Source organism: Talpa europaea (assembly GCF_964194135.1).
Source record: "Talpa europaea genome assembly, chromosome: 6".
Lineage (NCBI taxonomy): Eukaryota > Metazoa > Chordata > Mammalia > Eulipotyphla > Talpidae > Talpa > Talpa europaea.
In genome coordinates this window covers 99,882,477-99,954,565 of record NC_140072.1, presented here as the reverse complement: position 1 = coordinate 99,954,565, position 72,089 = coordinate 99,882,477, and the positions used below count along the sequence as shown (strand labels likewise).

At 39.3% G+C, this 72,089-nt stretch overlaps 3 protein-coding genes across 3 annotated transcripts; 1 reads left to right on the top strand and 2 right to left on the bottom strand.

Annotated features, from left to right (window-relative positions):
• Positions 1-12,815: 12,815 nt before the first annotated feature.
• WBP4 (WW domain binding protein 4) lies at positions 12,816-31,221 on the top strand (the record flags this gene model as incomplete). The annotated part of the gene is made up of 10 exons (XM_084234895.1): positions 12,816-13,036; positions 14,252-14,324; positions 16,833-16,895; positions 16,984-17,107; positions 20,011-20,178; positions 21,564-21,610; positions 22,075-22,150; positions 23,737-23,921; positions 27,218-27,399; positions 30,964-31,221. The coding sequence occupies 10 exons, from the start codon at positions 12,816-12,818 to the stop codon at positions 31,172-31,174; spliced, it is 1,350 nt and encodes a 449-aa protein (XP_084091021.1). The 3' UTR covers positions 31,175-31,221.
• A 9,991-nt stretch (positions 31,222-41,212) lies between these two features.
• Positions 41,213-43,222, bottom strand: LOC311171641 (kelch repeat and BTB domain-containing protein 6; the record flags this gene model as incomplete). Its single annotated transcript, XM_084234635.1, has 1 exon — positions 41,213-43,222. The coding sequence occupies one exon, from the start codon at positions 43,220-43,222 to the stop codon at positions 41,213-41,215; it is 2,010 nt and encodes a 669-aa protein (XP_084090761.1).
• A 24,921-nt stretch (positions 43,223-68,143) lies between these two features.
• On the bottom strand, positions 68,144-70,259 carry KBTBD7 (kelch repeat and BTB domain containing 7; the record flags this gene model as incomplete). Its single annotated transcript, XM_084234576.1, has 1 exon — positions 68,144-70,259. The coding sequence occupies exon 1, from the start codon at positions 70,184-70,186 to the stop codon at positions 68,144-68,146; it is 2,043 nt and encodes a 680-aa protein (XP_084090702.1). The 5' UTR covers positions 70,187-70,259.
• Between the last annotated feature and the right edge of the window lie 1,830 nt (positions 70,260-72,089).

Here is a 72,089-nt window from a genome sequence, read left to right as displayed (position 1 = left end):
ACTTCAGAGCCCTTTATCTAAGGATTCAAATTTAGTACGTCTTAATGGAGCCAGTAGTCTCCAATTTTTCATTGCTTGGATGACCAGCACAGCACAGCACAGCACAGCAGACAGACCTTCGAATGTCAATAGCACTGACTGCACCTGTGTGCACACAGCACCAGAATACGTTATCTAGATTAAGTCAGCAGGAAGGTCATATTTGTATTAAGTAGATCCTACTTAGGAGAAAACAAATTGTGTAGTATATTTTTCAAATATGTCATAGACTAGTGAAGTTTTTTCTTAGAAAAAAAATCTAAATTCTAAATTCATGCTTTCCCTTAAAAAAAGATTCATGATTTCACACCCCAACTGTCAAATACATCCCAATTCCATTTACCATTCTTTTCACTCCATTCACAGTCAAATTCACTCAAAGACATGTCTATACTCCATTTCTTCATTCCCAATTCATTCTTTGATTCCCTCTAATCTAATATAGCTACTATTATACCACTAAATCTATTCTAACTGAAGTCAATGACCTCACAGGGCTAATTCCAATTAATACTTTCAGAATTAGTTTTGTTAGACCAAATAAATGCTCTCTTACTGGTTTCCTCCCAGTTCTGGACTACTTTCCCTCAATCTCCTGTCCTCCACTTTCTCTACCTCACCACTGAATATCCTAATGTTTCATCTTTTTACTACAGACTCTCACAGAGCAAACTCATTTATTTTGAAGGTTTCAACTACCAAGCCAGTATAAAGATAAAAAGCACCTATGATCAATTACCATTAACAATTCCCTTAAATTCACACTTGCTGTACAATTTGCAATAACAAGCCACACTGGCAATCAATACAGCATCTGAATAAACATAATTGAACCATTTGTCCTTCTCACATTCCAGCACTAGAATAAGTAGGTAATTACTATTTAAAGGCCATATTGTACGAAAAGGTACATAATTTTTCTCATTTCCCCTCCATTCCATTTTCATTCTCCTTGGCATGAAACCCATCACTGTTTACCTACTTTGCTTAAGATAAAATTCAGTAACATTAACAAGGTCTATAGTGCCTTATATGATCTTTTATATATCTTTGATCCCATCACATTTTATTCCATTACAGCCCTCAGGGCCTTCATTCATTTCTCAAAGTATACCTTTTCTTTCCTGCTTCTGAAAATTTTCAAAATGATACTCCCTCAATCTCCCCTCACTTCCCATTTCCCTCTTTCTCTTCATCAATACTTACTTAGTCCTTCAGGCCTCTATTCAACCGTCATTTCCTTAGGGAAACCTTTAAATATGGCCCCTTTCCATTACTCCCTTAGGTGTCTCCTGGACTTTGTTATTTATTCAGTGTCTGTCTCCCTGCACTAATAAGCTTCCTCATGAGCTTGTCTTTTTGTTTTGTTTTGTTTTTGTTTTTTTATTCCCCAGCATCTAACACTTAAATATAAACCAAATTGGTAACTTTAATCTCATTACAGGTATGTTTTATATCTGTACACTTTTTATTTTATTTTTTAAGATTTTATTTATTTTTGTGTAGAATAACGGGAGTATAGGCCAGAGGTACATGGAAGGGGTGAGAGGATTTACAAAAGACAGAATGGGGAGCAGAACAGGCAGATTTACTGAAATATACTGCTAAGGTGAACTACACAGCAGGTGAGACAGGTCTGCTGTGCCATATGTCGGTTAGCACCCTAGTGGGACTGAACGCAGGCCACTGCAATGGCCTTGGGCATGCAGTGGGCCTTCAAGGTGACAGCACTGAAACTTAATTCCTAGGTCACCACGGCAGCCCATTTGTACAATTTTTAAAGAAAAATTCAAATTTGCCTTTTTTTTAAAAGTGTAGTAAAATATGCATAACAAACTATCATCTTAATCATCTTTAAATATACAGTTTGGTGGTACTGGCAGTAATAAGTATATTCACAATGTTAGACAACCAATTTCTAGAACTCTTTTCATCTTGCAAAACTGAAACTATATCCCCCTAAACAACAATTCCCATCTTCCATCCCCCCATCCCTCGCAACCACATTTTATTTGTCTCTATGATTTTGACTATTCTATGTACCACATGTAAGTAGAATCACATGCATTGTCTTTTTGTGACTGGATTGTTTCATTTAGCATAATATCCCAAAGGCCCATCCATGTTGTAGCATGTGTCCTTTCTTTTTTTTTTTTATTTTTATTTTATTTTTATTTTTTTAAAGAGGCACGTATTTTATTTATTTATTTATTTGTTTGTTTGTTTATTTGTTTATACATGCACTGGGTACACTCAGAAGCGCAGGAGGGTGAGAGAATTCACCAGAGCCAGAGCGGAGAGCAGAGCAGGCAGAAGGACCGAAGTACACTGCTGAGGGGAGCAGCGGGCGGCAGGAGAGGTCTGCGCGCCATGTGGGACCCTCTTCCGGTGGCCGGGGAGCAGCCAGGGATCGAACTGGCGCCGCAGAGGCTGCAGGCAGCTTCGCAACCCAGCGCTCAACTGCTGCGCCACTGGGGAGGCCCTGTCCTTTCTTTTTAAAGCTGAAAATATTCCACTAAAAGTATATACCACATTTCATTTATCCATTTAACTGCTGACTGACATTTGGGTTATTTCCACCTTGTGGCTATTGTGAATAATGCCCCTGTGAACCTGGGGGTACAGTATCTCTTTGAGAATCTGCTTTTAATTCTTTTGAACATATAGGCCAGAAGAGGAATTGCTAGATTATATGCTAACTCTACTTGTAATTTTTTGAGGAACTGTCATCCTGTTTTCTTCAATGCGGCACCATTTTACATTGCCTTGGATAGTACACAAGGGCTCAGATTTCCTCACATTCTCGCCAACTCTTGATATTTTCTGTTTTATTAGCAGTAATCTAATGATTGTGTGTGGTGGATTCGTCTTTATGTAAACTTTGTGTTTTCTTTTCCCTACAAATGTGTTTTAAAAGTCCACTTAAGGGTCTCCCTGGTGGCGCAAGGGGTTAAGCACAGCACTATGAAGCAATCCGCAGCCTCTGCAGCATGAGTTCAATCTCCGGCCAGCCAGGGAGCAACCCACATGGTGAGGCAGACCCTTCCTGTCTCGCCTGCTGCTCCCCTCAGCAGTGTGTTTCACTCAGTCTACCTGTTCTGTTCCCCACTCTGTCTCTGATGAATCCTCTCACCTAGCCCCCCACACCCTGCATCTCTGGCCTGTATGCCAGCTCTTGTATGCATAAATAAATAATCTTTAAAAATTAAAACAAAAAGCCCACTTAAAATAAAACATGTTCCATAAACTTACAAGACAATGCAAAAGAAAAAACAATCTTGCAAGGCAGGATTTCTAGAGACACTAAAATTATGGTTCATGTGAAAACCATGGGAAAAAAACCAAGGTAGAACAAAGAAAAGGTACTCCCACTCATATTTAAATTCCCTGATGCCAACTGCCTGCTTGGAGTTTTCTATTCCATTTAAGCCTACAGTTCTACCTTCCAACAACATACTTCCCCCTACTCTCCACCCTCACCTGTGTGCTGAGACTGCCAGTGCTCAATCCCTTCCATTACACTGTCTTTCTACTTCAGTTCTTGTAACTGGGTCAAATGCCTGCCTTACTCAGTGGGAATGGCAGGGACCCATCCTTCCGAGTTAATAGTTTATGTTTCTTGGCATAAAAGGTTATCAGTTATAAACATGGATATTTAGAAAAGCTAGGGTAAAACAAATCCCATCACAACCTTGAAAGCTGGAATTGAATTTTAACAAATCTGGAAACATAGTAAGTTTCACACAATACAGTATCTCAACACATCCTAAATCAGAAATGTGTCCTGGTCTTGGGATTTGAATCCAAAAGGAAGTTTTAATTAAAAAATTAAACTACAGGGCCTCCCCGGTGGTGCAGCAGTTGAGCACTGGGCTGCGAAGCTGCCCGCAGCCTCTCCAGCACGGGTTCGATCCCCGGCCGCGGTGAGGGTCCCACATGGCACACAGACCTCTCCTGCTGGGCCCACTGTTCCCCTCAGCAGTGTATTTTGTCAGTCTGTCTCTTCTGCTTCCCGCTCTGGCTCTGGTGAATTCTCTCACCCTTCCGTGCTTTTGACTGTACCCAGTGCTTGTATAAATAAATAAATAAATCTTAAAAAAAAAAGTTAAAAAAAACTAAACTACAGTAAAAATTTAAAACTATCTACAAGATTCTATGGATCTAGATGTCACTTGCTGAATACCTTTCCAGAGATTTAACATAAAACACAAAAAAGTTTCGGGCCTCCCCGGTGGCACAGCGGTTGAGCGCTGGGTTGCGAGGCTGCCCACAGCCTGTGCAGCGCCGGTTTGATCCCCGGCTGCTCCCCGGCCACCGGAGGAGGGTCCCACATGGCGCGCAGACCTCTCCTGCAGCCCGCTGCTCCCCTCAGCAGTGTACTTCGGTCCTTCTGCCTGCTCTGCTCCCTGCTCCGGCTCTGGTGAATTCTCTCACCCTCCCGTGCTTCTGACTGTACCCAGTGCTTATATAAATAAATAAATGGATAAATCTTTAAAAAAAAAAAAAAAACACAAAAAAGTTTCAAATCAAAGGTATTTCGTTAAGTCAAAATTATGTATTGGGAGATCTACTTTTAAAAAAGCAAAGGACCTATTAAAATTTGCACAACAACAAAAAAGTTATGGGACAGTTGTTATTGCTTTATCAAAATTCCAAGTTACCTATGCTGGAATAACTTTTCAATGAACAAAAAGCTTTATGTTAACATTTGTGAAAATGAACCAGTGTTGAAAATTAAAAGGGAACACTACCCCTGGTCCTGAAACAGTCACCATTCCAGCATTAAAAAAAAAAGGCAGATGTTGTGTGATAAAGTTTCTTAAGTGCAGGCTAAATATGAAATTAAACATTTCTTTATATAAGCTCAACATCATTTACAATTTTAAAAACAATATGATAATGAAACTATTCAAAAAGGTTAGGGAAACAGGAATATATCTCTAACTTTATTGACTCTTTGTGCCAATACTCAGGAAAGGAGTGAATAGATTGAACACTATTTTTTTTAGTTATTTATTTAATATTTATTTATTTATTTGTTTATACAAGCACTGGGTATAGTCAAAAGCGCGGGAGGGTGAGAGAATTCACCAGAGCCAGAGCAGGGAGCAGAGCAGGCAGAAGGACCTAAGTACACTGCTGAGGGGAGCAGTGGGCGGCAGGAGAGGTCTGTGCGCCATGTGGGACCCTCACCGTGGCCGGGGATCGAACCAGCGCTGCAGAGGCTGCGGGCAGCTTCGCAACCCAGCGCTCAACCACTGCGCCACCGGGGAGGCCCTGAACACTATTTTAAAAGTTCTTTTTCTCAAACCACATTTAAATACTACCAATTTTATGCTAATTAAACACTAACTAAAGGCAATGTACTTTGTGAATCTAGATAAACATTTACATTTTCCCTCTTCATAGTCTACTTCACTTAAAATGACACAGCATATGTCAACTGTAGAATATAATGAAATAGATGAAGCAGAAAATAATTCAGAAAAGTCATGACAGCCCCATAAATTTACTTTGGAAAAGTTAGATAAAACTAAATATTTAAACAAGTGTATTATCATGTTTACCGTAACACTTTTCAGAAAAACTAACTCAGATAAAGATTTAAATGTTTAGAAACATTAACATTATGTGTGAAAACCACTCCACTGCCAAAAGGTAAGCTCCCTAAGGTATCAGGTAACTTAAAAGGCTAGGGGCTCAATTAATACTTCATCCATTCTCTTCCTCAGTCTAGATATCACACTCGAAAGAACCTACAATTACTGACCTCAGAAGGCTGCTTCACTGCTATGTTATTGGCAACACAAAATTCAAGCACTAAATGAATACCCCACCCCTGCTGACACTCCAGAGAATACAAGTGTGTAAGCTACTTACAGCATTACACTGCAAACAGTTTATGTTCTGGGAAAGTTTTATTTTGTAGAGTTCAAGACTGAGCCATTTCCTGATTTGCAGAGAGAAAGTAAGTCTTTCACAATCACTACTTCAGTTATATTTGCAGACTGCGCTCCTAAATTAACACATAATATAATCGAACTCATTTACAGACACAAGACAATACACTAAAGCATGGGGAAAGTCTAACAAAAAAAACCAACTGTATGAAAAATGGGAAGGGAAAGCAATTTTCACTTAGCCACCCCACCCAATAAAAAGAGGGGAGAATACTTTTCATATATTTCTCAAGACCTGTAGTCCTCAAGGACAATACCAAATGTATTAAAAAAATTCTTACAATAGAAGGAGGTAAAGGCCATTTCACAACAGGCCCACATGCCACAATGCTTTAAAAAACACAATCTTGGACCTCCCCGGTGGCGAAGCGGTTGAACACTGGGTTGCGAAGCTGCCCGCAGCCTCTGCAGCACTGGTTCGACCCCCGGCTGCTCCCCGGCCACCACCGGAGGAGGGTCCCACATGGCGCGCAGACCTCTCCTGCCACCCGCTGCTCCCCTCAGCAGTGTCCTCTGTCTGTCTGCCTGCTCTGCTTCCTGCCTGGCTCTGGTGAATTCTCTCACCCTCCCACGCTTCTGACTGTACCCAGTGCTTGTATAATAAATAAATAATAAACCAATTAATTAATTAAATGACACAATCTTTATTATGAATTTTTAGAGCAAAGGTATGCCACCTAAAAAGCATTCTTGAATTTCATTCTTTGTTGAAATTCAAAAATCATCTTTGAATTTCTTTTACAACTTTTGAGTTTCTTTTTTCATAAAGTTATTGTTATTTAGATTCCATTTATTTAAACACCTCAAAGAAAGTTTTGAAAATGATCTCAAGTTTATATTTAATGAGTACAGTAACAGCATATGCCAAGGTAGATGAGCCATAATCAGTTTTAAATGAGTACATCTGAAATGAATGAAATTTTACTATAATATTTGAATTCTAAGTTTTATTGACCACAGGGTGGCAGTCTCACAGTCTTTGTATTTAGCTTCAATACACAATTTCAATTTTCAAAATGCCATACACATACACACATGCAGGTAGGCAATAATAATTTACTGACCAACCCTAAGAACAAAAATTTGCCTGTCCTCTCCAAAACAAAGTCTTCATTCACAACTTCCCTATTTTTTTTTTTTTTTAGGAATAACTGATTTTTTTTTTAAGATTTATTTATTTATTTATACAGGCACTGGGTACAGCCAGAAGCACGGGAGGGTGAGAGAATTCACCAGAGCCAAAGGGGAGAGCAGAGCAGGCAGACTGAGGAAGTACACTGCTGAGGGGAGCAGCGGGTGGCAGGAGAGGTCTGCGTGCCCTGTGGGACCCTCACCGGTGGCCGGGGATCGAACCAATGCTGCAAGAGGCTGCGAGCAGCTTCCCAGCCAGCGCTCAACCACTGCGTCACGGGGGAGGCCCAATAACTCTGACATCTTAAAATTTTCATTCAATGTCTCTCTTTTATAGTATCTTTTTTATTCTGTAGCCACCACCCTATTTAGGCAAAGTACTAGAGACAGAGAGCTGTTAGGGATTGGGAAGGGGCATGAGCACCACAGACAGAAACCTTCCATCCTCCAGTTTATCCTGCACACTACTACCAAATTAATTTCATTGTAACATTTATCATATTACCAGAAATTCCTTCCTCTAGCTAAGCTAAACACTCGTTACCCTTAAATCCAAAGACCTTGACAATTAGAACCTTCCAAATTCTCCTATCTAAAGACTCTGCAAGAGTCAAGGAGATTTCCAAAGTGAATTTTACTTTGAACAGACCTTGAAGCTGCACATCCTTCATTCGAATATTTTCTGAATGCTCACCAAATTCCAAACACTGCTCCAAGTGCTGGTGATACAGAGGGGAACAAGACAAAGTCCCTGTTCCAAGTTACACACCAGACTGGAGGGCCGGTCTTGGGTTGAAAACTGTTAGGGGAAGGGGATTAGGCCCTCAGGCACTGCAGGTCAGGGCTAAGACTCTTCCTAGGGATGAACCACTGGAAGCCCACTAGGGGTTGAGGGCCTGGGAGTTAGGGGATGATATAAAGATAAAAAGATCTCCAGTGCTGACATTATCTGCTACAGACATTAATCTATTTTTGTACCCTTATGTCCCATTCCTATCCTACTTGTACCCTCAGTTCAGCCAAAATGTGCTAGCAATCTGTTCGTGTGCCTCTGTTCACGCTTGCTTCCTCTTAAAGCCTTGCCTCCCACCACCACTATCTCTAACAGAAAGAGCCCAACCAGCCTTCATAGCCCATCTCAAATGCTGCCTCCCAGATGAGCTTTTTCTAATGCCCTTTGGACAAATCCAGATGTGATATTTTGGAAACCTTTAGACTCTTAAGACTCTGGTCTTAGTCCTCTCTGAACACTTATCACACCATATGTTATATCATAATTATCTGTGCACTTTAACCTCCATCATCAGTTATTTACTGAGCACTTGCTACATTCCATTATCTAGGAACCAGAGTTGCAGTGTAAACCAGGAATCTAGTCTCTTTCTTTATATATTTGCTTATTTTGGACATTTCATACAAATGGAATTATGCAAAATATCATCTCTTGTGCCAGGCATTTTTCACATAGCATCACATCTTTGAGACTGATTCAAATTGTAAAATCATTATTGCTAAATGATATTTGATTGCATGGACACATCACATTTTATTTATTCATTCATCAGTAAATGGACATTTGGGTTGATTGTACTTTTTTGTTTATGAATAATACTGTCACAAACATCTGTGGCACATAAGCTTTGTGTGTACTGGTTTCATTTCTCTTGGGTATACACCTAGAAGTGCAATTGCTAGTCATATAGTAACTATGTTTAACACTTTTTAAGAACTCCCAAACTGTTTTCCAAAGCAACTGCAATGTTTTACATTTCTACCAATAATATGTGAGGGTTACAACTTCATCACTATTGTCCCCCTCACTTTAGAATATTCTTATCCATAAGGAACTTATATTCTAATAGAATGAGACAGAAATAAAAAGGTTAATTTCAAATAATAGGGGGGAAGAGGCCATAAAACAAGATAAAGTAAGCAGGGAGTGTCTCGCTAAGGTAGTCAAAAAGGACCTCTCTGAGAACATAATGCGACTTGAGATGTGAAGAGCTGAAAGGGAAACATCAAGTAATAAAACTGAGAAAAGAACAAGTTTGGTGTGTTCAAGGAATAAACAAGAAGCCAGTGTAGCTGAAATATAATGAAGAGGCCAAGAGTAGAGATGAAATTGGGAGGTAAGCAAAAGTCAGACAATGTTGGGCCTCAATAGTATGGTCTTTGGATTTTACTAAACTGCAATCATTTTAAAATCCTTTACACTTCTTTAAATACAGGTGTTCATCTATGCAAACATTTATTAAACTTTAGCTTTTCTTCCAGTTGCACCTATGGCAGCAAGTATTAAAAAGACTAATGAGTACAGTAAATTCACACTTTTCAATCTATTCAATCAGTATCACTTTATTTTGTGACTCAAGAAAGAACATCTAAAACATGACTACCAATGGTGCTTTGGTAACAAGAAATAAGCACACAAATGAATCCTTACAAAATTATCTCCAATTTAAGGTGCGTGCCTAACAGTTACTAGAAGCTCTATCCAGAATAGCAAGGTTATTTCAATACAGCAAGTCAATAATAGAGTTGCATATCATTCTCATAATTTAAACCAAGATGATAGCTTTTCTCTCATTCTACTAATTAAAAATTTATATTCAGTTACTAGACCATAGGCACAATATAGTCTACATTTTCCATATTGTTTGAATTTTTTTCTTTCTCAAAGCCTTTACTCTGAAACATAATGAGAAAAAAAAAAACAGGTACATGGAAAAAGACATTGTTTGAATCTCCTAAAACAAGAAATTGTCACATATCACTGATAATGTTTTGCTTTTTCAAAAACACTAGAGTTTTAAAAACTCTAGACTAGAGTTTTAAAAACTCTAGTCACATAAAATGGTACTGCCTTGATAAAAGAACCTGTTTGTTAGCTAGCCAAAACTTGCTGAGTTGAAATTCTCTTCTGTTGTCCTAGCTCTATCTACCATGGCTCTCCCTCCAGGCACCTGCTAAACTCAGACTACTTGCCAGACTAACACTTGCGAGCACCTCAGTTTTAAGATGTCACATTCCCTACCAGGAGAAATCCAACCAGTTCTTCAAGGTTCGGAGCAAACACTCTCCCCTCCAGTTCTCTACTCCAGTACTCTTCATAAGAATTAAATTCTCACTTCTGTGTTCCTGCAACACATCTGCAACTCAGATGTCGCCTTACTCAGTTGCACTTGGCACACAACAATACAAAAGATGAGGCTGCATCTTGGACAGAGTGTCACCAAACTATTCCCCTTGGCATAACCTCAGGCATATAGAGAGAGCTATTTCCAATTACTGGGTGCTCAGTTAAAAATCACACACATTTGAAAACCGTGTGATATGATATGATAAGATGCAAAGTCAAAACAAAATGCAAGGTCAAGCAAGCGTTAAGCCTTCTCGGGAGAAAAGGTAGAAGGATCTTTGCTTCCTCCCAAATTCAAAACTATCAATAATTCCTTATGTAAGCACTTTCTTAATAAAGACACTTATTTAATTCAAATGAAACTTTTCCATTTTCATTACCTGTTCACGAAATGCCTAACAATTCTTGCAACTCTATCTTAAGTTTGTGAGTGATATCTATTATCGAGAATTTAGGGCTCTGAATTCAGCATAGACAAGTTGAGAGATCTACTCCTGGTCATAGAGCAGATCACCAGGGCCAAAACAAGATTCCATTCGGAATTCTATCCACCTCCACCTAACATGAAGAACCTGTGCACCAGTCACTTTAAAAAAGCATCTGGTAGAGTTTGCTTGAATTAGTGAAGAGACTTAAAACATTTTTAGTTGTGGAGGTTTACTTACGACTTTAAAGTAATTAGACTTTAACCATGCAGATCACAGTAACAGATTATTTCAAAACTCACTGTGCAGTTCCAACTATGGAACAGGGAATGCACATACTAACAACCAAAACTTCTCATAGTAATGACCCGACACCCATCCACAAGAACCACTTTTTTCCTTCTTCATTTCTTTCCAGAGGCCCAATAGACTAAACATCATAGCTCACCCCGTTTTCCCATTTCAGCTTGCATTTAAGATAACGCTTTTGTTTCATTTACAGCTCACATGCTGCTGACACAGCTGCCCCTTCTTTGTAATAAACACAGAGCTTCTATATTTAAAAATACAGTGAAACTCTGTTATAACATCCCCTCCCCAGTCTGCGGCCAATTTTTCCCCTTCCAAGCCCCACCTCCACCCCATGATTTTCTATCAGCGGCACCAAAGAAGTTAGACTCTTTGGAAAGGCGATTTTCTTCTTTAAAGACGTCTGTCTCATCATAGTGGTATTTTTCTTTCCGCGGGGTGTGTGTGGGTGGGGGGGACATGGGAAGAGGGGGGACATTCCTTATTCCAGAGGGCTTCCCAAGCAAAAGCACTTGAGTCTGTGTCTCTGGAGTCTGGGGTGCTTTTTGTGAGCTGTGACCAGCGCCCCAAATGTCCAGCTGGGACGGCCTCGCTGATAGGCCTCGGAGCTGGGCTGGGCCGCCAGGGCGGACTTGGGGGCACACGCAGCAGCCCGGGCAGCAGGAGGAAGGGCCAGAGCGCCCGCGGGCGCCGGGCTCGCCCGCCCGCCCAGAGCCCCCGGGGAGGATGTTTTGAGGTGGGGGTTGGGGGTGTCTCGTAAACACCCGGCGGGGAGATAACGAGCTCTGCCCGCGGGATGCAGGCTCCGGGGCGCCAAGGACGGGGTGGGGGTGGGGGGTGCCTCGCCGCGCGTCACTAGGGACCAATCAGCAGGGGGCGACAGAGCAGGGTGTGGGCCTGAGGGGGTCGCCGGGAGGAGATAAAGCGAAGCTGGAGTTAATCATCATCCCCCAAAAGCGTCTGGGAAAGGGACGGCCCGGGGCCGGAGCGGCAGGAAAGCAGCCCAGGGAAAAGTGAAACTCCTTCCCGGCGCCGCCGCCGGGCACCCCGAGCGCCCGACGCAGCACTCGTGGCTCCCCACCCCGCAGCCCGGGTCACCGTGCCACTAACAGCTGCAGTCACCTCGTTTTTCTATAAATTCACGCGAAAGGGGGTAGAAAGAGTCAGCACCACAGGAAATAAAATAAATCACATTTTCGTATCGACGATAAAAATTAATTTCAAAAAAAAGATAAAAAGCTACGTCGTTCCCATACCGGGAGTCGAACCCGGGCCGCCTGGGTGAAAACCAGGAATCCTAACCGCTAGACCATATGGGAAGAGCTGCTAGAGGCAGCGCGGAGACTCACCTGACAAGCGCCAGCACAGCCGCTGCCTCCGTTCCCCGTCGCGTCACCGCCACTCCCGCCCGTGCGCCGCTCCGGCCGCGGCCGCCGCTGCCCACGCGCTCCGGGGCGAGGGGACGAGCCCGGCCCGAGCGCGCGGGCGTCGCGGAGGCGGGGCGGGGCTGCTCGGCGGCCTCAGCAAAGTTCTGAAGCGAAACCCAGCCACTCCAGGCCCGAAAGCAACTATTTCACCTTTCTTTTTTTTTTTTTAAACTCCGCCAACGGCCCCCAGCCTACAAGTCCGGGTGGTTGCGCCGGTCAAAGTGCGTGCGGACTAGTTGGCAAAGTTGAGGGCGGCGACGTCTCTGGGAACAGCTGTTTGCGTTCGGGACGGAGGCGGCGCGAGAGCTCCTTGGCCCCGAGCCAGCGAGCCCCGGAGGATGGTGGCGGGTCTGGAGCCCAGGGCGAGAGGGCGAGAGAACGCAGGATGACGCGGGGACCTAAGGCTGGCGGCTCCTGTCGTCCCGCTCGGGTCCCGTCGCGCTTTCGCCCCTTCTCGGTGACCTCAACCCCTTTATACCGACCCCACCTCTCCGGCGCCCGGAGTACCGCCCCTCCGGGGGGGAGGGGGAGCGGAGGCGCGCGCGAGCGCCGCTTGGGCCGTCCGGGCACCCGTAGCGGGGAGCGGCGCGACGCAGGGCCGGACGCGTAGGGCGGCGTCGGGCGGGGAGGCTTGGGTGGGCCTGGGAGCGGGCCGGGGCCCAGTCGTCCCGCGTGGAGATCGCGAGCCTGTGCCGGGCCCGGAGGCGACTCGCGGAGTCATGTGAGTCGGGTCTCAGGCTGGGAACAACGGGGTTTTGTTCCTCTGCGCGGCCTTGCCCGCGGGGGCTCTCCCGCCGGCACCCCCGCCTGGCGGCCGGGGGCGTGACGGAGGCGCTCTTAACTCGCTCGGAACCGGCCTCAGACCGGCCGGGCCGGTTCTCGGGGCGGGGGGGAGTGTTGCCCCCGGAGCGCCCCGGGGCCTGGGGCGCGAGCCCTCGCGGGGGAGCCGGGCGGCCTGCGGAGGTGGGGCTGTGGCCGGCCCAGCCGCGGGGCACGCCCGCCTCCTCGTCGTTCGGGGTCGCCGGCACCCTGTTGGTTTCAGCTCTGGAACCCTGGAGGATTGTGAAAGTTTGGGGTTGGACAGCCGCCACCCCTGTCTCCTCCGCCTGCTAGAAGGGGCCAGGCCTGCATAACGTAATGACTTTTTTTTTTTTTGTCTTGCGGGCTGAGAAGTCTCTTGACTTTTCCACCAACTCTCTTTTGCCCTGAGGCTCCAGAACAAATTGTATTAACTGAAAGTCTCGAAGGAACCACAGTCTCCCACCAGAGGAGTCTTGTGCTTTGTTCTTCTGGTGGGAAAAACTTGATTTAAAGCGAACTTTTTTTATTTCTTCAGGCCTCCATTACAGCAGCCTCCCACCACGTCAGAAAGGAATAGAAAGGATAATCTTCTCTAACGTGTTACTAATTTCTTCACACTGATGGCAGTAAGGAGAATTGGTTGAAGCTGTTTTTAATTTTTGGTTTTTTAAAACCATTGGTTTACATCCTTGTTAGCGTTTTGGAAGTGTAGGATTCCTGCCATTCCCCAGGTGTAGTCATCGTCATACCCACCCAGGCACCCATTGTCTTCCACTGTGATCCATTGCCAACGGTTTTTTATTTCAGGGTGTTTTCAATCCGATGCAGAATTTTTCTACTCTACAAGCAGCAAGTTCTGTTGCCTGCTTCATTCAGACAAATAATAAATCAAGGGTGTTGTGTGTGTTTAACAAGACAAGATTCAGCAGGGCTTATATTTCACAGTCCAAGAAGATGGAAAGCAAGCAGAATTTTATTCTTTCAAATGATAAAGCTTAGTCTTGTTTTTCCCTTTTTCAGGGCAGACTACTGGAAGTCACAGCCAAAGAAATTCTGTGATTACTGCAAGTGCTGGATAGCGGACAATAGGCCTGTATGATAATTCCACTACTAGAGATGCTAATAATAATGAATTCTGTGAAATGTTTGTTTTTGATCTAAACTCAGTTTACAAGGCACTTTCATAAATATTATGCTTCATTTTCCCCCACACAACATCTGGATATTTCTCTTGTCCTTCACTCCTTGTAGGAAATCTGTAGTCTTTGTCTTTTTCACTTAGTCTAAATTTAATTATATATTAAGCCAAATTATTTCTCTATGACCCCTTAGTAACAGTCAGGAAGTGGACATTGAGTTGGTATTATGAGTTATATTTGTATACCACTTACATTATGATATTGTTTGTAATACTCTCGTATACCCAAAAAATAAAAGCAGAGGACCTGTAACACATAAAAAGAACATTATTGTGGTTTTCTTGTTTAGTTTCTGCTCTAGAGAGAAATATATTTGAGACAAAGCTTTATGTCTGTGAACACTTCAGTTTGAAATAACATCATTGCCTCTGTTGTGAAAATGGCACTTCTTTTAAGAACATTTTAACTGTATTTTATGGTCTAGATTCAGTTCGTAAGACATAAAACAAAAGACAGTGCTGTTGATTTTCCACAACTCATGTATGTCATAGTACATAAGCATCTTTTAAGTATATCATGCATTCATATTCTTTTTACTTGGTAATGTTGGATACACAAAAGAATAGCTTTAGTAATGTATTTCGTTGATAGACATGTAGTTATTCTTGTCTGTAAGGAGTTTGGGTTATTTTTCTTCTGGATATTGTTTTGTTTTTTCCTTAGTCAAGGTAGGTCTTGACTATCTTCTTTCACTTAGGCCATCCTTAGAAATAAATGGACACAAATTTTAAAACCTACACAAATTACTGTTGGTCTCTCCTCCTTGAAGGTACCCATGCAATTAAAGGAAATTTATTAGTTACCTAGACTAAATAACCCCTTCTAAGATAGTCATCTTCTTGAATTACGAATATACATTGCTTCAATCATTAATTAGAAACAATTTATTTTTTATATTTATTTCATATTCTTTATGTGGTATAATCAACTTTTGGAAATCCAGTATGTAGGAGAAGAGGATGATACTTTATATAGAGTAACACACTTTTTTTTTTTTTAAAGATTTATTTATTTATACATACATACATACAAGCACTGGGTACAGTCAGAAGCGCAGGAGGGTGAGAGAATTCACCAGAGCCAGAGCAGGGAGCAGAGCAGGCAGAAGGACCGAAGTACACTGCTGAGGGGAGCAGGGGGCATGGCAGGAGAGGTCTGCGCGCCATGTGGGACCCTCCTCTGGTGGCCGGGGAGCAGCCGGGGATCGAACCGGCGCTGCAGAGACTGCGGGCAGCTTCGCAACCCAGCCCTCAACCGCTGCGCCACCGGGGAGGCCCTAGAGTAACACACTTTAAAGAGGAATTCACAGTAGTACTTTAGACTAGCTCAGCTAGTGCATCATAGAAGATTTGGTTGACAAAATTTATTTTGCAAAGTTTACGTACAACCAGGCATTCAAATTTTAGGAAGCATTTCTGGCTGTTTTAAATAGGTAGTTACATTCACTCACCCACCTTTTCCATCTAGTTAAGATCATTCTCTTTGGTTACCACTGTTTTCATTTTCTTGTCTATCTTTATACTGTTTCTATGTGCCTCTATAGATTTTTATTCTAATATATGTAAAAGGTAACAGACAATGTACATTGTCCTGCACCATAGTTTTAAAAAAAAGTCAACACTATCCTGGAGCTCTCCATATCAGCATATAGGAAAATTCTTTGTGTTCTATTACAGCAGCCTGCAGGGCTTTTTTAACCTGTCCCTTATTTGTGGATACTTGGAATGTTTTTATGACATGGCTTCAGTGAATACTTGTACATAATACTGTTTTGTGCGGGTATATCTGGAAAATAAACTCCCAGAAAATGGGATCACTGAGTCAAAGGGTAAATAAATGTAGTTGTAATTTTGCTAATAGTGTCAAATTGTCCTCCATAGGAGTTTTACATTTTGTATCATAACCACAGTATATAAGAATATTTGTTTATAATTTAGGAGGAGTTTGGAGAATTAAGGTTCTAAGGATCATTGTTTTTATCTCTTACTAATGTGGCAGGTAGAGCAGAACTAATATTAGAGGCTTACTGATTTTGACATTTCATGTTGAGAGTTGTTTCTTAAAGATTTTTTTCCTACTCTTTTGGCTTCATGTCTTCATTATAATCCTCATTATAATCATATTCACTAGATTAGTCATCAAAATACCTTGTATTTTTCTCCATTAATATGGTCATAATAGTCTATTTTAAGCACCAAAGGGGAAACCTAGTCAGAGGGCATAATAATAAATAATGCAGTTCAGTTTCTTAGCTTCATTTGATAAAAAGAGCCAATTTGCTTAGAATTATCTTTCTTTTCCACCAATCATTCTAATTTCAATTTTGTTATATATTTTTGTTATATATTTACCCTGCTACTTTACTATACATATTACGTTGCTTTGTGTTTTGTTTTTTCGAGAGTGTTGAATTTCATGAAAGAGGAAAGAATCATAAGGAAAATGTTGCAAAGAGGATCAGTGAGGTAATTTAAGTTTCTTTGTCTTTGCCAGTTTTTCTGTGTAAATCTTAGTCCTTTATCTAGCTTTCACTCTCTTATATGTCTTACATAGATTAAACAGAAAAGCTTGGATAAGGCAAAGGAAGAAGAAAAAGCATCAAAGGAGTTTGCAGCAATGGAGGCAGCTGCCCTCAAAGCATACCAAGAGGATTTGAAAAGGCTTGGCTTAGAGTCAGGTAAAAAAAAAAAAAAAAAAAGACAGCATGTTTTCAAAGTAACATCAGAGGTCATGCTAAGTGAGCTTTTATTGTTTCCATAAAGAGATTATACACTCAGGGCATATATTTTTAGTGCTTTTCATATGCGTTGTAGCTCTATTTGTTCTGTGGGACTTTGCTCATACACTTTTGTTTTGTTTTTAGAGCCTCATCTTTTATCAGCCACACTATTTTGATGGTTACCTGGTCCTAGTTCTTTCTTAGGTCAGTGATTCAAAAACACTTGGATATCTTAGATACTCTCATTATTCAACTAAAAGGGACTGTTCATTAAGAAATAGTCTTGCATTATAATTTATTTTATCCTTTATTAAAACCATGAGTCATATTTATTTGTCTGGTTGAATTGCAGTGAATTTACTTTTTGTGGACACAATAAGGACATAGTAATTATTGATACGACTTTACTCCTAGAAGGTAGATAATTTTAAGGGCTTAAGGATAACTTAGTTCCAGATAAAAGATATTTAAGTAGAATTATTCCTCTTGTCATTGCATTTGAACTTTAAGTTGGAAGCTTTCTGTGAGCATTTCTTCTATGACATATTGTCCTTAAACCAGGCTTGTAGCAGATTTCAGTGGTTGATCTTTCATAATGTTAGGATAGAATAGTCAACATGGAATGATAATTTTTTTTTAATAATTTTTATTTTTTTTTTATAGAGGCATGTTTTTTATTTATTTGTTTGTTTGTTTTGTTCACACATGCACTGGGTACAGTCAGAAGCGCGGGAGGGTGACAGAATTCACCAGAGCCAGAGTGGGGAGCAGAGCAGGCAGAAGGACCGAAGCACACTGCTGAGGGGAGCAGCGGGCGGCAGGAGAGGTCTGCGCGCCATGTGGGACCCTCCTCCGGTGGCCGGGGAGCAGCCAGGGATCGAACCGGCACTGCAGAGGCCGCGGACAGCTTCGCAACCCAGCGCTCAACCGCTGCGCCACCGGGGAAGCCCATGGAATGATAATTTTTAATAAAAACTGCTTTCAGTTAAATTTTTAAGCAGAGTAACAGTTGATTGACATTGTCCTCATCAAATTAAAATAGTTGTAGTCAGACTTTAAAAATATTATCTTGAGGGGGCCTCCCCGGTGGCGCAGCGGTTGAGCGCTGGGTTGCGAAGCTGCCCGCGGCCTCTGCGGCGCCGGTTCGATCCCCGGCTGCTCCCCGGCCACTGGCGGAGGATCCCACATGGCGCGCAGACCTCTCCTGCCGCCCGCTGCTGCCCTCAGCAGTGTACTTCGGTCCTTCTGCCTGCTCTGCTCCCCGCTCTGGCTCTGGTGAATTCTCTCACCCTCCCGCGCTTCTGACTGTACCCAGTGCATGTATAAACAAAACAAACAAACAAACAAAATAAATAAATAAAACATGCCTCTATAAAAAAAAAAAAAATATTATCTTGAACATGTTACTTAAGAGAAGCAGGAAGATACAGTGTTTCTATGATGATAAAGCTGTGTTTGTTTTAAGGGGAAAAAGAATATAGCATTCCTGCAGATTTAAAAGGAGTTGTTGAAAATTCGTGTTATCAATTACATGGACTGGGAGATTTCTGTTAAGCCACCCTGTGAGCAGATCTTTTTTTTTTTTTTTTAAGATTTATTTATTTGTTTATTTATTTATTTATGCAAGCACTGGGTACAGTCAAAAGCGAGGGAGGATGAGAGAATTCACCAGAGCCAGAGCAGTGAGCAGAGCAGGCAGAAGGACCGAAGTACACTGCTGAGGGGAGCAGCGGGCAGCAGGAGAGGTCTTCGAGCCATGCAGGACCCTCCTCCAGTGGCCGGGGCGCAGCCGGGGATTGAACCGGCGCTGCAGAGGCTGCAGGCTGCTTTGCAACCCAGCGCTCAACCGCTGGGCCACCAGGGAGGCCCTGTGAGCAAATTTTAATATTCTATATTAATATGTATTTTGGGGAGCCCTCCCTGGTGTTGCAAGGAGTTAAGTCTCAGCACTCTGAAGGTATCAGCAGCCACTGCAGCATGAGTTTGAACCAAGACCAGGGAGCTCACCCACATGGCGCAGCAGACCTCTTCTGTCTTGCCTGCTGCTCCCCTCAGCAATGTATTTCAGTCAGTCCCCTTCCTTGCTCCCCACTTTGTCTCTGGTAAACCTTTTTACCCTCATAATCCCCAGTTCTTGTATGCATAAATAAATAAATAAATCTTTTAAAATAAATAAAATGTGTTTTTCTTATTAAATATTTTTCACAGCTTTGTTTTCCAAAATAACATATATTCCTTAAAATGTACAGTGCAGGGCCTCCCCGGTGGCGCAGCGGGTTGAGTACGTCACCGTGAAGCTGTCCACAGCCTCTGCAGTGCCTGTTCGATTCCCGGCCGGCCAGGGAGATTCCCATATGGCGCAGCAGACCTCTCCTGACTCTCCCATTGCTCCCCTCAGCAGTGTACTTTGGTCAATATGCCTGTTCTGTTCCACATTCTGTCTCTGGTGAATCCTCTCACCCCCTGCGCCTCTGGCCTGTTCCCCAGCTCTTGTATGCATAAATAAATAAATCAAAAAAAAAAAAAAAAAAGGAAGTAGTACCAGGACTCTGCACTTTGGATTTGTTTCTGTGCTATTCTGTTTCAGTAACCTATTGACTTACTCCTGAATCAGCTACTGCTGGGTTTCTCTAACCATAGTTTGAGAATGAATTTTAATAGCTGGTAGCTATATTATCCTTATTCTTTTTCATAAGTCTTCTGGATATTCATGCATGTTTAGTATTTCAAATGAACTGTATAATAATTAAGTTCACAAAAATATCTTGCAGACTTGATTAAAATAACATTAGTAATGTTCTGTGCCAGCAAAAAAAAAAAAGGTACTTTGGCTATTCACACGCCTCTCATCTTTTCTCTAGAAATTCCAGAGCCAAGCATATCACCAGTAACCAGCACTATCCCACCACCCTCAGCATCAAAGCAGCCAAAAGAAAAGAAAAAAAAGAAAAAAGAGCCTTCAAAGGGCAGATGGGTGGAAGGCATATCCTCTGAGGGTTACCGTTACTATTATGATCTTATCACAGGAGGTAAGTCTTCTATGCATGGAACTAGTACAGAATAGTAACTGACAGAAATTACTTTTGAGCTAAATCTATAAATTAAAATGAGGGCATCAGGAATGATGTCATCTTGCTCACCATTTGTATACTTAAAACTGTCCCTACCATGATAGAGACACTCCAAAGTTATTACAATAAAGACAAATTTTGGTACGGTGTTAAGAGGATATAATAAGCATTCCTGACAGAACAATGGGAATCTAAAAAGGATTTGAAAGTTTTGAAAATCATCCAGTGGAGGTAACACGTGAGGTTCTTTAGACAGTGTCACGTCAGAAAAAGTAAGACAGAAAATTAGACTAAAGTCATATCATAGAGAACTAGGATATGAAATATTGTAGGACTGGGATATGAAATACAGAAAAAACAGTAAATTTAAGTGGCATGCTAATGAATTTAATTTTGAATATGTTGAGTTTGAGGTACCTGTAGAATATTCATGAGTCAATTTTCAATAGCTGCTTGAAGATTAGCATCTGGACTTAGGGAGGTAAATTGAATCTAGGAATGTAGACAGTATTTTAACTTTTAGGAATATATAAGAATGCAAGAAGAAAAAAGAAAACAAATTTAAAAGGGTGGGTGAAAAAAAAGATGGTAGGCAGTACATATCTAAAAGGAATGGATAGAAGAAAAACCAGGAAAAAAGTTATGAATGGTCACCAGGGTAGAAAATGAGATGAGTTAATCATGTATTACAAGTTATTATAATAATTATGGTTTTCAGAATCACAATCAATTTTAGACTACATAGAAATAGTCATCTTTTAGCCTTGCACTGAGCCTGAAGTAAGATGCATGTTTTAGTAGTTCCACAGTGAACCATAAGTGCTTATTTGTTTGGTAATCTAACTCAAATTTATAAAGAAACTTTGTTAATTATGTCTTTTCTCCCTTCTAGTGCTCATTGCTTGCTTGCTTTTATTCACCATCCTACTTTATATATTCTCGCTCTCAGCAATTCTTGTTTTTAATTCCTGCATACTTTCTTATTCCTCTTCTAAGTTACTCATTCCACCCCTCTCTCTGCCCCAAGATGTCACAAGGCCAACTCATTCCTTCAAAACTTTAGCAGCCTACATTTCATGAAGTCTTTTAAGAGAAGCCCTACCTGTTTCTAATAATTCCTTTGAAATTCAGTAACTTCTAATCCTTCATTCTCTCTTTCCTTTTTTTTTTGGTTACATTGTATTTGCTTGTGTTCTTATTCAGTTTTGTTTTTAACAAACTTTGTTATAAACCTATAGTTTTTTGTACACGTGGACTATCTTATAATTTTTGCCTAACTAAAAATTTTGGAAAGTTTTATTTTTAAGCAAAAAGATTTTATAAATACAATGTTTTCTTTTAAGCATCTCAATGGGAGAAGCCTGAAGGATTTCAAGGAAACTTAAAAAAGGTAACTGAAGCAAATTAATAGTGTTTTTGCTTTTTCTTTGTTGGCTTCTAGTGTTTTTGTAGAGTCTTATGAAGCAAATTTACTTCCAAATAAGTCCCCACACACACATGCTTTATTCTTTTTACCTGTAATTCTTTTGTTAGAAGGCTGGGTGAAGTTGAAAATTGATGTCTGCCCAAAAACTCCTTGCAGGGAAAATATTATTAGTTGTTTTGTAGTCAGTTGCCATTCATATATCCCCTCCACCTATAGGTTACTGACTTTCAAAGATGAAAATTGGTATCCCTAAAAGCTGGCCCATGATTAACTCAAACCAAGCTTTCTGGCCATGATCAGTAGGTAATACCATCTTAATTCCCAGGTGTCAAGAAGAAAGGAGAAAGGGTGACTGACTTTGCCTTAGTGGATCTAATGTACAACCATACTATAAGCCTCAGTTTATGCTGCTTTTTTCCTCCCATTAGACAACAGCGAAGTCCGTTTGGATAGAAGGTTTAAGCGAAGATGGTTATACCTATTACTATAATACAGAAACAGGGGGCAAGTATTACCTTTGATTACTTTATCTAAAATTGTACCTTTGGCCTGCTGAGAAGACATATGAACTTGGAGATTTTATATAGTGATAAACATATTTCTTTGGTAAAGTTATATTTTTCATAATTTAAAAATAGTAGTGCAATGCAAAAGCAAAAAAGATTTCCATGTATAATACATACTTTGTTACTCTCAATTAACCACTCCATTCACAATTTTTTAAAAAATTGTTTTTACTTTTTTGGCCATTTTTTAAAGTCATGGTTATTGGAAACATAATTACCTTGGAAGACACCTTATAGATATTTAATTCAACTTGCCTTTTCCTTTTTTAAAAAAACCAAGCTATATTAGCAGTGACTGAGATTGTCAAATTTTCAGTTTTGCTTGTTTGATGCTGTGTCATTGTTTAAATATTTCTAAAACATGCACAATTATTACCTCATAATTTTACTTGATTTTTACTACTGTTAAACTTACCAAAATAGCTTTAGTATTGATGTAACTTTGGAGGGCTTTTTTTTGTTTTGTTTTGTTTTTTGACTCCTGTTATCCATATATGCTCTACATAGCATTACATCTTTTAGGAGGAAGGGGCCCTTTTATTCGCCAAGTAAATATCTCACCTGCCCAATGATTGCAGTGGGTTCTATCTCAGTAAAATTGAGGTACTGAACCTTGATAGAGATAAAATGTAGTGATACAGCATCATTCCAGAGTTTGATCTGAGCTCAGTGCAGTTTCTTCCCTTGCCCAGCTATATCATGGACAAGACACTGTGCCTGTAGTTGATCAGATATACTCTGGAGTCAGGACAGTCAGATCTACAATGTTCCCAAAATAGTGCCTGGTACATTGTGGGTGCTTAGTAAATGATTTCCAGAAAGTTCTTTTGTTACTTGTGAAATATAGATCAGGAAAAGCTTTACATTAGTCCAGTAAAGGATCCTGTATTTATAAGGAAGTATACATATTGAATTGCTCTCAACAGTTTCAGTTTATATCTGAACCAGTGTAATTTTTGATAGGTTACCTTTCATTCTTAAAACTGTTCCAGTTGGACAATAAATTTTAGAATCCCTCTGCCTTTTATTAAACTAAAAATAGAGATTAACTGTAAGATAATTAGAAGTGCTATCATGTTATTAAAAGCACCCACTAAACCACAGGATGGCAGTAGAGTTCAATCAAGATTTTTTTCCTTCTATGTAAAAAATGACAAATTAAATTCATTCAGATCTTCAGAGTACCATTTCAGTTTGTGAAGATCCCAGGAAATCTAACGTGTGTTCATTATCACATGTTGCCTGAAATTGGTATTAGGTAAATGGTGAGAATCCTTCGAAATGTCTAGTTCTTAGGTCTCTTTCTATTGGGGATTATAGTTTTTATATGTAGTATAAATCCAAATTGTTTGAAGTTCATTTCTGAAAGGTACAAAAGAAAGGGTTTTGGAAATTCTTATTTATTACCTTTGTGATCAAGTGATGACGTGAAACAGATGTAATTAGCAGGAAGCATTATATTGGGAATTTCCTCTAAATAGAATTGCTAACTGAATAACATGACTATTAAAATGTGTTGAATAGAATCCAGATGGGAAAAACCTGATGATTTTATTCCACACTCTGGCGATCTTTCTAATAAGGTCAACGAAAAGTTCCTTGGCACCCTAAAAGAGACCAAATCAGAGTCGCATAGTGATTCAGATAGGGAACGAGAACCAGAAAAAGAAGTCTCTACGAAAACACAAAAGCTAAAAATAAAGTTTAAGGTAGGTTCTTGAATCAGTTTTTACAAAAATGTATCAATTGATGAAAATTCTGCGGACTTTTTCAGTTTTCAGGTATAAGACGAATGAAAGCTAAGACATGTATTTTGGCAGTTGGATATATAGTTGTATCATTCCTTGATAATATTTTGGTAGAAATACAGTTAGAAGTTTATCTTTAGACTTCCTAAATTTAAGGCTGGGGTACAGGCCAGAGGTGTGGGGGGTGAGATGACTCACCCTGTGACATTGAGAGAGCTTTCTGAACAAGTGAGTCTGAATGTCTACCCTAAAAATGCTAACTTGAGTATCATCAGCATACCGGTAGTAATTTAAATCTCAGAATGGGTGAGTAACCTAGGAAAATGACATTGGGGAACATTTTAATAGCAGGCAGAGAAAAAATAACCCACAAGGAAAAATAGATAGAATGAGGAAGGAAGGTTAGAAAGGGATGCAAAAAAAAAAAAATTTAATATCCCAAAAGATAAAGGAAGCACGATCATCAAAGATTAATTAGGTACAGAAAAAGAAAATGTACGTTGAATTTTGCAGTGACGTCGTCCTTGATTCCCTTCTCATGGTTTCATTGGAGTTCTGATTACAGGGGGATGAACAGTGGCTCATGGGGTATATGTGATTTGGATATGAAATGAAAAGCAGAAATTAGTTGATAACATGATGGCTACATACTGACTCATTAATCATTAGATTGGTGATGGTGGTGGTGGTTATTTTTATTGAGGGGAACTCCAAAGGAGGTAGAAAGGGATATTGATAAAGGCAGATGGATAGGTTGGTTTTGAACAAGAAACTCATTTTCTGTAAGAAAGTAAGATTTCCATTTTCCATAAAAAGAGATGAGCATGAATGAGTTGGTATCAGGGAAGAAATTGTAGCCTTAATTTATTCATTCCTAAAGAAATCAAGATTGCTGAGATTGGGGAGCTCTGGGGTCCTCAACAACATTAATGAATTGAAATAATTATTACTGAGCTGGGGTGGGAGAGGAAATGAAACAAGGAAGAGGACTGACAGGTGGTATTGAGTGTCCAGCCATAGCAGGAAAGTAAAAACAGACAATTTTGTACTGTTGCTAATCTTTCTGCTTTTGTGACCTTTCAGAGCACACTCAAAAGCAGAGAACACGTAGTACGGACTCATGGTTGAGATTACTGGCTTGTGAGGTGAAGAAAAGTCAAGGATGCTTAAGAGAGGGTACTTTCATGTCATACCTGGGATATTATTATTGCCTGGAATTTCTCCACCTATCACATAAACTTGGTGGAACTTAGGATAAATGGATGTATACAGTTTATAGAGAAGCAGCAACAAAGTCCTTATTATATAGTAACCACCTCACAAAGTTTATAGTAACCCAGCATCCAGCCTGGGACAGACATTAATTTCAAGCAAACAAAAAATTTCAAAATACAGGAGAAAAACAAAGGCAAGCTACTTATAATCCTGCTACTTCCCCCAAAACCACTATAAATCCTTGGTGCTCATTGGTCTGTCATTTTTTTCTGTTGAAACACATGTACATTCTTTTAAGTAAAATAGGGAATCATACTGTAAAAAGGTTTAATGGCCATTTTTTGATGTACTCTTACAAAGATACCAATAAGTTTTAATTTACTAAAATAATTCATCCTTTATGGTATGAATATTTGTTTTGAATAAGTTAACTAGGAAAAGAACTGGACATTTATTACTTAGGAATTACTTAAAGTTAGACACATTAAAGTGTCTGGTTGAAATTGAAGTCTCATCAGTTTGTATGGTTGTGTGATTTTTTTTTTTTTTTTTTTCATTGAACACTTGACTAACAGACCAGTGATTAGATAGATCTTTATGGAGGAGGTTTTTAGGTCCTTTGCAGTAGACAGACAGAGTGACAAATATATTTAAGAGTACTAGCAAAAAACGTTTGTGAAGTGATTGCCTGTGGGCTTAGGACTCTAAGGCTATAAAGTCTAGAAGAGCCCATCAAACTCAGAACACAATAAGTTAAGGTACTGATGTTGGACAGGAAGTATAGTAGAAGTATAGCAGCCAGAAAGTCCAGAGGATAACTTGCATTGGTCAGAGGAATTTAAATTTTACAGGTGGAGCATTAAAAGGAACATAGATGTGAGATTTAGTGTTTGAGTACTGCCTATGCACTAGGTGCTATATATAAGCAGAACTATATAACATTTGGTAACTGAAATGTAGTAAGGAACAAAGTTACTGATTTTGAGACTCAGAAATTTTTTATCTCTGGGATAACAAGAGTTTATTAATAGAGAGAACATGGTACAGGAGTCATCAATGAACGTGGAGTAGTGGCCAGAGGAAAATAGAAGTTAACTATGTAAAAGATAGTATGAGGAGCCACTGCATGAGGATCAAAGTGTGATGATAATGTGTTGTGATCTCATTAAAAATGTTTTTAGAAAAGTCATTACCTGAGGCAGTCAGGATTGCCAAGAGAAAGTGAATGCAACTTCTTAGTCCTGTGATCCCAATAGCATGAGGGGATGAGTTAACATCCATTCAAACAATTGCAAATGAAATAGTATCCGAGGACTGCAACCCATGGTTGTATAGTTTGAGAAGAAACTGAGATCCGGTGCGTTGATCTACTTGGCTTAAGCTGGGTCATAGAGCTTAATTATCCCAAATGAAGAAAGGCGTGCCATGAAAGTACCAGCCCTAGCCAGGAGCTCCCATAGGAAATGCTTCTACTTTATGGACATGTCTTTCTAATTTCACATAGTTACCAGTAGGTCAAGAGATTCTGGCCATGTTCTAAATATGAAGACTGATTTCATTAAATTTGTTGAGGGAGGACTTTAAACAGATAATGAATGAAGAAGGATCTAATGATATGGCATTAAATTCAAACAGGGCAAATTGTAAAGGGAGGTTACATGGGATATGTAAGCAAGGGAAGAGCAGAAAAGAGGATTTAAAAAGCCTACTGTGTCTTTAATTGTGGAACATTTAAATTATGGAACATTAATAGGAATGTGTTATGTTTTATATATTTAGTTTTAAGTTAATGTGTTTATATATTTATATGTGTTTTAAAATAAAGTACTCTTGGCTATGGTGTAAGGTATGTTACACTTTAAACATTAAAATCTTAATCAAGCGTTAAGAGTTCTTTTGTGTGCACTGATTCTGTTAAGTGCAATTTTAAACTAAGTGAGGTATTGTATTATTTATAAATCAATAGCAAAACTACATTAAAAAATTTGGGGGTTTATTCTCGTAGTTTTGCTTATAGTATTTGATTTCTTTTGATATTTCAGGAAAAAAATAAGAATAATGATAAAAGAACTGAACCTTTATTACTAAAGAATAAAGAAACACAGAAAGAAAAAAAAATCCAAGAACAGAATTCATCAGGTCCAAAAGAAGAAAAACCCAAAGTTCATAAAAAATCAAATCCATATGGAGAATGGCAAGAAATTAAACAAGAAGTTGAATCTCAGTAAGTATTGAAAAACTTAACCCCACTATTATTACAGGTATTTTTACATTCCTAAATTGTTAATTCCATAAATTGTTACATAGTTACTTCCATAAATTGTACTAATTTCAGGGGAAAGGTGCTTATTAAAAGTTCATTTCTTTTGTTTCTATATTCTATTTTTCTAATTAAGTATTTTTATTTTTTAAAGATTTATTTATTTATGCATACAAGAGCTGGGGTATAGGCCAGAGGTGCGGGGGGTGAGAGGATTCACCAGAGACAGAGCAGGGAACAGAACAGGCAGATTAACTGAAATACACTGCTGAGGGGAGCAGCGGGCGAGACAGGAGAGGTCTGCTTTGGATGGAACTAGGCTGTGGACTGCTTCATAGTATGGTGCTTAACTTGTGCCACCAGGGAGGCCCGGATTTTTAAATGTAAATTACTTTTAAAGCACAATGATGATTGTTTTAATTTCTGCTGAAACATGACATTCTTGTTAACTACACCATGTATGTACACATGATTATTCTCTTAAGTCACTGTCTTTATTTTATGAGAGAAACAAGCATCTGAATCTTCAATAAAAGTTTCATAGAATTTCTCTAAAGGCATGGGAAAAAAACTCTCAATACTGTCCTGAAATGAGTGGCTTGTGACATTTCATCAGATTTTTTAAGCCAGTATTCAAAAAACAGTATTTTTATGAGTTAAAAATGTTTTATCAGTTAAAATCTTGGTAGTGGTATTAATGGGTTTTTATTATTAGTTTATGTGTGCAAATCTGTGTTTGTATGAGAGGCATTTACACAATAAAAGCTTGACAGATTAGCGTTTCTTAAATGCATTAAAAAAAATCTTAAGGTGAAAAGAAGTATGTACATGATCAAGTAATTATTCTCCAAAACATCAATTCTTTGGAAGGGTAATGTAAGATGACTGTTCTGTGGATACTTTTATAGTAAAAGTATTTTTTTAAAACTTCTTTAATGAAAAGGTCATATTTCTTCTCAAGATAGTATAATACAAGTTTTGGACAACTTGATACACTGTTCTCATTAGAATTGATTCCCAGGCGATACAATACTGTATCTATTGACATGTTATTAAAATGTTACTATTATTGTGAACTCTGTGGGTTTTGTTACTTAATAAAATATTAGGAAATAGGTATTTAATGCTACTTAGTGCCAGGCACCATGATAAGCATATTGATTATAATAATTGAAGTTAAATAATAGATTTGCTTTATTTTAGCCTGTGATTTTTTTAAGTGAATAACAATAGGAAGATGGTCTTACTGTATCTCCTATGCTTCAAACTTGAGATTTCTTAAAACTTCCTTTGAGTCTTTTGTTTTCCTTATATTATACCATAAAGCCATAATCTAGTTTAATGTGAGATTGATGATATCTGACTTGCTAAGTAGATTAGTCTAATTTCTTTAGGGTCTTCTTAAAAATAACCAATACTTTTAATATAGAATTATTTTTTTTTTTTTAAGATTTATTTATTTATTTATTTATTTATACAAGCACTGGGTACAGTCAGAAGCGCAGGAGGGTGAGAGAATTCACCAGAGCCAGAACGGGGAGCAGAACAGGCAGAAGTACCCTGCTGAGAGAACAGCAGGTGGCAGGAGAGGTCTGTGTGCCATGTGGGACCCTCCCCAGTGCAGAGGCTGCGGGCAGCTTCGCTTCCCAGCGCTCAACCGCTGTGCCACCGGGGAGGCCCGAAATTTTTTTTTTTAATGACTAAAGATATAAGAATAATTAGCCTCCTTAGAAAGCATCATTCTTGTCAATTTAAGGGAAAAGTAGGAAAAACATTAAAATGGCATTAATCTTTTTAATACAATAAGGAAAAATTTTGGAAGTCATCTATTTTTAAAACAAATCAGATATAAGGCCTGTTACAGTTCATTTTCAAAAAGTTCTTCAAATTTTAAAGAAATGCTATATGATATCTACTGAGATAATTTTTTCCTCAGGTTTTATATTACGCAGAATTTTTTGTCTTTAGTTTTGAATTAACCACTACTGACTTGAAATTTTATCTTTGTACGTATTACATGTATTTCCTTTTATTTGGTTTTTACAATCCTAGCAAATTTCCAAATTATTCTTGCATTTTCAAAAATTGTTACAATGCCTAGAGACCTGCTAGTCTGAACATTTTTATTCATGCATATGTAGGAAGGAACATAAAAAGAACTCTCAATGCTGTTGCCTAGTTCTTTCTATATAGTCTGTAAGAGGAAAATAAGTGTGTACTTTTACAATACTTTGAGCTACCCACTGCATTTTAAGTGGACATGAACTGAACTGAACTCAGAACTCATGAACAGAGAAAAGAAAAGAGGTGATTTCCAAAGGGGGGAAAAATGAATTTTAGTTAATAGAAGAGCCAAAATTAAAAGAGAGTATTTCTAGTCTAAGTGCCTACTGCATTATCTGGCACATAGTGAACACACAAAGTAGCTATTATTGTAATAGCTACTAGTGTAGGTCTACCATGGCCCTTCAAACTCTTCCTGACCTCTAGGAAAGATAGTTCTTTTTCCCAGAATCAAGTTGAGTGACAGCATTCCCTGGGTTCCTCTGAGATTGAGATGTCCAGTCTTTCCTCTTTTCTCAATTGGAGTTTCTGACCTTGATATCTGGGACTTCTGACATTTAAAGTATTCCTTTACTTTTGTTCCCTTTCTCTCCTTTTATCATACTTTCTTTCATGCTGACCAGGAAATCTTTTGGTTTTGAGTGATAAAAATTTGAGTTACCTTAAATAAAAGAGATTATTAGTTCAAAGGTTTCCACGAAGGTCCTACCCACCAAGCTATGGAGAAAGCAGGAATTGTTCTGGACCTCAAGAATTAGTGGAACCAGGCCTGAAGCACTGACAGGGTTCATCTCCCATCTGTACTTTTCTCTGCAAGCCAAGTTTTTCTCCTCATGAATTCCTTACTTTAAATAGCAGTATTCCTTGTTCCCAACAAGTTTTATACTTATATCTTACTGGTCCTTTTTCAGAGAGCTCATGGGTGGGATTGATGTGTGTGGCATGACTTACTTGACTGTAAAGGATGTGCCATGGTAGGTTTGTGTTAATCAGGCACTGGTCTCGAGTGATCAACTGTTTATATTAACCATGTGATAGTTAATTGGCTAGTTAACTAGAAAATAGATGCTAGGCAAATAGCTAAGTAGCACCTACTACCCGAGGCCATTGAGATTTCATGGTTTTCATCTTATGCTCTGTAAGCTCCAGTGTCCTTGTTTGTCTTTGGCAAAATACGTTTTCATAAATACCTCTCTTTTATCCACCTCTGTGGATACAGGTGTATCAGTACAAGCATTTCCTTAATGCACACTTGTCTGATGGGAAGAAAAGAGTAGGTGTCTAACTAAGCACTCAGTACCTTAAATCATATTATAAAATCAGTAATTTAAATTAGTGTCTTGCCCCAATTTCACATTTCTCACTGTTATTATCATTGAATGATCTTAGGGTTTGGTAGACTCAGGTTGTGTGTAAGTATATCTTACTCTGTTGAACAATTAATGGTTTTATTTTCTGTTTCAGTGAAGAGGTAGATTTGGAACTTCCAAGCACTGAAAATGAGTATGTATCAACTTCAGAAGCTGATATTGGTGGGGAACCCAAAGTGGTATTTAAAGAAAAAACAGTCACTTCTCTTGGAGTCATGGCAGATGGAGTTGCCCCAGTCTTCAAAAAGAGAAGAATTGAAAATGGAAAGTCTAGAAATTTAAGACAACGGGGTGATGATCAATAATTATAAGAGCATTTTCTATGTGCTTTTTGGACAGAATGAAGACAATACATCTTAAAACTCCTATGTTTGTTTCTGAATACTTTGATGCGAAAAATTTAGATTTATTCTAAATGTATTTTATGTGAATTAAAAATAAACCTTTTTTTCATGTGAAATTTATTTTTGTTCCTAAAATGGAAACCTAACCACATTGCATTGTAATACAGTGTATTATATTCAGTGTCTAAAAATTGCTACTTCTGTCAAAAATTAAGATGCTATGTATCTGTTATTTAAAACATGGAAAAGCAAGACCTTTGTTCCATTCTTACTCATATGAACATAGTTAGGTTGCACTAAAAATGAATTATTTTACATTTTGGTATTAGCTGTTACCCAAGAATTAAGAATCAGATCATCTAGGAGTGACAACACAGTGGTGATTCTGTTTCGAGGATTGTCAGAGGCTGATGCAGAAAGTATATGTGTAGTAACATACCTTACTCATTTTATGATCAAGGGTCAAGAACTAGGACTGCAATGCAGGTCCTTCAAATGTAGTACTTTATATGGAATGAAAGCTTCACCAAAGGTAGAAATATGTATTTGTCCAGTTCAACTCAAAGTAACAACTGCTTTAAGTATTTTTACTTTGAACTAGGTATTATGCTAGAAACTACGAATACAAATACAGCATATCACTAATTCTTCATCACTTCATACTCTAACAGCAATTCATTCCATTCAGCAGCCTTATAATATCCTGGAAAAATATTTTTTAAGGTTTATTTGAAGCCATATAGGTATAGACTTGAACAAAAATAGTTAAGTTATCTGACTTCAATAAATGTTTTTAGTGTTCCCTTAGGCAAATTGTAAATGTCCTGTTTCCTGAATAATTTCTCAGAGAGTAGAAGTTTGTTATGTAATTCATTTGAAATTGGTACTTTATTACTGCAGATTCTTAAAATTATATTTTTATACATTGTACAGTATTTAACATTGGTGGTAAATATTTGTCTTTTAAAGGTTGCTAGTATACATGCAAGAAACTGATAGCTTATTAAAAGCATTATAAAAATAATTTAAGTTTTTTTTTCCTTGTGTTGGTCAGACAACTTTGCATTAGTGAGTTAGTATTTCAAAATTTGTCTTTACATTTGTTCAGTCTATTTGAGTATGTTGTGAATGTATCGCATTATGAAAAAGCATATTAGATTCTAGATAACCCATTTATCATTTAGCTAAGGGGAGTAAGTTTGGGTATTTGACACTCCTCGGTTGGACAAGAATATCATTGAATGATGCTACATTTTACCCATATTTAGCTCATACAAAATAGGCACTTGAAGACATTTTTTGAAAATACTTCAGTATGCAAAGTGTTTTTGGTGCATTTATTAAACTGACTCCTTTTGCCTTTATAAGGTTTTCTTAGAAGTTTGAAGATAAGTCTGAGGATGATTTTAAGGATTGTTCAGAATAGACTCTTGACCGTAAAATTTTAGTAAATCGAGTCATGAGAATGGCACTTTCTATTTGCTTTGAAAGAATAAATAGAGGGCCTCTGGTGGCACAAGGGGTTAATTCTCAGCACTATGAAGCAGTCCACCAGCATGAGTTCCATCCCCTGCCAGGGCACAGCAGACCATTCCCGAGTCATCGCTGCTACCCTCAGCAGTGTATTTCAGTCAATCTGCCTGTTCTATCCCCACTCTGGTGAATCCTCTTAGCCGCCCCACCCCCACCCCTTACTTTGGCCTACACCCAAGCTCTTGTATGTATAAATAAATCTTTTAAAAAAAAAGTGGAGATTATATCCAACATACACATTCTTAGAAAAGTATAAATTATTGTATCTAAATTTAAAAGCACATATTTGTAGTCCTGACAATTCTACTACCAGAAATTTACCGTTTCTCACACTTGTGAAAAGTGACCTGTGTAAAAACAATACATTATTTCTAAGTCAGAGATAGAAAGCATCCTTATGGTCTATCAATACAAAGCTGTTTAAAATTATAAGAAACTGTATATGCTTTGGTAGATCGACCTGCAAGATCGAGATTACTAGATAAAAGAAGCAAGATTCAGAAAAGGAAGAAAGGTGGTATACACAATGGAACACTGCTAAGATATTTAAAAAAAAAAAAATGAAATCCCACCATTTTCAATAAGGGTGAGCCTAGAGAATATTCTGCCATTAAGTAAGTCAGATGGGGGAAGATTGTATGATTTCACTTAAATGTGGAAGATAAACTAATAAAAACAAATTGAACAAAGTAGTGGTTACTAGAAGGGAAGAGGAAAGAAGCAATTGTATTGTGACGGATGGAACACAGATTTTTCATATAAACAGTATGTAACAAATACAGATTTGTAATGTTATAAACCTGTTACTTACATAAAAAATAAGGACAAATGAAACCAATAATACTCCAAAGTACATTCACAAAATCATATTTGTGACACAGTAAAAGTAAAGTGTTTAGAAACTTATAGCAATTTGACAGTTACTGCATTTTTTTTATCTAATAAAGTTGGGACTAGAGAAAATCTCGATAGGTGCAGGAAAAGTATCTGACAAAATTTAACATGCATTGATAAAACCTCAACAAAAAAGGTAAAGAAGGGATGTTCAAGAACATTAACAAAGGGGCCCTCCCTAGTGGTGCAAGGGGTTAAGACATAGCATTATGAAGCTATCAGCAGCTACTGCAGCACAAGTTCGATCCCTGGCCAGGGAGATAACCCGCATGGCACAGCAGACATCTCCTGACTTGTCCACTGTTCCCCTCAGCAGTGTTTTTCAGTGGATCTGCCTGTTTTGCTCCCCTCTCTGTCTCATGAATCCTTTCACCCCCTGCATCTCTGGCCTGAACCCCAGCTCTCGTATGCATAAATAAATCAATCTTTAAAAAAAAGAAAGAAAGAAAGAAAGAACATAACAAAGGCTGTCCCGACCTTTGGGATTCGTAGGCACGAAAAGAGAAGGGCTGAGGATTGAAATGAGGGGCTTGAGACGACTTGCCGCTAGCGGTTGCTTCTTTATTTTTCCTTTACCTTCTCTTACTTCCACATGTTTTTCTTTTCCCTGTCTTTCTACCTTCCCTGGCCTTCTCCCTGCTCCTCTCGCAGTAACCTCTCTCTTAAATAACTTCTCTTAAATAATGTGTGCATGTTTACTGGTGGGTATTAAAACTATAGAGGCAAAAAGCATTCAGAGTTGGACAGAAAAAGGCGCCATATATTGAAGTACTTATGGGATCTATCTTGGAACTGGGTGGTGCCTACCGCCCTAGAATATGCAACCCAAACCTGCAGGAGAGAAAGTACCACGCAGAAGATATGTTAAGATCCCCTTAGGAGACCTATCATTTGCAAATAGATTATGCCTTTCAAAGACAAAATTTATGGCTGGTTGAATGACTAACTGTTTAATAAAACCATTCTTAGGTCCTGATACTAAAATGTGAGAGGCAAGGATGGGTTAAGAATTACCGGAGTTTAGATCTCTTCAGAGCAAATCTCAATCCCTGAAGATTTACTGATTTACATGAAACTTAAACAATCATTGAGAAGAAAAAACTGTAACTGAACTCGAGTTTATTTTATAACAATTATCTTTCTAAACAACTTGGATAGAAAACCCAGCTGAATTAGTAGAAGCTTATGAAAAGGTAGAGAACTTGGAGTAAATATGAAAGAGTTGAAAGTAGAGCTGTCACATTGCTTCCCTTTTCCTTTTGTAAGCTTGAATAGATTTGTTTCCTTTCTAATTATCTGCCATCTTTATAAAAGATAAATATGTGTGAGCATGATCATTCTATAATTGAAAACACTGCATTTGGTTTTCTGCTAGAATATGCCCATCACAAATAACCTGTAGCTTTGGAGACCAGTGGGTTGCTATGACAACCAGACAAAAGAGTTTAATAATAGCTTTCCCTCAAAGCTGGAAAATTGACAGAGAGCTATAAATGCAAGTGTTTCTCATATAAATGCAAACAAGTCCAAATACATTTACTTCTTTGTTCAACAAATATTCATTGAATGCCAGTGCTGTGCCTGGCACTATGTGAGGCCCTATGGAAAAGATAGATGTGGTTCCTCAATGATTCAATGTATGTTATAGTGCAGGAAATACAATAAATAGTAAACAAATTAATAAACTAAATAATTCTAGCATGTGAGAAAGTCACATAGGAAACAAAGTAATTGAACAAGCATTATCTAGTATAGAGTATGGAGAAGCCAGTCACAAGGTATAACAAAATTTGTCATCAAGCTTATAGGAAAAAACTAGCAGAAATGAAATAAAGAATGGAGTCTTATAGTCTTTGTTAATGTAAGATTAGAAACACACTACTAACATACACTTCACTTGCTGGCAATGGTTAGGGTTCTATATGAAAATAAGGGTTGTTTCTTAAATACAAGCATTTGTAATGAAATTATGATAAATGTTTTATCACATACTTGACAGGAGCATTATTCAAAATGTTCTCTAGCAGCTACCCTAAAGTTTTACACAAACAAAAAAGGTGACTCTATAGATGTATATTTAATAATGGTTAAACCAAAGTCTTTAAGAATTCAGCAAGAAGCTAAGTTTTAAATAGAATAATTATGGTTTATAACCTGGGCTTCAACATACATCTTTTTTTTTTAAGATTTATTTTATTTATACAAGAACCGGGGTACAGGCCAGATGTGCGGGAGGGTGAGAGGACTCACCAGAGACAGAGCAGGGAACAGAACTGGCAGACTGACGAAATACACTGCTGAGGGGAGCAGTGGGTGAGACAGGAGAGGTCTGCTCGTCACATGGGTTGCTTTGAGGGGATTGAACACGCACTGCAGAGGCCACAGACAGCCCCACAGTGCTGCGCTCAACCACCTGCACCACCAGGGAGGCCCTAGGCTTCAACATAGAGGGAAATAAATTACATTAGCCTAGCCCCTGAAAAATGATCTTGAAGCAGAAAATGCTAGAATGCCCAGCTTGCTGTAAGAAATTTCCAGTTTTCAAAATTACTCTAATTGTTATTTTTCTTATTTTTAAACAAAAACAACATTTGTTTAAGATACTCAATACTGCCATGGATTATACATAGTCATTTTTCAATGCTCTTTTATTTTTAGGAAGTTGGAACATCCCATGATACAAAGCCAAGACAATAGTCATGATCTAGAAAACCAGTACACAGTCTGTGAAACTTTATTTACTCAAATCAAAATGAAGTGTCATTGTCTTTTCTGTATAGAAGAGGAGCAAGATCCCAGGGAGTTGCCTAAGTCCTGGGATAGGAAGCATGTTGATTGTAATAACCCGTTGAACTGTTGTCATTGCCATGTGATAAAATCTGGTCTGACAAATGATATGGCAAAGATTGCTATTTAACCTAAAAGCCTCTCTCCCATTCTCTGAATTTTAACGAGATACATGCTGACCAGAATAAAGACTACCTCTCCCAAGTACCCCTGCACCTAGGTGTGGCCATATAATTAAAATCTGGCAAATATCAGATAACTGAAAGCAATATACACTATTTTCCTTCCAGGGAAGGGTCAGGATCTTGCCTTCTTCCTCCCTTTTGATGGCTGGAATATGGACACAAGGGTCAACCAGTTTAGACTATATAAACAGGACAACATCCAAGGGAGAGCAGAACCGGTGCACAGTAAAGCCTAGATCTCAGTTATCTTTCTAGATGAAAGGTGATGTAACAGGTTAAACTTTCATATGAGAAAATTCTCATTTAAACAACTATTGGGTTTTTATTATAACCACACCTATAATCTAATTACTGCACAAAATAAGAGAAAACAATATCCCCATTGTATCTTCTCTGTAAAAAAAAAAAAAAAAAAAAAAAAACCACAACAAACCCTGGGGTCTCCCTGGTGGTGGAGGCGTTAAAGACACAGAGCTATCAAGCTATTGCCAGCCCACTGCAGCACAAGTTCCATCCCTGGCTGACCAGGTAGCTAACCCACATGGCACAGCAGACATCTCCTGTTTCACCTGCTATTGCTCTCAGAAGTGTATTTCAGTCAATCTGCCTGTTCTGCTCCCCACTCTGTCTCTGGTGGATCCTCTCAACCCCCACCTTTGGCCTACACCCCAGTTCTTGTATGCATAAATAAATCTTTAAAACAAACAAACAAACAAAAACACCCTGAAGACATTTGGACTCTAGAACAGGCTTTGCCTGATACTAAATTTTTCAGTTAAAATATGGAAAAAGTTTTTTTATTTTTTTAGGAATAAACTAAATTCAGGTAATACTGCTTACAGTTTATGGTCCTGGCTGTTTTCTTTCTTTGAGGCACAAACAACTGTTTTGGAGGAAATACTTTGACATTTATGTAAATGTTTTTTTAATTGGTTTTCCTACACCTAATGAATAGTTGCCCTAAATAAGTATTTCTGATTGAGATATGGTGGTTACAGTCTCACTTCCAAAGCTAAAATTGCTTTGTAAAATGTAAAAGGTTGACTGGAATGGATAGATTGTTTAAGGAGAAAATATGTGTCAGATATAGATGGAGTGATACACAAAATTTTCCCTCCCTGTGCTTTAAGCCAGGTTAAATCCTTAACCCTGTGTTGAATAGTTTATAAAATAGATTCAGATAACCAATGGCTCAAAGCTAAGAGTGGATGAACCCCTCCTCCTTATTCTGCATAAAACATTACTCCATGGTACTTTGTAGTTGGTAGCTTCTGTGAACAGTATCTTTTATTATTATTAGTATTACTTTAAAAATATATTTATTAGGACCTCCCCAGTGGCGCAAAGGGTTGAGCGCCACGCTGTGAAGCTGTCTGCAGCCTCTGCAGTGAGGGTTCGATCCCCACCAGCTGGCGAGAATCCCACATGGTGTGGCAGATCTCTCCTGTCTCACCCACTGCTCCCCTCAGCAGTGTATTTCTGTTGTCTGCCTGTTCTGCTCCCTGCTCTGTCTCTGATGAATCCTCTCACCTTCCTGTACCTCTGGCCTGTACCCCAGCTCTTGTATAAAAATAAATAAATCTTTTTAAAAAATGTATTTATTGAACCCTCTTGATTTTAAAAATTCTCTTGTTGGTTCTTGAGTTTCTACACTAATCACATTTTCTATAAGTTAGTTAAAATGATAGAAAGGGGGCTAAAATTTTCAAGCAGGATAATAAAGATATATTATCATGAATGATCTTACCTTGGCTCTGATGAGATTCAGAAGTAATAAAAATTTTATTATTTCAACACCTTTGAAATAATACAATTATGAACATTTGCTTTTTTCTTGGGAACAGATCAAAAGTTTTCCCACATTCTAAACAAAATCAGGTACATTTCCCCCCCCTAAATTCCTCTTCAACTAAAAATGATAAAAAGCAATTATAACTTAATTTTAATCTTTAATCCATATTTAGACAAGCCAATTGCTAACTTAATTTTCATCCTTTTCGAAACCCTAATGCTACCTATCATTTGAAATTAAGAGAAGGAAAATTTTGGATTCTTTGAACTGTTCAGACTACAGGCACAGATATAAAAGATAATTAAGGTCACTCTAAATCTTACCAATAAGTAGTTCTGCAAACAACATTATAATGAGCATTTGCTGAAAGATGTGCCGATTAACTAGAAAATTGAGACAACGGTGCTTTCCTGTAAGAAGGGATTTCAACAATGTCAGTTGTGTCATTCACTGCACAAGCAAGGGTTTTATACATTTAGCAGAAACACCGAATTAAAAAGTCAGGAAGTCTGGGTTCTAGTAGCAGTTTTATTTGTAATTAATCACATACAAATCACTTATCTATAAAATAATGATTAACATCTATTCCCTAATCACAAACACATCACAAAGCCAAAATTCTTCCCAGAAAACCTCTTTGTAAACAAAGATATTACTACTATTTCGCATATGCTTTAACTGAAAGGCTGAAAATGATAAATTGGAAAATTTGTCTTTTATAAATTGGTGGCATAACTTAATTCTGCAGATGGATAATCTAGTTGAGAGCATCACTATCCTATTTAATCTGACAAAATAAAAAGCTATCCACAAGAAGTTACTGGTAAAGAGAGTTGGCAAAATAAATAAATAAATAAATAAATAACAGTTTTGTCAAGTATAGTGCTATAACAACCCTGTGGTCATATGGAACAAAATATAGTCGTAGACAACTAAAAGCATATTTGCCGGTTTAAAGGAACACATACTGCTAGGACAAGAATCTTATTTTACTAAAAACGTTTAACAGGAATATTTTGTAGAATCTTCAAGTGGCCAATCAAATGGCTAAGAAGACCTTTTTTAAGAGGGGCAAAGAAAACTTTTTGGGTCTCCCTCTCTTGATTTTTATTCATCCCACAGTATTTCATTTAAAAATTCAGCCCAAGAGCACATAGCTCTGTACTTTACCAGAGTGTAAGAAATGTTACCATTTTGTCACTAGAGAAACACAGAAGAGGAATCACCATGTTATTGAATGAAGATTCAGAAGGATAATTATTACTGGATATGGAAAAATTTATACACTTACAAACATCTGGTCATTTATCATGTATAAATATCATAGACTTAGAGAACCATATCTAGTAAACAAACCCTCAAGAGGTAAGCACTTATATCTACTCATATTAAACAACATCAGCATTGTGTAATTTAGTCTCTCTGGACTTTCCTTTAGATATGGTGACAGAAACAAAGACTGGAGCATGGTTCACAGAGAAACATAGAACAGATACAAATACCTTAATAAAATAGCTGTGTATACCATTGCTTAGGGAAATATTTTAGACAAAACATACTTTCACTACTGGCCTCAAATGCCATCATCCACCTGCGTTATTTAACTGTAAACTTTTAATACAAAAATACCTTTAAGCTGATAATAACATTTAGTAACTTACAAAACTGACAGAATATGTCAATACCACACAAAACAGTTCTATACACAACTTAGAGTTTTAAATTCTCTGCTGGCACTTGATTTTATAATTGATAGACACAATAACTACTTATCTCAATAAAATACTGTTCTTAGCTTATACATATTTTCACAGTCGATATTACCTCACAAAACAGTAAAGAATAATCACATATTTTGTTGACAAAGTCTCTAAGATGAACACACAAAACTGTACAGCAAAAAAATATTTTATAATCACATAAGCTTTTATAAGACAATGGATAAAAACGTACACAATCATGTCCAGTGAAAAAAAAAGTATTTTGCCTCTGATTCAATGAAGCATTTATCAAGTATAGATAAAAAAATATGAACCAAAAACCAAGTTACTGTTTTGTTTTTTAAGGTTTTAGATAACTGATGACACTACTAGAATGAAATATTTTTAGATGGAGAATTGGTCATTTTTTGTAAATACACATTTTATATTACAAAATTAAAACTGAAATATCTTTTCAAACAGTATAAACCTGTTTTTGTTTATACTCATTTGTACTTTGTTTTTTTTTCTTTGAACTTATAGCCATTTTACATTATACAGCAAATGAAATCACATTCAGTCACATTAAACATTTTTTTCCACGAAAAGGAAGGAAACGAAAACTTAGCAAACTATAACACAGAACATATTTTGTAAAACCCGACTAGCTTATAGTTTTGGAACTCTATTACACTATTCTGAAGGAAAATATATACTTTCAAAACCCTAGCTAATAAAACCTACCCAATCAGTTTCTGTTATGAAAATTAAAATTCAAGTTACAGTACTTGTGGCACTAAACAGTAATAATTAACACAAATAAATATAAATAACATAAACAAAATAATATATTAACATAAATAAACATAAGTATACTAAACAAATCAATGCTAGACTTGTAGAACAGTGAATTTAAATAGGTTGATTTGCGTGTTTAGATTCTTTAACATAAAATTACATTACTGTTTCAAACAAAACCCTTTTGAGACCAAACCTGAAATGAATCAACCTTCCTTTCTCCAGAAGAACGGAAAAGGTATCTAACTTTCCAAACCAGAAAAAATATACCTTAGGGTTTTCACATATCTAGAGCTCTGCTTATCCCAAGTTATTGAGGTGCTACCTGTACCCACAAATCATCATCAGATAAAGAACTTGAACTTCCTGACTCAGAATCCAGCTCACTGAATCCACCTAAGTCCCATTCAGTGCTAGACTCACTAGGAACCTCTTCTTCCTCAGTGAGGAAACTCTGACCAGACTCAAGACAGGAGGGATAAACACGAGCTGAGAGGCAAAAAAAGTTGGAATCAAACTGGAAGAGGCCTAATGTGGTACCTATATTAATCCACTGGTCTGCCCCAATGTCATATTCATATACTGTCACTCTGTTTTTTTTCCATTGTGGGGTGCGTGAGGTGATCAGCAATAATTTTTGGCCATGATTGATAATCCGGTAGTTGTTGGTCTCTGACACCATGGGAATATTATTTATCTGCCTCCATTCTCCTCGGACTGGATTATAGACCTTCATGACAGGGAGGTCGCAGATACAATAGATCTCATCATTGAAGACACAAGCTTCTTGAAAGTCATTGCGCTTAAGAGAAACACACTTCAGCCATATATTATGGCTAGGATCGTAGCAGAACATACGCTTACTGTTGAGAGCATAAAGATAGTTTTGAATTACCATTAGGTCAAAGGAGATGAAAGAATGGGGTAGTGGAGCCACGAGTACCCACTGGTTCCTCTGAACACTGTAGCATTCCACTTCCTTCAATTTAACTCCAGTGATAGGGTCTCGCCCACCCAAAATGTAAATATAGCCATTGAGATATGCCACATCCATGCCTTCCCGGCACAGCAAGCGGTCTGCAAGTTGCTGCCAACTGTTCTGGGCTGGTTTATACACCCAGAGGTCTTTCCTGGGCTGGGCGGCTAGATAAATGTCATGGTCTGGAGAAACACAGACTGCTAAGGTAGTTACAGACCTCGTGTGAGCAAGGCAGGTCACAGGTGATGGCACTTTGTAAATGTCCCCAGAATATGGGTCACAGCACAGAAAGGGATCTCTAGGGTGACCAAAGAAGATCACCATTTTCTTGGCACACACACCCAACCTCTGGGGTGGATTTTCTGCTGCAGATACAACAGAGCTGCTGCTGGTCTCTGGCTCTGGCACCAGAGACTTGTACAACATGTCACCATAGCGCAGCTGCAAAGCTCCTTCGATAAGGTCAAGGCAGTACTTCTTCACAATGGTGTTGGTCAGCAGCCCTTCCAGGTAATTCTGATCCTCATCAGTGAAGTGTGTCCAGCGCACACACTTGAAGACTTCTGCAGCGCTGGGACCCCGCTCCTTGGGAGCTGCCTCCAACCACTGCACCGCCACATGGCACACTGTTTGCTCTTGCTCTATGTTTAGACAATCTAGCCGTAAGACAGTCAGCATCTGGGCCAGGGTCAGATCTGCCAGAGTCTCCTCCCGAATCGAGCCCATCTGACTAAGCTGCTTGAAGTTGTGGGCTATAAAGGCTTGGGCCTGTGATCGGAGCTTGCGATGGCCGAAGGCATCCGCGAACTTGAAGATGGCGGTGCAGTTGGTCAGGTCCAGGCGGCGGGCTAGGAAGGAGGCACAGGCTTCCCGCACATATTCGAGCTGTAGCATATCAGAGGCCGCATAAAGGCGCTCCACGTTGGCCTCACTCAGGGACACCCGGCCCGTGTAGCAGTAGTCCACCAGCACCTCGAAGGACTCGGCGTCCACATCGTGCATGGTCACGCTCGCCTGCTGGCTCTCGTACATGCCGCCGGTGAACATGCTCTTGAAGTAGGGACACGCGGCGGCCAGCACGTTGCGGTTGCAGGGGAAGAGGCGGCCGGTGCCAGGCCCACTGCCAGGCGTGACCACCTCGATGGTCACATCGCACAGCAACCGCGCGTCGTAGAAGGACTTGAGCTGTGCCAGCAGGGCGGCCGAATGGGCCGTGTCCTTCAGCTCCTCTGGGCCAGTGAAAAACGCTGAGACTGTGGGTTTGTGAATCCTCTTGGGCCGCTTCCCACCGCGGGCACTGGCCAGGCGGCGAGAGCGCGGGGCCTCTTCCCGGGACTGCATGGTGGCGATGGCGGCGGGGGGCCGGGCGAGAACAGGTGCGCGGGACCGGCTCCGGCTCCTCCTCAGCCTCCGCTCACTGGCTCTAAGCACTGGGTGTCTCCGGAGAGACTGCAGCACGTGTCCATTTACTAATTCAGCCCCACTCCGCGGTGCCACCTCCCTTTATTGCGTAGACCGTGTCTGACTCACCCTTTTCCAGCTCTGCGCCCTTTCTCTCCTCAGCTCGCCCTCACAGGAGCCGCTGGCTGGAGCCAAGAAAGCCGCTACCGCTGCGTTGGCAAAACCGGTAGGCGTCCAGGAGAACTACAGCTCCCAGGCTGCCTTTCGCGCCTCGAGGCATGCCGGGCCCTCAGAGTAATGGGCTTAGGCCGCTGGACAGAGGCCGCTTTGCATAACGGGAATAGTAGTTTCAGTAATCTCGCGAGATCGAGGCCGTTCATTGTTTCGGCTGACGGAATGAAAAATCGGTAATTCTCCTCGATTCGGTTTTACGGTTTCGAACCCGGGGTTTGGAATCCACGTCACCCACCCGTTCTGTGTTTATCGATCGTTGGCCTTCGCTGTTAGAACTGTGTCCTGTGTTTAAAATATGAATAGCCGTAGTATCAGAGCGTTATGTGACGATGGAGTTAAGAGAAATTGCGTCGGGTAGTGCTCGCAACGTAGAATATTAGACTAATTAATAAGGTATGGTCGCGGCACCTATGATATAAGGTTTCGTCTAGCGTTTATGCAAGATGAAGCATCCTCTGATTTGAATTTGTGAAACTGTTGGAGTTTAAAAAAGAAACCCTGCAGATTTCTTTAGAAATCCCTTTAGGGTTTTTTTTTAATTTTTTAGATCATTTTTAGGTTCACTGTATAGAGTAGAAATTACAAGGAACTCAAATATACGCCACCCTTTAACAGTTCCCCTTATTAACAGTTTGCATTGGTGTGTGTATTTGTAACAAGAAATGAGTTTATACTGATAACGTCATTAATTAAAGCATATAGTTTATAACAGGGCTCACTTTTTGTATTGTAAAATATATGGATTCTGGAAAATGTACAATGTGATATATCCACCATTACAGTAACAGAATGTTTCACTTTCCTAATAATCCTGTGTTCAGTCAATTTATGCTTCCTCCTTCTATCCCACACCAAGGAACCACTGGTTTTCTTACTGTTCATATAGTTTTCCCTTTCCCAGACTGTTAGAGAGTTGGATGTCTGCAGTATGTAGCATTTTAATCTATCTTCTTCCTAGCAATATTCATCTTCCTAGCAATATTCATTTCCGTTTCCTCTATGTCTTTTAATGACTTGATAGCTCATTTTTTTACCATTGAACAATATTCCATTGTATTACATTTTACTTATCTATTCACCTGCTGAATGATGTGTTTGCTTTGAATAAAGTTGTGAATAAAGCTGCTATAAACACTCATCTGTTGGGTTTTATATGAATGTAAGTTTTCAGCTCCTTTTGGTACATACCAAGGAGTGTGACTGATGTATCCTATCAGCTTTGTAAGGAACTGCCAAAATGATTTCCAAAGTGGCAGCTGTCTTGTTTTGCATTCCCAATAGTAATTAATTATTGTTCCACATCCTCCCTATTATTTGATCTCGTCAGTGCTTTGGATTTTAGACGTGAGAGATTTTAAACTTGCCTCTTTGGAAAAGTTCTGAAGGATAATATTTTAAACATCAGCAATATCTGCAAGTCCACTAAATTGTATTCTTAGCAGTATGTATGATTGTCTCAAATATGCAAATCAGAAACACAAATAGATGCTTTGGTGATCTTAGAAAGCCAGTATTTCATATTCAAAAAGCAGTGCTAAAATATTTTCACTAAGCTCTTAATGTGATTATTTATAACTATTTCAGTAGAGCTCCTTTCACTGCCATCCAAAATCAAATGAAGGTTTTGGAATTGTAGTTATTAAATTTAAAATAAAATTATTTCACCAAAGAGATCTTGTTCTGCACAAATTCCTTAGTGTTCAGTGTCATACATGCCCTACTATCCCTTTAGTCTTACCTATGCTGTCTAAGGTGTTTTACAGCTGTATTTATAAACATTGTCTCAGTACAATTGACCCTCTGTATCAATGGGTTCCATATCTATAGATTCTATCAATTTCGAGTCAAAAATACACGCTGTAGGGCCTCCCCAGTGGCAAAGCGGTTGAGCGCTGGGTTGTGAAGCTGCCCGCGGCCTCTGCAGCGCCGGTTCCATCCCCGGCCACGGGCGAGGGTCCCACATGGCTTGCAGACCTCTCCTGCCACCCGCTGCTCCCCTCATCAGTGTGCTTTGTCCCTCTGCCTGTTCTGTTCCCCGCTCTGGCTCTGGTGAATTCTCTCACCCTCCCGCGCTTCTGACTGTACCCAGTGCTTGTATAAATTAATAAATAAATCTTTAAAAAAAAAAATACACGCTGTAGTTAGTTAGACTTATGATGTTGTAAATGTACTGACCGCTAAACTTCTTTTTTGTCATTATTTCCTAAATAATACTGTGTAACAACTATTTGCATAACATGCACACTGTAGTTAGTATATAAGTAATCTACAGATGGTTAAAGTATAAGAGAGGCTGTATGTAGGTTATATGCAAATACTATGCCATTTTATACAAGATATTTAGGTATCCAAGAATTTCACCATCTGTGTGGGGTGAGGGGTGTTCCTGGAACCGGTCTACAGGGAATGACTGCATAAAATCTTTTAAAAAAAAATTGTGCTCAGTTGTTGAGTTTTAACTTCTTCATCTCTGCCCTTAACACTGTTATTTGCTTTAGATTATTCATCACAAAATGGAAAATACTTATTAGACACTATGCTGTAAGGCCTGCAGCAGTATTGTTCAATAGAATTCTCTGTGATGATAAAAATATTCTGTATCTGTGCTAGTCAGTGTGGCAGCCATGAAGCACAATGTCTCTTAAGTTCTTTAAGCGTGACTAATGCAGCTAAAGAACTGAAGTTTTGATTTCAGAAACATAGCACTGACAGCAACTATTCAATGTGGGAAAGGAAAATCTTTTCAGCAAACTGGGTGATGGAAAAAAGTTAACCTTGAAACTGACAGTGCTCAACTTTGCCAAATCCCTGTGCTCCAGGAGGACAGTGATAATTTTGAAATTCCTTCAGGTTTTTTTTCTCCCCCAATTAACCCCTTTTTGCATTCTGATATAGCTTATGATAACAAGCCACCTTTTCCCATATGACTTACATAAGGCTCACTGACCACTGTTTTTCATGGCTACTGTAATACTCACAGATGACCTCTTATTTACCTTGTGAGAAGGTTAAACACAAATCTTTCCATTTTTGCCTGAACCTGCTGACAAGGTCAAAAACTAAGTCTCTAATTTCTAGTCTTTTGTCTTATGAATGATTAACAGAGTAAAAGCCTGCCCAAACTAGCCTGATCAAAACATAAACCTTTCCAGTTCACCTGAGAGACTTATGGTTACAAAAACAATCTTAACTGTAATCCACTCCACCATTCCATGTATAACTTGTCTAACTTCTCCCTATAAAAGTCTAAGGCAGAATGGCCATACCTTTGGATCTGAGCTATTCTCCATATTGCAAAAGTATAGATAAAATCCATTTCCTTTCTTGTTTGTTTTGTCTTTAACTGTTTGGTATCATTACTGGAATGGAACTAGAAGCCCAATTCTAGGCCCTATTTTCTCCACCGAGGTACTGAGATCTCTCCAACCTCAATGCTGCTTCCAGATTGGCAATATGAGGATCTCAGGGTAAATCCAGCTTTTGATCCATGGGCTCCAGACAACTGTCCTTGGTAGCAAAGTAAGTATTTGACTTTGGTTCTTTGAGCCTTCCCTTGGTTTGGTTTACTGTTAGCTATTGTTTAACTTTAGTATTATGGGAAACTCTCAGCCTACTCCTTAATACTCTTAAAAATTCACATCATTTATATGTTTCATCACTAAGGTAAAAATTCAGATCATCACCTCCTCAAATGGAAAGATTTTACTGAGGACAAAGGATAACTTATAACTCCAGTGGCCCCTCAGGGATACTTGGAATCTCCCTAAACCTGTCTATCTATAAGGTACCCTCAAATCTCAAGACTTTGAGATTCCTTCTCATCAATGTTCAGCTTACATTGCTTGGCATGAAGCAGCTCAAAAATAAGAAAATGTCTGTAAGTCTACCTCAAACTGTATAGTTTCCTAAGGACTTTTACCATCATCACTGATCTTATTCACAAGCCTGTCCTCACCCAGAACTCACCATGTCACAAACCAGCCCTTTCTTCTACCCTTGATTCCTCCTTTTTTTTTTAGGATTTATTTGTTTATACAAGAACCAGGGTACAGGCCAGATGCACGAGAGGGTGAGAGAATTCACCAGAGACCAAGTGGGGAACAGAACAGGCAGACTGATGAAATACACTGCTGAGGGGAACAGCGGGCGAGACAGGAGAGGTCTGCTGTGCCATGCGGGATTCTCGCCGACTGGCTGGCGGGATCAAACCCGCGCTGCAGAGGCTGCGGACAGCTTCACAATGCGATGCTCAACTGCCTGCACCACCAGGAAGGCCTGATTTCTCCTTTTTCTGATTCTCTTTTTTTCCCCCTTAGTTTTCTTCCCTTAGTCCTTCTTCCTCTTTACCTCTCCTTGCCTCCATTAAATTCTTTGCCCTGAACTCCCCATCCAACCCTTATTATTGATCCTTCCCACCTGTGAAAGAAGGTAAAAAACCTGTATACCCACATGAACAAGGTGTTTTTTTAGTCCTTGACCTCACTCAGATTTACATGTTATTAAAATCCTTCTGGATCCTGATAATAGAGAAGAATTTAGTAATCAATCCAGACTTATCCTTGTGGCAGATTCTCCTGATATCCATGATTTATATCAACCTGTACAACTACTGGTGGATATACCTAGAGATGCCATTTTATTGTTTGGAAAAAGTAAGTAGATCACTTTTCAGTAAATAGATCACCTTTAAATACATCAGAACACCCCTGAGGCTGATGTGCAGAATAAAACCATCACACAGAGGACTTTTTAAACCCATTCCCATTGTCTTTCTTCAAAAATTGATTAAAGATACAAGACTCCAGAAAATAAAGGTAAGAGGGCCTCCCCGATGGCACAACGGGTTGAGCGCGGTGCTGCGAAGCTGTCCGCAACCTCTGCAGCGTGGGTTCATTTCCCATCCTGCCAGGGAGATTCCCACATAGCGCGGCAGACCTCTTTTGCCTCGCCTACTTTTCCCCTCAGCAGTGTCTTTGGTCAGTCTGCCTGTTCTGGTGCCCGCTCCGTTTCTGGTGAATTCTCTCACCCTCCCGCACCTCTGACTGTACCCAGTTCTTGTATAAATAAATAAATCTCTAACTAAAGACAACATTTAGAAAAAAGTTTGGAATGGCTTCTTTGGTCTCACTCCTTTTTTTTAAAGATTTATTTTATTTATGCATACAAGAGCTGGGGTGCAGGCCAGATGTGCAGAAAGGACCCACCCAGGACAGAGTGGACCAGCTCCCTAGCTGGGAATCAAACTCATGCTGCGGTAGCTGCTGATAGTTTCACAATGCTGAGACTTAGCCCCTTGAGCCACCAGGGAGGCCCTACTCTTCCCTCTTTTATACACAAGAAGAAAGGCGAACGCATATCCTTGTTTTCAGATTAGTAGCTTTTCTCTGCAAACAGGCTATTTCCACAACGGAAGTAAATCTACTACCAGAAAGAATTTTCCCGACTTGAGGACCCTTTTGTTCTTCTCTAGTGATAGAACTCATTTCAATAGTAAGGTTATTCAGTATTTCCACTTGCAAAACCTACTGTCATTACCACCCTCAATCCTTTGGAAAAATGAAACAGACCAACTGTGTTCTTAAATTCAAACTAAGCAAACTCTAAAGAACTCAATCAGCCCAAAATCTTCTACCTAATCATTATCCCCTTATGAGGGAATACTGGCAGGCTTTACCTCTTCTGGTCCTCAGATGACTTGTAATTTGATCCGATGCAAAATCTATTCTTAAATACTGCCAAAGTCTTACTAAATACACTCATACTTATTGTCAACACACCAGGTTACCTTTCCCACCACATTGCTTTACGTGATTTTCAAAGTGAAGATTTCATCTTCTGAAGAAATCAAAAAACTAATCTTGAATCCAAGTTTCAGGGATCTTACACTGTCCGAACCACCAACACTGCTGAAAAACTACAAGGGGTACTACATGTACTTCTTTCACAATTTAAAAAATAGAAAACAATTACAGTTTCACGTGTGTGGAACTTGGAAGTCACCACTCTGTCCTAACAAGTAAAAAGCTAAATTGACTTAAAATCAACAACTCTTACTGAACCCATAAGAGAGGGAAGGACACAGGGCAAAATTTACCAAGATTGGAGACACAGACAGATGAGTACAGGGAGTCAAGGCTTACCTGAGCAGAGGCCTAGGAGTAGAAACTGACTTTGCAAGAGAGGAAATCTTGAACTATAATTGAATAATTGCTGGATGCTCGTGAACGACAAGTCTACTGTTAAAAACTCCAAGTGATCCAGTCATGAGAGGCAGGGGACATAATATGAGATTTACCTCTAGGAGCTCGACCAGTTTTCACTGTTCATATGGAGAAATATCCTCTCATACTTCTCGCAGGGAGAGGGGAGAAGGAACCATTTTAAAATACACCAGAGCACGCTGTCCTTAATAAGGTCTGTCCTCAGGTGATGCTGTTTAACCAGAACTTAACCATCTGGGATCTAAACATAGCCTAACTAACCTAGAGAAGAGAAAAACCCAGTTCTCCTCAGCCGTAGCCTCCCACATGGGAGAAGGGCAATACGTCATCCCAGCCAACTCTAGCCATTCTGTCTCACCTAAAAGCAAGGGGGAAAATATACATTTTCTCAACCCATTCATCTATTGGTGGACTCTTTTGCATATTTTAGCTATTGTGAATAATGCTGCAACAAAAATAGGAGTGCAGATATCTGTTCAAGATACTGAATTGGGATTGCTGAATCATACTGTAGCTTTATTTTTAATTTCCTGAATAATCTTCATACAATAATCTGAATAATCATACTGTTTTCCATTTGGCTATACAGTTTAAATTCACACCAACAGTACTCTAGACGTCTCTTTTCTCCACACCCTCTTTAAAATTGTTATCACTTAGTGTTATACAGTTATCTAATCTTCTTTTGCATGTGGCTGTCCAGTTTTCCTAATACCATCTGTTGAAAAGGTTTTCCTTGCCCCATTGTAATCACTTGCCTCTTGTATCATACATTAGTTGTCCATTTTTATGTGGATTTATTTCTGACCCCAAATTCTGTTCCATTGAGCTATGTGTCTATTTGTAGTCCCAATACCATGCTGTTTTGATTTTTTTTTTAATTTTATTTATTTATTTTTTAAGATTTATTTATTTATTTATACAAGCACTGGGTACAGTCAGAAGCACCGAGGGTGAGAGAATTCACCAGAACCAGAGCGGGGAGCAGAACAGGCAGACTGATGAAATGTGGGGATGAAATGAGGGGAGCAATGGGTGCGGCAGGAGAGGTCTGCACGCCATGTGGACCCTCGCTGGCGGCCGGGGATCGGATCGAACAGGCGCAGCTTCGCATCCTAGCTCTCAACCGCTGCGCCACCAGGGGAGGCCCCTGAGTATTTTTTTTTTAAGATTGGTTTATTTATACAAGCACTGGGATACAGGCCAGAGGCGCAAGAGCGTGAGAGAATTCACCAGAGGCAGAGCAGGGAGCAGAACAGGCAGAAGGACCGAAATACACTGATGAGGGGAGCAGCGGGGAAGAGAGGAGAGGTCTGCAGTGCCATGTGGGAATCTCCCTGGCCAGCTGGGAATCAAACTGGTGCTGCAGAGGCTGTGGACAGCTTCACAGCGCTGCGCCCAACCCGCTGTGCTTCCGGGGAGGCCCCTGATTATTATTGATATATATAATTTGAAGTTAGGAACCATAGAACCTCCATTTTTGTTCTTTTTATCTCAGGATTGTTTTGGCTATTCAGGCTCCTTTGTAGTTCCAAATAAATTTTATGATTTTTGTTCTATTTCTGTCAAGAATGTCATTAAGATTTTGATAGGAATTGAATCTGTATATTGTTTTAGGTAATATGACCATTGTAATGATGTTAATTCTTCCAAGCCATAAGCACAGAATGTCTTTCAATTTCTTTGTTTCTTCTAGTCCCTTCAACAATGTCTTATAGTTTTCAATGTACAAGTCTTTCACCTTTGGTTAAATTTATTCCTATGTATTCAGTTCTTTTTCATAGGATCATAAATGGAATTTTTTCTCCTGATTTCTGTTTCTGCAGGTTTATTATTTGTGTTTAGAAATGCAACAAATTTTTGTATATTAATTTTGTAGCCTGTCACTTTACTGCATTTATTATTTCTAACAATCTTTTTATTGGTATGTTTGAGATTTCCTATGTTTGTTTTCATCTCATCTGCAAATAGTGATTGTGTTTCTTCTTTCTTTCCAATTTGGATGTTACACCTTTAACTTCCTCCCTCTACTTTTAATCATCATTATCTTGAGTATAGGTATTGTTATAATTTTTCAATCATCAAATATGAATTTTAAAACTCATGATTTATAAAACATAACATATATTACCAATGTAGTATTTTATATGTATTCCTATTTCTGCTTTTTTCTGTTGTTCCTTCTTCTTTCCTAATATAACAAGACATCTCTTTTATCATTTTTTCCCCAATCTTTTAGGGATAACCTGCTAGAAACAGTTTTATTTTTTATTCACCTGAGAATTTATTTTATTCAGTCCTTGAAAATGGTTTTGCTGGATGTGTACTTTGCATTTGACAGTTCTTTTCCTTTAATGCTTAAAAAACACAGTGCCATGTTCTTCTGTTCTTCATAGTTTTGGATGAGAAATCCACTATTGTTCATATTGATGTTATCTTAGAGGTAATGCGTCATTTCTCTCTGGCTGCTCTCAATATATTTATCTTGACATTTACAGACAAGAAAATACTACATAAGATACATGTAAGATCCTTTTAAGGTACCTACCACTAGAAGATAGACTCTGCCTTTTAAAAACTACATTCATAGTTGGTTGAATGACTCAGATAAGACTTGGTTTATTGAAAATAGTAATGAGTTTTCTATGATGACTAACCCAGTATAATAAAATCCTTCTCAGTTCCTGTCCCTAAAATATGAGAGGATTGAGAGGGATGGAGAAGTACCTTACACTGAACCTTTTCAGGCTCAAAATTGGAAATATCACTTTTTGTAAAACTATTATCATTTGTTAATTTAACATAAGATTTAAAATTTAAATTAAACAAGAAGGAGATGAGAAAATATTTGGGCTATAATTGAGTCCTTCGCAGTTCTTTATTTTGCAAAAATTATGTTTCAAAATTATTTCCTTAACAATTTGGTCAGAAAATCTAACCAAATTCATAGAGATATGTGGAAAGGACAAGGACTTAGAGGAAATATGAAAAGGTTAGTGAGTCATACTGCTTGCGGTGTTTTTCATAGCACTTACTGCTTTGAATAGATTTATTTCCTTTCTCAGTCTCTCCCGTCTTCATAAAGGAAAACCTCTTGGTACTCCGGTATAATATGAGAAATGTGATTCATAGTAGTGTCATTATTTCAGAACTGAAAATACTGTTTGGTCTTCTGGGAAAATAAGTGCATCAAAATTAACTTGTAGCTCTGGAGGCCAGTGGGTTGCTATAACAACAAGAAAAATGGCGCAATAATAGCTTGCCCTGAAAGCTTATAACTCACTAAATGATGAGCTCTGTAAATGCAGGTATCTGTCCTATAAATGCAAACATGCACAAAACATATTAATTTATTTCTTCTTTCATGGGAACTCTATGTCTGGCTCCATTCTAGGAATTGGTAAAAAAGATACATGGTCCCTCTTATGATAGAGTGCATATTCTAGTGGAGGAGACAGAAAATAAGGAGCAAATAAATCAATACACTAAATAATTCCAGCATGTGAGAATGCAAATGAAACAGGGGTTTTATTTGTTGGACAAAGTAGAGTGTAATTACTCCAGTATAGGATATAGATACAATATAAATCTTGACTTTAAGGGCATGTGAACTTTAGTAAAGGAATAAGGTACTGAGTCTTAAGAATTTTTAGTACTAAAAATAGAGAAACACTACTAACTTTATTATTTTGGCTAGGAGAGTTTTTTTCCACTTTTTAAAAGATTTATTTATTTATGCATACAAGAGGTGGGGGGGTGGTGAGAGGATTCACCAGATACAGATCGACTGAAATACAGGCAGATGGACTGAAATACACTGCTGAGGAGAGCAGCAGGCGAGATGGGAGAGGTCTGCTGTGCCATGTGGGTAGCTGCCTGGCTGGGGATCGAACTTGTGCTTCAGTGGCTGTGGATAGCTTTGTAGGTTGCCTTTTAACCTCTTGCCCCACCAGGGAGGCCCCTACTGATTTTTTTTTTTTTTGACAAATGCCCTGCATGTTTTCACAGAGTATACTCTGAAATAGGTAAAATGAAGACAAATCCAGATAATGGAGCTTTTCAGTGAGCTATCAAACTGGTCAACTAGTGACAATCCTCTGGGATAGGCCTTTGAGGGAGCTCCAAATCCATTCTGTTTGCTCCAGAGGCTGCTAAACTACTGTTTTTCATTATTACTGTACTTGTGAAGCTGTTGTAATTGAAGACTTCCAAGGAGCTGGGAAGAGAGAGGTGGGATCAGGATATGTTAAAACACCATTAGTGTTACTATTCTCACCAAAATTCAACAGTTGTTTTTTTTTTTTAAGATTTATTTATGCATACAAGAGCTGGGGTACAGGCCAGAGGTGCGGGGGGGTGGGGGGTGAGAGGATTCACCAGAGACAGAGTGGGGAACAGAACAGGCAAACTGACCAAAGTACACTGCTGAGGGAAGCAGCGGGTGAGTCAGGAGAAGTCTGCTGCGCCATGTGGGTTGCTCCCTGGCTAGCCGGGAATTGAACTCATGTTGCAATGGCTGCGGACAGCTTCATAGGTTGCATCTTAACCCTTGTGCTACCAGGGAACCCCAGCAGTTGTTATTTTTAATAAACATTTTTTGGAATTGTAGGCCTGTAGTTAATTTCCAGTGTTCCAATAAATTTATTTTGAGAGTTTGTGCTGTTTTCATTGCTTTTTTTTTTTTTTTTAGTGCCCATAATGACATCTCTCTCTCTTTTTTTAAAATATTTATTTATTTATTTATACAAGCACTGGGTACAGTCAGAAGCATGGGAGGGTGAGAGAATTCACCAGAGCCAGAGCAGGGAACAGAGCAGGCAGACTGATGAAATACACTGCTGAGGGGAGCAGCGGGCACGGCAGGAGAGGTCTGTCGTGCCTTGTGGGACCCTCGCCGGCAGCCGGGGATCTAACCGAGGCTGCAGAGGCTGCGGGCAGCTTCGCAGCCCAGCGCTCAACCGTTGCTCCACCAGGGGAGGCCCTGGTTTCATTGCTTTTTTTTTTTTTTTTTATAGCGGCATGTTTTATTTATTTATTTATTTATTTGTTTGTTTGTTTGTTTATTTGTTTATACATGCACTGGGTACAGTCAGAAGCGCGGGAGGGTGAGAGAATTCACCAGAGCCAGAGCGGGGAGCAGAAAGGCAGAAGGACCAAAGCACACTGCTGAGGGGAGCAGCGGGCGGCAGGAGGGGTCTGCGCACCATGTGGGACCCTCCTCCCGTGGCCGGGGAGCAGCCGGGAATCGAACCGGCGCTGCAGAGGCTGCAGGCAGCTTCGCAAACCCGCGCTCAACAGCTGCGCCACCGGGGAGGCCCTGGTTTCATTGCTTTTATGGAGGAGATTTTGCGGGGTTATTGTGGCACCATTCAGATTGAATTACTGATACACAGGATAACTTGCATGAATTTTAAGATGTGCTGAGTGAAGAAAAATGATCTCAAGAGGTAACATACTATATAATTACATTCATATAGCACTCTTTAAGTAAAAAATTACAGAGATGGTTTGTGGATCAGGGCTTCACAAGGGTTTAGGGAAGTGGGAAGGGAAAATGCTCTGACTATAAAAGCCTAGAGCAAGGAATAGATGTAATAGAACTATTTTGTATTTTTATTGTACTGGTGTTTTAATTTGAGAGAACTAAATATACACAAGCAAATGAGCGCATGTAAAAGTGATAAAGTGAGAAAAAGTGACAAAATGTGAATGTCTTTGATTTATATCAATGTCAATTTCTTGATTGTGTTACAGATACACCTCCGTGAAGGGGAGGCACAATTCCCCCCACACCCACTAAGATACAGCCACCTTGGATTACAAATCTCAGTATGCCATGAATTGGACCTCCCAAGCTGGGGAGGTAGTAGGAACAGGGTTGGAGCTGAGTGGCCCGGTGAACCTATGTAATATGGAAGGCAAGCAGGCCTGCTCTTTCTTTTCTGGTTTTGACTTGCCTCCAGAGACTTGGAGGAGTGTGGAGGAGAGACATGTAGAGACACTTGGAAGGGATAATTTGGAAGAGACACGTGAGTGAGAAACATATAGGGACTTGTGCCTTGGCAGACACAATGGTAGCCATTATCTTGATTTGTACTTTGATTTTTGTCTCTTTATGTCCCAGCCTAACCCCTTACTTGTTCCTTACCACAAAGTACCTTAGACTGTGACAAGTTCTTATGCCTCAGTGAGCCCACTTCAGGCTGACCTGGTTTGGCTGGGCATTTGCCCAAGAGGGATGGATAATTTTGGGTATTTTATTGGGAAACTATTAAGGAAAGCCTTTCTTGTCTATGTACACTAATTCTATTAAGAATATTTAACACTAATACTCTGCTTCCTTAATGCCTTTGTGTGGTAGATGGCTGAATTATTTTTGAGTGTGCATCCCTTAACAACTTGGGGTCTGTGGGTACCCCTCAGTCACACACTAACAATTGTAATACTGAAGTATAGTTAAGCAAGATGACACTCTTCTAGGTGAAGAGTTTATGAGATCTCACTTTATTATTGCTAACAATACATAATAATATCAAAATAAAAATTTAAAATGATTGCTCATATTGAAAAATTATAATTGTGAAATTTTTACATCACATATTTGAGAATAGTAATTATTCAAAATACTCTGGCAGCTATTTTGAAATTTTCACAGCTACAAAGTGGTATTGTGTGTGTATGATGAATATAAGCAGATACTCCAATTAATGTGAAGTTGGCACAAGAACTGGGCAGGCCACTAAGTTTTGTGTAGACTAATATGGCTAATGATCTAGGTTTTTATTGAACAGGTAATTAGGTTACATGTATACAATACTGAAAAAAGTATTATTCAGGCACAGAAAATTCTAGAATATTGGTATAGCACCTATTTTTGAGATGCACCCCCTTCCATAAGGAATTCTATATAGGTGAGGCAATTTTTGGTTACTTTTAAAACTGAATTGTAGAGATGTAGGTAAGTAAAAAATACATAGTTATGAATAATCCTAGGATAAGCAAAATAAAACAAAGGTATGTCAATTTGCTCTGGGACATACTGGAACCTAGTTAAAACTGAATATAGTATATTTCTTATCTTTCCTATAACTAAAAAAAATTATATTCTAGGGTCTAATATTTTATATATTCTTAAAGCAGATTTCAAAGTACTGCTCATAAAATGTGTCCCCAGGATGCTAGTCCAAAAAATGTAATTTAATTTTGTCATGATTACATTCAAAGCAAAATGATTTTTTAATGTTTTATATACTGCAAGATTTGAGAAATTTTCCCACTTAGAGCATTTTATTTTATTTTAATTTTTTTAAAGATTTATTTATTTATTTATACAAGCACTGGGTACAGTCAGAAGCACGGGAGGGTGAGAGAATTCACCGGAGCCAGAGCGGGGAGCAGAGCAGGCAGATTGACAAAGCACACTGCTGAGGGTAGCAGCAGGCGGCAGGAGAGTTCTGTCGTGCCATGTGGGACCCTCGCTGGCGGCCGGGGATCGAACCAGCGCTGCAGAGGCTGCGGGCATCTTCGCAACCCAGCGCTCAACCACTGTGCCACCGGGGAGGCCCTCACTTAGAGCATTTTAGAGGGATTCATGTTTTTGAGATGTTAGTATGTGTTTATCCAGAGGCCTATATTCCAGATACTATTTTATTTTACTGTTTATTTTTAAATTAATCTTATTGAGATTAGAGTATCTGAACTGATTATTGTAACTGATGGTCAAAAAATACAGTACTAAAATATGAAAATGTATAATTTGATCAGGTATGCTCAGGTTTTATTTTGAACTAAAAACATTTTTTTATTTCTTCCTCAATTCTGTAATGTGACTTTGCTGCAAGTTCAGGCCTTTCTTTATCCAGAGTTCTTAGTAAGAATGGAGAAATTCCAGACTGACTATCCTACGGTACATCATATCTATATTGGCAAATCAAATAACTATCAAGCAGAACAATAGCAGTTTTACTTTCCAAGTCCTATCTTTGGCTTGGGTGCACACTGGGAAAAAAAAATGGTGTAGATTTCATCATAAATGCTACTCAGGAGGCAAAAGGGTATACTAAAGAGTGCTTGATTTAAGAGATAGAAAACACAGTGCTAATTCCACTTTCACTAGTAACTCATAGTTTGACTCGGTCTGTTATTTAAAGGTCTTTGCATTGAACTAAAGCAGATCTCTACTATTCTGATTTTTACTAACAAAAAAAAATCAAGAATCAGCTGGTGATTGAGAACAATATTCATGCCATTTAAAGGTTATTTTTTATTTATTTTTTAAGATTTTTATTTATTTATACAAGAACTGCCATATAGGTCAGAGGCGCGGGAGGGTGAGAGAATTCACCGGAGACAGAGCAGGGAGCAGAACGGGCAGACGGACGGACCGAAGACACTGCTGAGGGGAGCACCGGGCAAGCCAAGAGAGGTCTGCTGCGCCTTGTGGGTTTCTCCCTGGCTGGCTGGGAATCGAACCCGCGCCGCTGAGGCTGCGGACAGCTTCACAGCGCTGTGCTCACTCAACCCGCTGCGCCACCGTGGAGGCCCCAAGTGTTATTTTTTAAATTGAAATTTTAGTAGTATATATTATATTGTTAAGATCTAGTTCTATGTTATAGTAACTCTTCCAATCTTATTTTTTTTTAAGCTCTGCCCAAGGCAATTTAATTGCTGTTGAGTGGGGAAGAGATGAAGTAGACCCTGTGCCTACAGCTTCACAAAGTTTACCAGTTAATAGGTTCACCCTATCCTCAAGCACACTTCCCCATGTTGCTTGTAAAGCCCCATGCTTATTGCAAAGCCTTGTATCCTAACTCAAAGAGATATAAGCTCTCTGAAGTCCAAAGCCATACCTAGACATTCATTCCCATCTATACCAACTCTCCCCCTCATCCTCCAGTTTTGTAGAAGAGGGGTCTTGATTCTGTTCCACTATAATCCTGCCACTTGTTCTTTGCCAACTGGGCAGATGCCCCTCATTATTCTATGATTTTTGCCTGAGCCAGTCCAGTGTTTTAGAATCATAGCAACTAAAAACACAACCTAGATATTCTCTCCCTCACTAAGAATTGCCTCTCTCTCCACAGAACAACCCATGCTTGCTGTTTGTACTTTTCTCTCCTCTTCCCATGTGAGGGAAGCTAGATTACTGTGGACATTGTCAGTTGTCCTGCTGGGTGTCCCACCATCTGGATTTGGCTGATTCCTTCTTAGTGTTCTTAATTTGTCCTTCTGGCTGTTATCTTTCTTGTAAACTGAAGTTTGTTCTAATGGCTGAATTAGATTCAGGTTCAACATTTTTTGGTACTTTATTTTTTTTTCTAAAAAACAAGAGTTTTCTTTTTATGAAAACTACTAATCTTATACCTGTATAGGAAAAACCTCAGTTCTCCTTCCTTTGTCTCTTTATGTTCACAGTACTACCACACTCACACAGGAGGCTTCACTTCTGACATTTCTGGCCATCTAATGTGAGTTTTTTTTAATTCACACCAAGAGTAATTCTCCACAATGTTAGCCGAGTGTCCTACAGTTTAACTCAATTCTGATACTATCTATGTGGAGATAGTGTCAGATCCTACAGGTTAAGGGCTTAGTCCCACAAAACTTCACTCCCCACAAAACATGCCATTTGCTAGTAGTACCCAGGTTACCCAGAACTTGTGTCAAACTTGACTACAAAACAGAGGTTCCCACAACTCCTCTAGATATTGGGATTCAGATGACAGGGTTCACTGCATGGGGTTCTGGGATCCCACTGAGAAATAATTCAGCAAACTTTCCCATTCATCAGCACACAACAAGTTAAGAGAAAAAAGGAAAGAGATGCCGGCAATCTTAAAAGAAGATCTGCATTTTGAAAGGCTTAAGTTTAAGAAAGAGACACCTGCGTAGACACAGATGTGCAGACAGCTGCATTTTGCCAGAGCAAGGGGTGTTCTTTTATAGTGTTCCTTGATGAAATTACTGTGGAATTTATTGCCTTGGGGTCAGATTGGCTTGATCTTCTATGATTGATAATCCTCTTTACCCCTACCTCTAGCTGATAATCTTTTCAGATCCCACCTCAGATTTCTGGAAACTTCTAGAGTGATTTAAGATTCATTAATCATTCCTACCCCCACTTCTGGTGTTTATCCTTGTGAGATCTTACATCCTGTTCTAAGCTTCCATCACTTGGGGTATGATTAATTTGCTAGCACATCTCACTGAAATACATCTAGTTTATTAAAGGTGATTAAGGATACAGATAATTTTGATTTAAGCAAGGCCTTTCCACACAGCCACGTGTTTATTTGTCCTTGCATTTTTCCAGGTCTGTTTATCAGTGTCTTTATAAACATGTGGTTGATAACTTAAGTGCACCTGCTTTTCCATCAGTCAGGATCTTTACAATCTCAATACATATAACATCTCTATTAGGATCACTACAATATTAATATATGACACAAGGATTTTGGTAAGTTCTATAAATAGTATTTCCTTTTATCTCACAGTTGTTATGTTAGAAGAGCTGTGAGACTTAAATTTATGTTCCTATTAGAGGGGAGTAAATCCATATTTGGCTTGTGGCTAATAAGGTTTTATCTCATTCATTCTAATCTACTCTTACCAGACTGCTGCCCACAAGCAGTTGTTCTAATAGAAACTTCTTTGTAAAATACTACCAATGACCTTCTTACTGCCAAGTCAAATTTCTGTGATGTGACATTGTTAACTCTACCCTGAGAGTAATAGAAGATGTGTTACTGAGTTGATTACTGCTGTGGAAGATGGGGGTCCATCAAGATGGGGACCCTCTAAGAATCTACATGCACTTCAGAATTGTCCCTTTCTTAAAGTTGGAATGCTGACACAAGTATCTACTAATTCTCACCCTCTGTTGCTTAAGGACTGCCCTGGGAGTATTTACTTCTCACTTGAATTCCTATGCTGTGGTTGCAGCTGTGGTGGCCAGAAAAGGTCCTTCGGAGAAAGCCCTGAAACACCACACATACACACACACACACCCCCTCAAAACAAAACTAGAGTAAGGTAGGCTGGGAGTGTCTGCCATAGCTGCATTTGAAATCAGAGGTTGGTTGAAGGGTTGTAATGTGGGTCACCACACGCATCTACCAGTGTCTCTAAATCTGGTCTGACTCCCATATTCTCAAATTCACTGAACCCAACACCATCCACTTAGTCACCTGGGAGAGAGACTGCTAATTGCCCAAACACTTTCCTTTTCTTGCTTTTAGTAACAGTAAGAGCTTTAAGATGGTAGGCTTGATTGGTAAAGAATTGAGGGGATTGGGCCTCCCTGGTGGCGCAAGGGGTTAAGCATCGCACTATGAAGCAATCCACAGCCTCTGCAGCATTAGTTCAATCCCCGGCTAGCCAGGGAGTAACCCATATGGCGCAGCAGACCTCTCCTGTCTCGCCTGCTGCTCCCCTCAGCAGTGTATTTCAGTCAGTCTGCCTGTTCTGCTCCCCACTCTGTCTCTGGGGAATCCTCTCACCCCACCCCCTCCGCATCTCTGGCCTGTACCCCAGCTCTTGTATGCATAAATACATACATTTAAAAAAAAGAATTTACCCAAAGGACATAGAATCATTAATTCAAAAGGGCACCTGCACCCCTATGTTTATAGCAGCACTTTTTACAATAGCTAAGCTATGGAAACAGCCCAAATGCCCCAAAATAGATGACTGCATCAAGAAGATGTGGTACATATACACAATGGAATACTACTCAGCAGTCAAAAAAGATAAACTCACTCGTGCAATTTGCAGCAACATGGATGGAGCTGGAAGGGATCATGCTCAGCAAAATAAGCCAGAAAGAAAAAGAAAAATACTAGATGGTCTCACTCATAGCAGGAATTTAGAAAACCTAAATAAGGGATCAGGAGAAAGACTAATTGTAATAAAATAAAAATCAGAATCAACAAGCAACTGTTAAGCCAGAGACACACTCTGGGGGGGGGGCAGGTAGGAGGGATTACGGTCAAAATAAGGGGGGTGGGAATTGTATGAGGACTATAACACCAAGATGAAAAACCATACATTGTGCAAAAATGAAAAAGAAGTAAGGGATTTAGGGAAAAGATTCTGAAACACTGAAGGCTTAATTCCTGCCATTTCTAGGAAAAGCTGGACTGAGTTAGGGTTTAATGACAAGGATGTGCAGGATGTGTGTGCGTCTGTGTGTGTATGTGAAAGGCACTGAGAGATGCCTATTTTGTAAAACAATTTTTCAGCATTATGTGGAATTTAACTTTTGGACGTGAATTTATTGTGGAAGGAAGATTTGAGATGACCATCATAGCAATAAATGCAGCCTGCATGGTTTTGTGAATTGTCGTGTTTAAATACAGGAAGCCCATCTACTGACAGCATTTCCTAGTTGACTTTGCAGTTGGGTATGATGATAGGGTTATGTTTTCCCCAATGGAAAAATGACAAAAGTTCTTTAAAAAGGACTTTTTAGTTAAGTCCTTATTTAAAATAATATTTCTTCTTTCCAACAGGCTGCAAGATAGATAAAATTTTGGTGAGTGCATGTTTCCCAAGAGGATGTACACAACACGCTAGAGTTAGGGAGAAAGCTGTAGGAACCTGGCCTCTAAACAATCTCGAGGTGGGACAGAACCACCTTACCAATAAAGGTGGTTATGCTCGCTTCTACACTGAATGGAGAGAGACATATTTCTATCTTATATTAAAGGGCCTCTTTGTATAGAAGTTTGGTCTATACTCTAACATATTAGCCAAGCAAGAAAGTTGGCTAATAGTATAGTTCTTTTCTCACACAGGCTACTGTTACCTTACCCACAAACAATTATAGGTCCAGTTTATTCTTTTAATGTTAGCTGGAGTGGTGAAAAGCTATTAAGTAGTCATAGGAAAGACATGATGAGAGAACAGAGGCAAAGTAAAACAAACAGTTAAGAAACAAGCAAATAAATGATACCACGAGTTCAAATGTAAAACAGACTGTAGATGCCTATATTCTGGTTATCACACTTTAAGATTTCAAAGAGAAGTAATCTCAGAAAGTTTAGATGACTGACATAGAGCTGCAAACTTTATCCATTTCCAATTTATGAACATTAAAACAGTTAAATAATTTTAGTTTACTACTCTTCAATCATGTTTTATATTTTTCCCTCATTTTAATACAAATTGGTAAAAATGACTTTTGGCAAAGTACTGGTTCCTAGTTTAATGAGCAATGTGTAGCAAACTGATTATATTTTCGACAATATATTTTTATAGTATGCACAGCTTTATTAGAGCTGTGCTGTTTCCCCTGTGAGGCAATTTATAATGCTTAGGTCAGTGTTCCCCAGTTTGCACATTTTACCAATTTACAAGTCTTTCCTTCTTTTCTTTTCTTTTTTTTTTTTAATAGAGGCATGTTTTTATTTTATTTATTTGTTTGTTTGTTTTGTTTATACATGCACTGGGTACAGTCAGAAGCGCGGGAGGGTGAGAGAATTCACCAGAGCCAGAGCGGGGAGCAGAGCAGGCAGAAGGACCGAAGTACACTGCTGAGGGGAGCAGCGGGTGGCAAGAGAGGTCTGCGCGCCATGTGGGACCCTCCTCCGGTGGCCGGGGAGCAGCCGGGGATCGAACCGGCGCTGCAGAGGCCGCGGGCAGCTTCGCAACCCAGCGCTCAACCGCTGCGCCACCGGGGAGGCCCTCTTTCCTTCTTTTCTTGACAGACAGTATAACAAGAATTTGTTTAACTAATTTCAGAAGCTCAGAAGAAACTTAAAAACTATAACACTTGTTCACATTTTTAAATAGAAGTAATTGATTTGAAACTGTAAACATAAATTGGGTTAATAAAAAAATCCTTAAAGCAGATTGCTTTTATTCATTCATTCATTGTTCAAACCAGTAAGTATTAACAATATTCTATGCCAAGTCCTTTGCTAGGTGGTCTTTTTAATTTTCATCTACAAAATGAGAGATACCTTCATTACTGAGTCATTGGCTCAATTAATGACATAAATAGCATGCACAATTGTTTAGCAGTTAATGTTAGCAACTATCATTATCAACATTATGCTATGCTACTTATTACGTTAGAGGTTTATTTTTGTGCTTAGTTTAGCCTTGTAAACATGATAGTAAACATGGAACTCAAATTTTGTAGTTTACATCCCTGTATACTCAGCAGGATATAATATTAGATATTGAAACTTTACAAGAATCACCTTATTTGGGGATTAGCAAAATATGGGCCCAAATTATCTTTGAGGCCTCTGGAATATAAGAAGATTTTTTTTTTTAATATCAAAAGAAACCACTAAGTGCTATGCATCAGACATTTTTCTACAAACCACACATACACATACTACAGCTCAAAGTGAGGTCATGAAGTAGGTTCTGTTTTTCTCTATTTAAGAATGATGAACTAATGAATAGGGAGAAGTTAACTTGTTTAAAGTCACTTAAATAATTGGTGATAGAGTGAGACTCTGAACATAGGCAGTCTGACTCCAGAATACATTTAAGCACAAACATCGTCATTCATAGGTCATTTTATGGCCAGAGCACTTGTGGATTCAATTTTACATCTTTCATCAGCATAGATTATCCTGTTTCCTTTACATAACAGGAATTTATCTGTAGTTGTATTCTTTAATTAACTTTTAACTAAGGTAATATTGGGGTGTAAATTGCATTTTAAAAAAAAATTTGTGAAACCAATGAAATTAAAATTCCAGTCCAGTAAAGAATATTTTTGTGTTGTCTGAACATTTTCACTGTATTACAAATATATTAAACTAAAATTGTTGTTCCAACTACCTTATTTAACCTCCACATTAACCCTATTTTTATCCCACTTTAAAAGATGTTAACTGATGTTCAGGGTTAATTTACGTCACACAAATACTAAGTAGCAGAACTGAATTAAGATTACTTGACAAAGTATACTATAGACTTAACCACTATGCTGCACTGCCTACAAGTTATCACTTCACTCCCAGTAAATATTCACCACTCCCAATAAAAGCGCAGAATGAAGTGTTGCTTTTAGAACTGCTATGTAATATTTTTAAAAACATTTTATTGAAATAACATTATATATTTTTTAAATGTACAGCATATAAAGCAACATCTGTATATACTACATTTTGTTCACCACCAAAAGTCTAGTTTCTATCTTAACTATGCTTTTAAAAGATTCCTCATAGGGAGAAGCTCTTTTCCAACCCACATGTTTAACAGCTCATTATGAGATAAAGAATTCTTGCTGTGATGTCAGCAGTTTGAAACATCTGGACCATATACATGAGACCTAATATATACACAGCCTTCCTAGACAATAGTCATATCACATTTCATATACATTTGCTCATCTGACTCATCATTTTCAATCATTCATTAACATTTAGTTATTTCATGAGGAAATTTGCATTTCAGAAATGTCAGTTTTGCCTTTGTTCTATCATTAATAGTCACATCCCTTTCAGATGGTAAATGTATATTATTTCTATGACTTTATTTTAGGAACGACATTTCCCCTTACAAGCATTTGAGCAACATTCCTTGTGAAATATTTAGAACTGTTCTTGAGACATTGTCCTAAGTGTTCTTACCCTGGTGTGTGGAAGAACTTCAAAAGTGTCATAACAACCTTGAAATTATGAAAACATGAACATGCACATTTTCCTGGGGAATGGGTCATAGGCTTTCATCAGATTCTCAAGAACCAGGTATCAAAACAGAAAAAAAAAGCCACTACTCAACTAGAAATAGAAAGGAAACTCTAACTTAAATTTAATTCTACACTCAAACAAGTTGTTGAGTAGTCTTTTATCCTTTTGAAAACACCAGTCATTTATCATTTGAATTTTTAAAGTACTTGAAATAACTTGGATTCTCTGAGCTTTTCAGACTACAGGCACACAGATTAAAAACAAACAAATAACCAGGATCATTCTAATCTTACCAATAGTAGTACTGCTATATACATTATAGTGAGCATTTGCTAAAAGATGTGCCAACTAATTCTAAAACTAAGACAAAGGTACTTTCCTGTCAATAGGGCATTTCAACACTGCCAGTTGTGTCATTAACTGTGCAAGCAAGAGCTTTGTACATTTAGCAGAAACACTAAATTAAGAGGTCTGAAGGTCTGGGTTATACTGCCCCTTTTATTTGTAACTAACCATGTACAAATCACTTATCTATACAATAATGGTTAAAATCTATTCCCTAGTCCCAATATATCATAAAACCAAAATCCTTCCCAAGAAAACCTCTTTTTAAAAGATATTACTACTTTGTAACTTATACTTAACTCAAGAGTTGAGAATGACAAACTAGAGAATATGTCTCATAAATTGGTTGCATACTTTAATTCTGCAGATGGATAATCTAAGATCAGCATTGGCCTGTTTCAACTATACAAAACAAAAAGTTATAAACAAAGATGTTATTGGCCAAGAAAAGTTCACCAAAAAAATAACACTATTTAAATAATTTTCTATATCAAGAGCAGTGCTTATAACATCCCTGACACTGAATGGAAAAAAGTTACTTTTAGACCAAAAAGTAAGTGTGCCTTCTAGAAGGAGCAGGCATCACCAGGGCAAGAATTTTACTGTACTAGAAATAATGTTAAACAGGAATGTCTGGTGAATTCTTCAAATGAAAATCAAAATAGCTAAGAAAACATGGTTTGTAATCTTTTTCTTCTTCCTTTTCTCTTTTTCATTCAAAATTCAGTTCCCCATCTCTGAGCACACTTCTCAGTACTAAGCCAGGGTGTAAGAAATGTCAGCATTTGATGACTATAATGATTGAATAACACAGAATAATTAGCAAGCTACTGAACAAAGCTTCAAGAAGATAACTCTAAGTGGGTACAGAAAAATTATAGACCATAAACATTTGTAAAAGTATATGATTTATCATGTGTTTATGTAGTGACAACCAAATGTATTAATGGACTCTCAAAATGTAAGCACTTATATATTCATATAAGCAACAATGTCAATTTTATGCAATTTAGTCTCTATTTCTGGACATTTCCTTTATATTATGGTGACAAACAAAGAAACCAGAAACCCAAACTGGATCATAGTTCACAAGTAACCTAGTAAAATAACCATGTATGCTGCTGCTTACTGAAATATTTTAGAGGAAGCATACCTTCACTGTTGGCCCCAATGTCATCATCCACTTATGGATGTTTTATAATTGCTCATTTTTAATACAAAAACAACTTCAAGTTGATAAACATGTACAATAACTTACAAAACTGATAGAATCTGTCAATGCTACACAAAACAGTTCTATGCACAGCTTAATGGTTTAATGTTCTCTTCTGGCACTTTAGAGTTGATAGACACAATAATTACTGATTTCAGTAAAATACTTTTAGCTTAATTATTTTCAAGACCACTATTGCCTCACAAAAACATTTAGAATAAATCTATTCTTGCTAAAGTATCCCCTAGGATAAATACCAAAAATATACACTTAAAATAATTTTGGAAAGTATATAATCTTTTTAAGATAAGGCATGACCATGGATGAAATTTACATTACCTGGTCATATGTCCGGTGAAAAAGGATTGTTCCTCTGACTCCATGAAGCCTGTATCAGTTATAGATTAAAAATATGAACTTAAAAGAAAATTACCTGTGTGTGTATGTGGGGGGGAGGGTGGCTAGACGATTATTTAAATAATTGGTGACACGACTAGAATGGATATTTTTATGATGGAAATATGGTCACATGTAGCAAATACGCATTTTATATTCCAAAATTAAAAGTGACATTTCTTCTAGAACATTGGAATTTACTTTCTTTGAGTTCTTAAGATCATTCTGTACATGAAAATGAAATCACTATTCAATAACCTTTACATATTTATCTCCAGGTTTTTGTTTTGTTTTTTGCAGAAGGGAAAAAAATCAAACCAAAATTTAACAAGCTATATTAACCTAGAATACTAAGACATTACATCCAAAATTTAGAAAATCTACTACCTTCATTATTCTAAAAGAAAAATACAAACCTTCAAATCCTACTAACCTTAAATCCAATTTTATAAAATTTAAGAAGTTAAATTCCTAGCATCACTAAGTAGAATTCAAAAGTTAGAGAAAACTGAATGAGATAATGAAAATAGAAACTAAAACAACTTGTAAAATAAACTTAAATGATGAAAAAAATTCCCAAGTATTCAAATCAATTATATAGTTCATCTTTGCATATTTTAATCTCAACTTTTTGCACAGTAAATTATTACATAGGCTGATTTTGTGGACTGTTTAAATTGTGTAACATTACATTAGTAATCCATTGTTACCTTTTATAAACCAAATCTGAGTCCTAAACAACTTTTTTCCTTACAATACATTCCATAGCAGTAATAAACATCTTAGTGTTTCAAAATATTTACAAAGAACCCTGCTGATGATCCTGTGCATTTAGCTGAGGTGCTACCTGTACCCAAACTTCATCATCTGAAAAAGAACTTGAGCTCCCTGACTCAGAGTCCAGCTCACTGAATCCATCTAAGTCCCATTCAGTGCTAGACTCACTCCGTGCATCATCTTCCTCAGTGATGAAACTCTGACCAGGTTCAAGGCAGGAAGGATAAACACGAGCACAGAGGCAAATGAAGCCAGAGTCAAACTGCAAAAGACCTAGCATGGTACCTATATTAACCCACTGGTCTTCCCGAGTATCATATTCATACACAGTCACTCGGTTTTTTTTCCACTGTGGGGTGGTAGAAGTGATAAGCAGCAACTTTTGGCCATGGTTGACGATCTGGTAGTTGTGGGTCTCTGAGTCCAAGGGAATATTACTAATCTGCCTCCATTCTCCCCTGGCTGGGTTATAGACCTTCATGACAGGGATGTCACAGATACAATAGATCTCATCATTGAAGACACAGGCTTCCTGAAAGTCACTTCGTTTAAGAGAAGCACAGTTCAGCCACAAATTATGACTAGGATCATAGCAGAGCATGCGCTTACTGTTGACAGCATAAAGATAGTTCTGAACCACTATCAGTTCAAAAGAATAGAAGGAATGGGGTACAGGTGCCACCAGTGCCCACTGGTTCCTCTGAACACTGTAGCATTCCACTTCCTTTAATTTAACTCCAGTGATAGGGTCTCGCCCACCCAAAATGTAAATATAGCCATTGAGATATGCCACATCCATGCCTTCCCGGCACAGCAAGCGGTCTGCAAGTTGCTGCCAACTGTTCTGGGCTGGTTTATACACCCAGAGGTCTTTCCTGGGCTGGGCGGCTAGATAAATGTCATGGTCTGGAGAAATACAGACAGCTGAGGAGGTGATAGTCTTAGTGTGAGCCAAGCTGGTCAAAGGTGATGGCATTGTGTAAATATCTCCTGAGTATGGGTCATAGCAGAGAAAGGGGTCTCTAGGGTGACCAAAGAAGATCACCATCTCCTTGGCGCACATACCCAGCCTCTGGGGGGGATTTTCTGCTGCAGATACAACAGAGCTGCTGCTGGTCTCCGGCTTTGGCACCACAGGCTTGTACAACATATCACCATACCGCAGCTGCAAGGCTCCTTCGATAAGGTCAAGGCAGTACTTCTTCACAATGGTGTTGGTCAGCAGCCCTTCCAGGTAATTCCGATCCTCATTAGTGAAGTGTGTCCAGCGCACACACTTGAAGACTTCTGCAGCGCTGGGACCCCGCTCCTTGGGAGCTGCCTCCAACCACTGCACCGCCACATGACACACTGTCCGCTCACTCTCGATGTCCAGACTATCCAGGCGCAGGACAGTCAGCATCTGGGCCAGGGTCAGATCTGCCAGAGTCTCCTCCCGAATCGAACCCATGCGGCTAAGCTGCTTGAAGTTGTGGGCTATAAAGGACTGGGCCTGTGACCGCAGCTTGTGATGGTCAAAGGCATCTGCGAACTTGAGGATGGCGGTGCAGTTGGTCAGGTCCAGGCGGCGGGCTAGGAAGGAGGCACAGGCTTCCCGCACATATTCGAGCTGTAGCATGTCCGAGGCCGCATAAAGGCGCTGCACGTTGGCCTCACTCAGGGACACCCGGCCCGTGTAGCAGTAGTCCACCAGCACCTCGAAGGACTCGGCGTCCACATCGTGCATGGTCACGCTCGCCTGCTGGCTCTCGTACATGCCGCCGGTGAACATGCTCTTGAAGTAGGGACACGCGGCGGCCAGCACGTTGCGGTTGCAGAAAAAAAGGCGGCCGGTGCCAGGCCCACTGCCAGGCGTGACCACCTCGATGGTCACATCGCACAGCAACCGCGCGTCGTAGAAGGACTTGAGCTGTGCCAGCAGGGCGGCCGAATGGGCCGTGTCCTTCAGCTCCTCTGGGCCAGTGAAAAACGCCGAAACCGAGGGCTTGGAAATCCTCTTGGGCCTCCGCCCACCGCGGGGACTGGCGAGACGGCGAGAGCGCGGGGCCTCTTCCCGGGACTGCATGCTGGCGATGGCGGCGGGGGGCCGGGGGAGAACAGGTGCGCCGAATGGACTCTGACTCCTCCTCTCTCCGGCGCTAAGATCGCCGCGTCCCTTCCCAGCCTCCAGCAGGGGCCGCACTAACTTCAGTCCTAGCCACGGTGTCGCCTCCTTTTATCGCGTAAACCGTGTCTGACTCACCCTTTTCAGTTCCGCGCCCTTTCTCAGCCTCAGCTCGCCCTCACAGGAACCGCTGGCTGGGGCCCAGGGAGCCGCCACTGCCGAGCCAGCGAGACCGGTAAGAGTCCGGAACCACGACTCCCACGTTGCCTTTCGCGTCGCGAGGCATGCTGGGGCCCTCCAGACTCGTGGCTATTGGCTGACAAACAGAAGCCGCTTTGCATGATGGGAGTCGTAGTTTGAGAGTTCTCGCGAGGTTTCTGGGGAGCTGGCGTGCTTTAGCTAACAATTAGAGACGTTGGTTCGCGGTTGGTGGTTTAGAGCTTTGGCGTGGGAGTCCCGGGTGGGACCGCCCGTGGGGTCCGTGAACTTCTGTCTCTTTGAGAACTTTTCTCTCTTTGTAAAATGGGGGGCATAGTATTTCCTAGGGGTGTGAGAGGATGGAATGAAATAAATTACATAGATTCTATGAGGCTTCAGTAACTATTTGTTGAGTAAAACAATAAGTGTTTACGCCGTACCTAAAACATTGTCTACGCCCTACCTGAAAACCTAATTGTCTCCGCCGTCCCTGAATACCTGGAGGGGTCAGTGTGTGGTTTTATTACTTGGGGAAAGTGAGACACCATGAGTAATTTCTGCAAAGAAAACGTCCAGTTGTTAAATGTTGCCTCTTGTAAGTTGTGAAGGATAGTAACAGTATTTTCAATATTAAAGGATATCTGTAGATTTATTAGGATCTCTTAGAACAGGGTTGAGGTCCTAGAGAACAGCTTTCCAGATGGCACATATGCAAATCAGGCGCATATATAGACAATTTGGCATCTCAGTCTCTTGCTAGTGAACAGAGATTTTTTTCACTAAGCTATTAGCATGAGCATCTTCAAATGAAGTTTAATTTCTCTTCCACCCATCAATCGATGTTTCTTTATTGGAATTGTCTCTATTGAGGAGTTTTTTTTTATTTTTATTTTTTGAGAAGAGTAAGTTCTGTGCTTATTTATTATATTTATTTATTTATACATGCACTGGGTACAGTCAGAAGCGCGGGAGGGTGAGAGAATTCACCAGAGCCAGAGCGGGGAGCAGAGCAGGCAGAAGGACCGAAGTACACTGCTGAGGGGAGCAGCGGGCGGCAGGGGAGGTCTGCGCGCCATGTGGGACCCTCCTCTGGTGGCCGGGGAGCAGCCGGGAATCAAACCGGTGCTGCAGAGGCTACGGGCAGCTTCGCAACCCAGCGCTCAACCGCTGTGCCACCGGAGAGGCCCTATTGAGGAGTTTTAAAGGAGAGTTTGAATATTTAAACTGACGTGGTGTTACAGAAGCACAAGCTTTTTAGAGCTCAGTATTAATATATGGCCTCACTTTCCTTGAATTAATGTAATACAGTCCTTACTCTACAAACGTTTTACACTTATGATCAACGTTTTCCATTATTAAATCTTCAAAATCGAGTGCTTAGGTGGTGGTTTGTTGTTAGAAACTCTTATTTCAGCTTCATTTAGAGAACTGTTCCTACTGTTGGCCATGTGGTACCATAACCTAACGAATTAAATCATCAGTGTTATATGAAAAGGCAGATATCACCTAGCAGGAGAAAGAGTCTCAACTTGTTTTTCTCTTTTCACCTATAAGCTGAGGAAAGTCTATAGTAAATACTTAAGAGTATGGATAGTAATCTAACTGGGTTTCTGAGTTCTAATATCTTTTCTGATAACACCGGACATAATTCTGATAACACCAGTTG